General features: G+C 41.1%; 2 non-coding genes and 2 pseudogenes across 2 annotated transcripts; all 4 read left to right on the top strand.

The window, feature by feature from the left end:
* The first annotated feature begins 41774 nt into the window (after positions 1-41774).
* Positions 41775-41848, top strand: LOC124293767 (annotated as a pseudogene).
* Positions 41849-42271: 423 nt separating this feature from the next.
* LOC124293779 lies at positions 42272-42451 on the top strand (annotated as a pseudogene).
* Positions 42452-49047: 6596 nt separating this feature from the next.
* LOC124293766 lies at positions 49048-49232 on the top strand. The gene has a single exon (XR_006903636.1). It is a non-coding gene; the product is annotated as a U2 spliceosomal RNA (small nuclear RNA).
* Positions 49233-66456: 17224 nt separating this feature from the next.
* Positions 66457-66651, top strand: LOC124293763. Its single transcript, XR_006903633.1, has one exon. It is a non-coding gene; the product is annotated as a U2 spliceosomal RNA (small nuclear RNA).
* The last annotated feature ends 5438 nt before the right edge of the window (positions 66652-72089 follow it).

The following is a 72089-nucleotide window of genomic DNA, read 5'->3' as shown; positions in this document are numbered from 1 at the left end:
AAATCCATATTTCTCCTAATCCTCAATTATTGCACCGCAATTATGAACTCCTAGGTACTTAAATGTATTCCCGTTTTTTTCTCTCAATACACTGTACTCTAGCCTTTACAACCGACGCCGCCGCGCGTCTCGAGTTTTTACAACTCGACCGCCCGCACGCAGACCCAAGTTTTATGACTTGATCGTGCATGCGCAGTTTAGGCACGTTTTCCTAATTACTGGGTTTTCCCCATGTTTTCTGCATGTCATCTCCTTTGTACCTTTTCGTCCTATCACAGACAAGAAATCCCTTCCATCCACCTACTTCCTAACTGTTTCCTCGGTATAAATCCGATGCACGGACACAGCGCAAACACAGGACTCGGGGACTCTCTCTGACACTCAACAGTGACTGACGTGCACTCTCAACAGTCACCCGCGCTCATCAACTCTGCCAGCGCGCATTCAAACATTACATCACATCATTTATTTTCTTCGTAATTTAATCAAGTATTTTATAATAAATAATTCTTCTGTGTTAAAGTGAACCAATTGTGTCATCTACCTCAATCACCCGACCACTAACCCTAAATATATATATATATATATATATATATATATATATGTTTATTATAATTTTCAATTTACTTTGAAAAAGAGGGAAATTTGAAAAACAAATTTTTTTTACATTATTTCAATTTTTTAAAATTATGTATAATTATTAGAACAATTCTAAATATTTTTAATTATCCGCTCATTTTTTATTTTATTTCATTTTTCAATCATTTCTTTTATTCATGATCATTTTTTATTCTATTACATTATTTACCTTAATTACCATCATTTATATTCTATTATATGAATGTATACTATAAATATATGTTATAATTTGCAATTTACTTTTAAAAAGAGGGAAATTTGGAAAAAAAATTTTTTTCACATTATTTTGATTTTTTAAAATTATGTATAATTATTAGGAAAATCCTGAATATTTCTAATTATCCGCTTATTTTTTAATTTATTTCATTTTTTTATAATTTCTTTCATTTATAATCATTTTTTATTTTATCACAAGATTGACCTTAATTACCTTCATTTATATTCTATTATATGGATGTATAATATAAATATATGTAAATTAATATATATATATATATATATATATATTAGGGTGCTTTTTTTTTGGACTATTTTTTTTTTTCGGTCCCATCGTGAAATTTTGTTGGAAATACAACAAAAAAAATTCCCTGAAAGATTGAGCCCTTAATATTAATATTAAGTGCTCGCCCAAGGCATGTAAAAATTTCCCGCTTGAAATACACGTGAACTTCAATTTTTTTCTTTAAAACATCTACAGTTCAGAGGCATTCTATGGTGTAGTCTAAGACGTCAGTAGATTTTCTTCAGAATGAAATGCTCTACAAAAGTGCTCATTGCGGTGAAGTCGTAACTCACACCGGCGAAGTCGTACGGGCCACCCAAACCCAATTTTTTCATGAAATTCTTGTCTTTTTACCCGTATCTCGTGAATAACAAGAGCTACAAAAAAAAATATTTGACAAATTTGTAGGAAATTTAATTTTCTACAAAAAAACTTTCAGAAAACCAAATTGCTAACATCAGTATTTATTGAGATATTGGGCTTTTAAGGTGAGGAAGTATGGAATTTTCATGAATTATTGAGTTAAATTGTCGAATTATTGATTGTAGAATATTTTTTTGTTTTGTAGCTCTTATAATTGTAATGATGTACAAATAATGTAATGTACAAATTTATTGAACATTTCTTTTTTTGTAGCTCTTGTCATTTACGAGATAGGGGCAAAAAAACAAGAATTTCATGAAAAAATTGGGTTTGGGTGGCCCGTACGACTTCACCGCAATGAGCAGTTTTGTAGAGCATTTCATTCCGAAGAAAACCTACCGACGTCCTAGACTACACCATAGAATGCCTCTGAACTGTAGATGTTTTAAAGAAAAAAATTTAAGTTGACGTGTATTTTAAGCGGGAAATCTTTACATGCCTTGGGCGAGCACTTAATATTAATATTAAGGGCTTAATCTTTCAGGGAATTTTTTTTGTTGTATTTCCAATAAAATTTCACGATGGGACCGAAAAAAAAAAATAGTCCAAAAAAAAAGCACCCCAATATATATATATATATATATATATATATATATATGTATATTATAATTTTTAATTTACTTTCAAAAAAAGAAAAATTGAAAAAAAAAAAATTTTTCACATTATTTCAATTTTTTAAAATTATGTATAATTATTAGGAAAATCCTAAATATTTCTGATTATCCGCTTATTTTTTATTCTATCTCATTTTTTCATAATTTCTTTCATTCATAACAGTTTTTTATTTTATAACATGATTTACCTTGATTACCTTCTTTTATATTCTATTACATGAATGTATAATATAAATATCTGTGAATAAATATATATATATATATAATATATATATATGAATATATATATGTATATTATAATTATCAATTTACTTTCAAAAAGAGGGAAATTGAAAGAAAAAAAATATTTCTTCTTATTATTTCAAATTTTTAAAATTATGTAAAATTATTAGGAAAATCCTGAATATTTCTAATTATCCGCTTATTTTTTATTCTATTTCGTTTTTTCATAATTTCTTTCATTCATAATTATTTTTCATTTTATCACATGATTTACCTTAATTACCTTCATTTATATTCTATTATATGGATGTATAATATAAATTTATGTGAATAAATTTATGTGTATATATATATATAAATATATATACTTATATTACAATTTTCAATTTACTTTTAAAAAGAGGGAAATTGAAAGAAAAAAATTTTTTTCGCATTATTTCAATTTTTTAAAATTATGTGTAACTATTAGAAAAATCCTAAATATTTCTAATTAGCCGCTTATTTTTTATTCTATCTCTTTTTTTTATAATTTCTTTCGATAATAATCATTTTTTATTTCATCACATTATTTACCTCAATTACCTTCATTTATATTCCATTATATGGATGTATATTATGAATGTATGTCAAAAAATATATGTATACATGTATATGAATATATATATGTATATTATAATTTTTGATTTACTTTTAAAAAGAGGGAAATTGAAAAAAAAAAATTTTTCCCTCAATATTTCAATTTTTTAAAATTATGTACAATTATTAGAAAAATCCTTAATATTCTCAACTATTTGCTTATTTATCATTTTATTTCATTTTTTTATAATTTTTTCCATTCACAATTATTTTTCATTTTATTACATTATTTACCTCAATTACCTTCATTTATATTCTATTATATGGATGTATAATATAAATATATGTAAATAAATATATATATATATATACATGTATATATATATATATACACAAAAATAGATATATATGTATATTATGATTTTTAATTTACTTTTAAAAAAAGAAAAATTGAAAAAAAAAAAATTTTTTCACATTATTTCAATTTTTCAAAATTGTGTATAATTATTAGAAAAATCCTTAATATTTTTGATTATCGTCTTATTTTTTATTTTATTTCATTTTTTCATAATTCTTTACATTCACAGTCATTTTTTATTTTATTACATTATTTACCTCCATTACTTTCTTTTATATTCTATTATGATAATGTATAATATAAATATATACATATGTATACATATATATGTACATATATATATATATATATATATATATATGTACATATGCACATATGTATATATTATAATTTTCAATTTACTTTCGAAAAAAAGGAAATTTGAAAAAAAAATTTATCTTTATATTATTTTAATTTTTTAAAAATATGTATAATTATTGAAAAAATCCTAAATATTTTTTAATGTCGTCTTATTTTTTATTCTATTTCATTTTTTTATAATTTTTTCCATTTACAGTCATTTTTTATTTTATTACATTATTTACCTCCATTACCTTTATTTATATTCTATTATATTAATGTATAATATGAATATATATAAATATATATACACATATGTATGTATATATATATATACATACATATATATATATATATATATATATATATATATATATATATATATATAAACGTATATATATATATATATATATACACGTGAAAATATATATGTATATTCTAATTTTCAATTTACTTTTAAAAAGAGGGAAATTAAAAAAAAAATTTTTTTTCACGTTATTCCAATTTTTTAAAATTATGTATACCTATCAGGAAAATCCTAAATATTTCTAATTATCCGATCATTTTCTATTTTATTTCAGTTTTCAATGATTTTTTCTATTTATAATCATTTTTCATTTCATCGCATTTTTTACGCTAAATATATATATATATGTTATAATTTTCAATTTACTTTTGAAAAGAGGGAAATTAAGAAAAAAAATTTTTTCCACAATATTTCAATTTTTCAAAATTATGCATAATTATTAGAAAAATCCGAAATATTTTTAATTATTGGCTTATTTTTTATTTTATTACATTATTAACCTCAATTACCTTAATTTATATTCCATTATATTAATGTATAATATACATATATATAAATGTATATATACATGTATATGTATATATATATGTATATATATACATACACATATATATAAATAAATAGATATATATATATGAATATATGTATGTCTCTCTATCTAATAAAAAAGTTTCAAACAAATGAACGTAGAAAAAGATTATAATAACAATAGTAAAAAAAGATTATAATAACAATAGTATACGCATGAAGTTGGCGGTGGGGTGAGATACCGAAAACAAAACAAAAAGCATCTAGCAAACCCTTTGACAGCTGTCATCGGCTGTTTATGACAGTCTTTGACAAATATCTTTATAGGTATCTGTTTCTGACGCGCAAAAAATGAACATGCAAACGAAAATTATAACGATGATTCCCGACAGGAATTGTCTTTTTCGCGCGTTGGCGTATTGTGTATACGGCACTCAAGATCGACACGCAGAGGTGAGACTGAGTATCGTTTCAAATATAGTGGATAATTGGTCTACATTTGCGGGTTTTATTACAGGTAATGAGTCAAACGGTGCTGTGATTAGGTGACCTGGTGATTACAAATCACATATGAATAAAAATGCAATGTATGCAGCTGCGGAAATTTTTAAGATATGTTAAATCGAGTATCGCGAAGAACAAATTCATCCACACCGGATCGGATCACAAAATGGAACACAATTCTCGCTACTCTTCACCGGTGACGGAGAGAGTGGACACTTTGATGTCTTGCAGAACCAAAATAAAATTCAGATAATGAGTAATAAGTATGAAAAGTAACAAACAAATAATAGTAAATCTAAACATATCACCAAACAGTCAAAAGGACAGCCAGGATTTACGATGACAATGGAGAAAGGAGGAGTTTCAAGCAGCAGACAAGGCGATGAAGATGGTGGATGGTCGGAAGTATCAAAAAAGAATGAGGAAAATAAAATTGTAAGTGCGAAGAACCAAATAAGCCATAGAATAATATCCACCAAATATTCGTATAACCAGGAAAGAGGACGACCAGGATCGATGTTGACCACAAGAGAAAGAGGTGCTTTGCGGAATGAACATCAACGCAAATATAGAGAAAAAAATAATATAAAGAAGGTGATTTTGGAGAATAACCGGCAGAGCGGCAGTAAAAATAATTCAACGAAGGGTGTCGAAGAATTAGAAGAATCGATTGCGATGATTGATTCGGAAAATAAATCGAGAGGACGACCAACCAATGTGATGTACATAGAAGAGCGAAAAATTAGACGACGGGAACAGCAGCGAAAATATAGGGAAGCGAACAAAAAATATCATACTGGCTTTTCAAACAACGAACAGAAAGGAGGAGTTTCAACCAGCAGACAAGGCGATAAAGATGGTGGATGATCGGAAGTATCACAAAGGAAAAAGGAAAATAAAATTTTAAGTGCGAAGAACCAAATAAGCCAGAGAATAATAATAAACAAATATTCCTATAACCAGGCAAGAGGACGACCATGATAGATGTTGACCACAAGAAAAAGAGGTGTTTTACGGAGTGAACAGCATCATAAATACAGAGAAAAAAAAAAATATAGAGAAGGTGATTTTGGAGAATAACGGGCAGAGCGGTAGCAAAAATAATTCAGCAAGTCAAGGAGATAGACAGATATCAATAGAGAAGGAACACCAATTTTCAACCAACGAATGGAAGCAGATTGATGAAAAAAAGAAAAGTAAGCACAGAAGGAATTGAAGTGGACAGCAAGTGCAGGACCTGTCATTAAATCAACATGAAGGAATTCGCCTGTCTACTAGACAATGCGTGAGGAAATAGTGAGGCGCGAAGCGCCGAACAACAAGGCGCGCAGCGCCGAGTGCCCGAGACGCGTAGCGCCGAGATGGGGTCGGCGCGCGAAGCGCGCAGGGGCGAAGCCCCTAGTATATTATAATTTTCAATTTACTTTCAAAAGGGGGGAAATTGAAAAAAAAAAAATTTTTTCCACAATATTGCAATTTCTTTGAATTATGTATAATTATTGGAATAGTCCTAAATATTTTCAATTATTCGCTTATTTTCTATTTTATTTCATTTTTTTATGATTTTTTCCATTCACAATCATTTTTTATTTTATTACATTATTTACCTCAATTACCTTCATTTATATTCTATTATATGGATGTATAATAGAAATTTATGTAAATAAATGTATATATATATATATATATATATATATATATATATATATATATATATATATATATATATATATATATGTATATTATAATTTTTAATTCACTTTCAAAAAAAGAAAAATTGAAAAAAAAAAAATTTTTCACATTATTTCAATTTTTTAAAATTACGTATAATTATTAGGAAAATCCTGAATATTTCTGATTATCCGCTTATTTTTTATTCTATCTCATTTTTTCATAATTTCTTTCATTCATAACAATTTTTTATTTTATAACATGATTTACCTTGATTACCTTCATTTATATTCTATTACATGAATGTATAATATAAATATCTGTGAATAAATATATATATATATATATATAATATATATATATAAATATATATATGTATATTATAATTATCAATTTACTTTCAAAAAGAGGGAAATTGAAAGAAAAAAAATATTTCTTCTTATTATTTCAAATTTTTAAAATTATGTAAAATTATTAGGAAAATCCTGAATATTTCTAATTATCCGCTTATTTTTTATTCTATTTCGTTTTTTCATAATTTCTTTCATTCATAATTATTTTTTATTTTATCACATGATTTACCTTAATTACCATCATTTATATTCTATTATATGGATGTATAATATAAATTTATGTGAATAAATTTATGTATATATATATATATATAAATATATATACTTATATTATAATTTTCAATTTACTTTTAAAAAGAGGGAAATTGAAAGAAAAAAATTTTTTTCGCATTATTTCAATTTTTTAAAATTATGTGTAACTATTAGAAAAATCCTAAATATTTCTAATTAGCCGCTTATTTTTTATTCTATCTCTTTTTTTTATAATTTCTTTCGATAATAATCATTTTTTATTTCATCACATTATTTACCTCAATTACCTTCATTTATATTCCATTATATGGATGTATATTATGAATGTATATCAAAAAATATATGTATACATGTATATGAATATATATTTGTATATTATAATTTCCAATTTACTTTTAAAAAGAGGGAAATTGAAAAAAAAAAATTTTTCCCTCAATATTTCAATTTTTTAAAATTATGTACAATTATTAGAAAAATCCTTAATATTCTTAACTATTTGCTTATTGATCATTTTATTTCATTTTTTCATAATTTTTTCCATTTACAATTATTTTTCATTTTATTACATTATTTACCTCAATTACCTTCATTCATATTCTATTATATGGATGTATAATATAAATATATGTAAATAAATATATATATATATATACTGTGACGTGGATTTTTCTGCACCTCGGTTACTCGGAGCAACTAACCGGGAACTTACCGCGTGCACAATAATTTGGCGTCCACGATGTACCCTGGATCTAAAACAATGTCGCGAAGTTTGTTGGGCGCCTGGCGTGATCAACACGCCTCGAAATCGTTAATACGACACACACCGCGACTATATGCTCGGTAGCTCAGTACCGCGGAGAGGGGAGGGGTAAAGTTTGGGTCGAGAGAATTGCAACACAGGTACGCCAACACGTGATGTGGCTTAATTACTATAAAATCCTAATGATATATTTTTCATCAGCGATACAACAAAAACAAAAGAAATAAAAGTAAATAGTACAAAAAAAAAATAAAATAAAAAGAATGATAATGCGACCACGCAAGTCGTCTTTCGCGATCCCAAACACAATGTAGCTAGTATCTAAACTAAATAAGAAAGGTAGAAATACTCCAAATAAAAATAAAAATAGAAAAATAATAACAACAAAAAAAAGGTGAATAAATCTAAGAGACCTCTACGGCCTACGTGCGCTAGTCGCCGTCTTAACAATATCCTACTTCCTAAAAACCAAAAACAAAATCGGGCTCGACGCGCTGCCCGCGAACGTCCTCTATACAATGGCGCTGATCGCCAACTTAATACTAACTGATAATACAAACAACAAAAAAAGAAGAAAGAAACAAAAAGAATATCAAATAACTAAAAAGAATATTAAATAACTAAAGTGATGCGAGGCTCGTCGCGACACCCGCGATCCTCCTCTAAAAACGCATACGCTTATCAGCACGCCCCCGAGCTTCACTTCTTCGGCGACGGCGGGTCGCAGTCGCGAATTCGAATGCTCCCCGTGATTGCTCGCGACCTGTACGATAATCGAAGCTGTGCCGGATGACGTGAATTGACCCCGTGTAACGGACTTCGGTCACACTCAAGCTCGAGACAATAACGTCTCGAGTCAACCCGTGGCTCGACTTGATTTTCTGGATCCCCCGAAATTAACGTTACTCTCTTACGCGCAACTCAGGCTACGGTCACCAAGCAAAAGAATCGGCAAACGAATTTCGAGTACTTTTCGACACGCAAACTAACAAAAGAAAACGGCTACCCTTTCTCGGATCAGCCTTGATTCAATTACCCTCGAAATTCGATCGCGAGAATGTTAACAACGCTTACCGCTCCACATCCACGCGACGAACGGTCCGACTCCCTCGTGACGGCTCATTCTTATTTCTCGCAACGAACCACCAAAACAACTTCTCAATGGGCACCAAGTACTAACGCAAAAGCAAAACGACTGTCTCGTCTCCTCGCCAGAACTAGAGTGATCTAGGATGGTCGCAACGCCGATCTCGTCGCGCGAATTTTTCGTGACGTCATCACCCTAAGAATGCGCAACAATCGATCGGTCATCGATTTTGGGGATTGCGCAACTTGCCGCGCACCTGTCGTCTCTACGCGGCGCAGAACTTAAGGCTAGATCGCGATGTCGTCTCCCGCGCAGCTCTACGTAGTCCTGGGGTTGGGCGGGGTGGTGCTCCCTCGTCGCTAGCTGGTACCTCGCGGTTGCCTTGGTTGGGCGTAAGCGGGGTGAGCGGGGAGGCTGCGGCGCGCCGGCCGCCAGCGGGAATCGCGTCCGCCTTGGATTCCCTCGCTGCAGGGATCTGCGTTGCCTCCCCCTCCGCAGCCTCGGTGTCCTTCCCGCAAGATCGTCGTGATTTCGCCTTGCCTCGAAAGATGTTCGGTATTGGAGTTGGTCACTGGAGGGTAGCCGGTGCACTCGAAAAAAAATAAAAAAAACAAAAGCCTGAAATATCTGGGTCGCAATGCTCTATTTCGTCCCTGTCGAAGCTCGGGTGCGTGACTCCAGTTCTGGCGCTCTCTGATATTATTCCGCGACTCGATTTTCTAGACCCTTATTCCGGGATCTCGCCCAGGGTTCAGGGAGTCTTTTGTAACGGGCAGGCCTAACCGAACTGCCACGTTACAACTCATGTATATATATATATATATATATACACATAAATAGATATATATGTATATTATAATTTTTAATTTACTTTTAAAAAAAGAAAAATTGAAAAAAAAAAAATTTTTTCACATTATTTCAATTTTTCAAAATTGTGTATAATTATTAGAAAAATCCTTAATATTTTTGATTATCGTCTTATTTTTCATTTTATTTCATTTTTCCATAATTTTTTCCATTCACAGTCATTTTTTATTTTATTACATTATATACCTCCATTACCTTCATTTATATTCTATTATATGGATGTTTAATATAAATATATGTGAATAAATATATAGATCTATATACATATATATATATAAATATATATATATGTATATTATAATTTTCAATTTACTTGTAGAAAGAGGGAAATTGAAAAAAAAAAATTTTTTCCACAATATTTCAATTTTTTAAAATTATTCATAATCATTGAAAAAATCCTAAATATTTTCAATTATTCGCTCATTTTTCATTTTATTTCGTTTTTTCATAATTTTTTCCATTCACAATTATTTTTGATTTTATTACATTATTTACCTCAATAACCTTCATTGATATCTATTGCACTATTGTATAATATAAATATATATTAATATATATATACGTATATATGTATATATATATATATATATATATATATATATATATATATATATATATATGTATATATATGTATATATATATATATATGTATATTATAATTTTCAATTAACTCTGGAAAAAAGGGAAATTTAAAAAAAAAATTGATCTTCGCATTATTTTAATTCTTTAAAAATATGTATAATCATTGAAAAAATCGTAAATATTCTCAATTGTCGTCTTATTGTTTATTTCATTTCATTTTTTCATAATTTTTTCCATTGACAGTCATTTTTTATTTTATTACATTATTGACCTCCATTACCTTTATTTACATCCTATTATATTAATGTATAATATCAATATATATAAATATATACACACATATATGTTTATATATATACATACATATATATATATATACATATGTATATTATAATTTTCAATCTACTTTTAAGAAGAGGAAAATTGAAAAAAAAATTTTTCTTACATTATTTTAATCTTCTAAAAATATGTGAAACCATTAAAAAAATCCTAAATACTGTTAATTATCCGCTTATTTCTTATTTTATTTCATTGTGAATCATTTTTTCCATTCATAATCATTTTTATTTCATCGCATTTTTTACCTCATGACCTTCTCTCATATTCTCTTATATAAATGTAAAATATTAATATATATAAATTATTATATATATATATATATATATATATATATATATATATATATATATATATATATATTGTAACGATTTGGGCGTTACGTTAATAAAATATGGATCCGCGAGTTTACTTATTATCAAATCAAAGGCGTGAACAAAAATATCGTGATAAATGCTTTTAATGCAATATACGTGTTACTTGTTTAAAGTCTGAAACAAGACTGTTTTTACAATAATGTTGGTTGACGCAGCAACCTTATTCTTTTCAAAGACATAAGAGGTTTATAAACGTCTTTTATCTATGCCGACTACTAGATCATTAAAGAGGGGCAAAGGGGTGATTTCACCCTTTGTAACACTACTCCCCCCCGAGGAAAAGAGTCGTCCCGACTCGGGAAAGATAAAACAATTATAAAAGAATTCTAGTAGTCAGTGCTCAAAGGTGAGTTTGAGCTGTGGCTCTAAAAATTTAAGAACTCCCTTTTTACTATCTGGCATTTGCCCACAGTCTCAAGGTAAACCACAGAAAACCTTGAGCAGATAGTTGAGCGTTAAATAATCTCAAAAATTTATGTGCCATGTTTTATAAAGGTTAGTGTTATTAAGTGTTATGTGGCTTCATGAATACAAAGTTTTCCGCAACGGCCCAGATTGACGTCGGGAAGAAATTCGATTTTCTTCATGAAGGATCCCTCCGAAACAGGTTCGGATGAAAACACCGAAACGGGAACCGACAATTCCAGGTCCAAATAAGACGAAAACAGACTTCTCTTCATATAAAATAAGGAAATCGTGGGGTGACTTCTTTAGAAATAGTTCACCCTAGAGTTTTGGAAGGACAAATGTGAGTGATGGTATAACAATTCAAATTCACTAAGTGAATTTGGGAGAATACTTGAATAAAATAAATTGAATATGTATTCAAAAGAAAAGAAACGATCTTATCTGAATTATTTCTGCGTCCTTCTTCAAAATAAAACCACCAGTCATCCTCAGGAATCGGGGAAGATTGGAAGGAAAGGGCTGTGTCAAATAACCTGAAAAAGTGCTCACAAAAACTGACACTTAAGGTTAATAAAATGTGAAAATCAAGCAATCGCTCATCGACCTCGAAAAATAATCGTGGCTCATTTCACATTATTCCTTAAACCAAAGCCTATCCGACACAAAACTCGATTCCAGAGAAGAAGTTTCTAGAAAGAAACAACCGAAGAAAACAAATTTCAAATTGATTAGCAACGCAGAAATAACAAATCATTACAAGAAAAATCTTCGTCGAAGACAGACTCAACTAGTTCCTCCTTTTCAAAAAAAAAAAATGTCAATCATAAAAACTCCGCCCGTTTCCGCCCTCATCAATGCGGGCGTAATTACTTCCAGTTTTCCGTGGGAGGACATAAAAAAAATGTCACAAGAGGAATTTAAGATCTATTTTGAAAATCAGTGGAAGACCCTGAAATGTGGTCGGGGTGAGACCGTAAGGGAAAAACATAAGATGGGACTAATATGCCTAAACTGCTGGATTACACGGTAAGTTCTCATGCAAATTTTAATCAAAAAAAAAAAAAAATATAAGTTCCCCGTGTCTGATTTATTTCAGCGCGGACATAAAGAACTTCTACGAGCTCAAGGAAACCCATCTTACCTTCGCGGGAGAGGGCAAAACTTGTCGTGAATGTCGGAAGAATTTACTCGCAACAAACTCCACCGAAGACTGCAACGACTGTGCAGAGGTCAAGTCCGCCTTAAAGATTATGGCGGAACAAATTTTTGAAACTTAATTTTTTTTTTTTTTTTTTTTTTACATATGTAACCTCTTATTGCACCATTCGTTCTTTTTTTTTTATCTTGTTTTAATAAAGAATATTAAACTTTATTTTTTCGTTTTTCTCTTAATTAAGAATACTTCTTCATTATTCATATCTGAATTAACCCCCGCACATCATAGACGTACAAAAATCTTTAAAAACTTGATCGGCCGTAGCTTCTGCATTGATAACTAAAACAGGAGCCGATAAAGAAGAAAAGGTTTGTTTCACTAGCCAATCTTCATGAATCTCATGGATAGTTCTGAGTAGCTCTAAAGAAATACTCGATTCTTCCTCACGAGAACGGGAACTAACTCAAGCAAAATAAGTTTCTGGGGAAACTCGCAAATAAACAATCAAATCTACTCTGAGCTCAGGCGAGCGAATGAGAAGATCAAAATTTTTTGTCAATAAATGAGATTCGAAGTCGCGGAAATTACCTAATCTTCGACGAGCTTCTACAAAACAATTGCTACTGAATATCGATCTTTCCATCACCTTTACAGGCAATGAAGTCGTCTGCAGATGTCTATCTAACATAACCATTTGAGCGAAATGTTGAAAATAATAGCAATAACGATCTGGGTTCTGATACATCAAATCTAAAAGATTAATTCCGGCTACATTTCGATATTCTTCAAGAGGTTCTAAAAGTGTACAGACCTGGCGATCTGCTAAAAACCTCTTAGTGAAAGTTGTTTTTCCGCATCCGATATTTCCTTCAATAATAATCGTAAGCGGTCGAGTTTTACTCAAACGAATTCCGAAAGGTAAATTCTTCTCCCAATCGATGACCGACTGTAAAGAAGGTCAAGTCGATCACAGTCGTCAAGGGTGTTCGTTTGAAGATCTAACCTCGAAGGATGTCCCTGGTCTTGGAGAGACTGTTCCAGGTTGATCCTCTTCAAAAGGAGCAAGACGATCCAAGTGAACCACTTTCTGACGCGAATGAGGAGATCTTCGGATTCTATAAACAACATCATTTATCCGGTTAACCACTAAGTAAGGGCCTTCCCAATTTCTTTGTAGCTTTGGACATCGTCCTTTCTGTCTTCGAGGTTGAAAGAGCCAAACAGAATCTCCAGGATTAAATTTTAAATCTCTGGCTCGAATATCATAACGAGTTTTCAATTTATCTGAAGCCATAGAAATTCTATTCCTAGCAAAGTGATGAATTTCTTCTAAACGTTGTTGTAATGAAAAGGCATAATCTGTTTGATGCTGTCTTTGCACAGGAACAGGACCTTTCTCTAAATCTGACGGAAGTCGAAGATTTCTTCCAGTAAGCATGAGGGCTGGCGTCTGTTTCGTCGTCTCGTGAATCGCAGATCTGTAAGATAAGAGGAAGAAAGGGATCCAGGAGTCCCAGTCCCTCTGATTCTGTTCTACGAAGGACGACAAATATTGTAGCAAAGTCCGATTCAGACGCTCTATCATGCCGTCAGATTGCGGATGCAAAGGAGTTGTACGAGTTTTCCTAACCCCTAAAATCTGAGTAACCTCTTTCATTAAGGTTGACTCAAAATTTCGGCCTTGATCAGTATGAAGTTCTAGAGGAACTCCGTGTCTACAAATAAATTCTTTAACGAATGCCTGTGCTACAGTAGAGGCTTCTTGATCAGCGAGAGGAACCACTTCAGGCCATTTAGTAAAATAATCAGCAATAACCAAAGCATATTTATTTCCAGAATGGGTTATCGGGAGAGGTCCAAGAATATCCATCGCTATTCTTTCAAGTGGAGCTCCCACGTTGTAAATTTGAAGAGAGCTTTGTCCCTTCGCTCGAGGTCCTTTCTTTGCCGTGCAGATTCGACATCTTCGACACCAATCTTCGACGTCCATCCGGCAACGGGGCCAAAAGTAGAAGTTGCGAATTCTGCCCAGAGTTTTATTTGACGCGAAGTGTCCGCCTGCAGGAGAACCATGATAAAGAGCAAGAATCTCTAGAACTCGTGACCTGGGAACCAAAAGTTGCCACCTGATTTCTTTCAAGTCTGCAGATTCCCATTTTCGGTATAAAATTCCATCAATTAAAAGGATAGAGTCCCATTGAGCCCAATGAATTTTCAAATCTGGCTCGGCTAAAGATATATCCTGCCAGTCTGGGCGAGTTTCTGCTTCTTTCCAAGACTTCACTTGATTCAAAGTGTCGTCCCCTTGTTGCAATTTTCTCCATTCTTCCTGGTTATTTTCGAAAGAAAACTTCCGTATTATGAGAGAGGGGTTACGATTTTTCTCTAATCGTGCACACTGTTTACACTCTGGCATTTCCTCGCAGGGTCTTCGAGAGAGAGCATCGGCGTTTCCATGATGAATTCCTGCTCGATGACGAATATCAAAATCGTACTGACCGAGCCTTTCTAACCATCTAGCTACCTGACCTTCGGGAGATTTAAACGAAAGTAGCCACCTGAGAGAAGCATGATCTGTACGTATCAAAAATCTCCTGCGGTACAAATAATGGTGAAAATGTACTACGGTCTTAACAACAGCTAAAAGCTCTCTACGAGTGACACAATAATTCCTCTCGGTTTTACTCAAAACTCTGCTGAAATAGCTTATCACTCTCTCTTGACCTCCCTGAATTTGTGACAGAACCCCGCCTATTCCTGAAAGAGATGCATCCGTATCTAAAATAAAAGGAATTTCGACCTCTGGATAAGCTAAAATCGGCGAAGAAATAAGATTTTCTTTTAATTTCTTGAAAGCCTCTTCGCATTCCGGGGTCCAGTCAAAAGGAATCTTGATTCCGGTCAAATGATGGAGAGGTTCAGCTATACTAGCGAAACCTTTTACAAATCTTCTGTAATACGTACAAAGGCCTAAAAAGCTTTGAATTTGTTCTTTATTCTTAGGTGTCGGCCAAGAAGAAACCTTCTCTATTTTAGATGGGTCGGTCTTCACACCTTGTGCTGAAACGATATGTCCGAGGAAGCCTACTTCTTTCTGGAACAGATGACATTTTTTCGGGCTCATTTTCAGACCTGCTTGCTTCAGCCTAGCGAAAACTTGTCTGAGATTTTGAACTTCTTCTTCAAAGTTCTTGCCAAAAACGATTATATCGTCCAAATAAACGAGGCATATTTTGCCCGTGAGCCCATGGAGAACAGCCTCCATCATTCGTTCAAAGGTAGCCGGGGCATTACTCAAACCAAACGGCATAACCTTGAACTGCCATATCCTCCTAAACCCGTAACAAAAGCTGTTTTTTCTTTATCTAGAGGATCCATTTCGACCTGCCAGTATCCGCTCTGAAGATCTATGGTGCTGAACCAAGTTGCACCAGCTATCAGGTCAAGTGTCTCGTCGATTCTGGGTAGAGGGTAAGAATCCTTCTTCGTTATATCGTTCAGCTTCCTGTAATCGATACAAAATCGTTTGGTTCCGTCCTTTTTGTTAACAAGGACGATTGGTGAGGCCCAGGGACTAGACGATGGTTCAATAACATCGTTCTTTAGCATGTCTTCCACAAGCTTCTTCACCTCTTCTCGGGCGTTGAGAGCGAGTCTTCGAGGAGCTTGTTTAATTGGTGAACTCTCTCCGACGTCGATCTTGTGCTTGACAGAAGTACATCGGCCCTTATCACCACTATCTTTGGCGAAAGAATCTATAAATTCTAGTAAAAGAGATTTAAACGATTCTACCTGAGCTGAATTTAACGAAATCGAAGATTTCTGAACAAGGCTCTGTAAGTGTAAAGGAAAATGTTGTTGCAAATCATCCTCCGAAAGTTCTATTTCTCGAATTCTAGGAGGGGTCCAATAAATTCCATTTCTATTTGTACAAAGAGTTATTTCACGATTGTTTGAAGCTAGCGAATTTCTCTTAGTCGAGATAACACAGTTATGAGCTGTAAGAAAGTCTATTCCCAAAATACCTTCATCCTCTATATCTGCTATAAAAACCTTATGTGGAGAGTCGATACACCCAAAAAGGTTAATTTGGACAGTAGCCTGTCTCAAAACCGGGGTCGTCTCTCCAGTGGCTGTTCGCAGAGAAAAAGAGGGAACAATCTGGTCATCGGATTTAAAGAGATCCGATCGAACTACGGTTACTTCCGCGCCCGTGTCTATTACCCACAGACAATCGACGCCATTAACAGTACCACGCGCGTAAAGACCAGACTGTCGCAGACTTCTAATTAAAAACTGTTCTTTAAGAGGGCTTTTACTACCAACAATCTGCGATGATTTCCGCCCTGACAAATCATCTGAAATTAGTTTTTTGGGTGAGTTCCTGTTGAAGAACTCAATTGAGGATTTGCTTCCCCTATTTCTATGTTTTTCTTACGCCAATTATACGAATTTGGATTCGAACCTTGCATCGGTTTTCCACTAATTTTCTTAATTAGAAAACAATGATTGGCGTCGTGACCTGTTTTTTTACAAAATATACAAGTCAAGCTAGTTTGACTTGTCACGACCACGTGTTTATTTATACGCTGGTTTTGTTGGTTTTGAAAAGAACCTCGATTTCTTGATTTAAAATTGTTACTGTTATTTCTATTTATATAATTTTGAGGTTTTGACTCCTCCGAGTGTTCAAAACTTCGCCTTCTTGAGGCGCTTTCAGACACCTCAATCCGATGAAGCTTGTTCAGCCCAAAATATTGCTTTCTCATTGCCTCCACCTCGAGGGCTTTGGCTGTTGCCTCCCGCAGAGAAGTGAGGCCTGACGTTCCAACGGCCATTTTAATCTCTGGATCATTAATCGCATTCGAAAAAGCTTGTGTTGCTAATAAATTACGAGACGGCTCGTGATCCGGCAAAGCTATACGAGAAAGCCGTTCAATGTCCTGACTAAGAGACGCGAGGTCTTCGTCTCGTCCTTGTCTTCTTGTCTCTAATTGTGCTGTGTACAGTTTTGTTAAGTGGTCATTTCCGTACCTCAACTTTAATGCAGAACTAAGTTTTTCATAATCAGAGATTTCTTCCTCAGACAACGCCGTTAAAACATTCAAAGCCGGCGTTCGAAGACAGGAGGCAAGACTGTGGGCCCTCATGGCGGAGTCCCACTGATTATGTTTAGCAATTGTATTAAACTGGCGTTCATAATCCGCCCATGGAATTTTTCCGTCAAAAATTGGCGGTTTTAAAGGATGAAGAGGTTTCTCATTAATCTGAGAAACAACCTCAGGAAATCTCGAATTATTCAATTGATTAAAATGAGAACATTGAGGCCGAATTTGAGTCAAAGACTCGGAAAAACCAGCCTCATTATTTACCCTCATTCTACTAATTGGAGATTCATCTACTCTCCTAATAAAAGGCACAGACCTTGATTCAGGAACATCCTGGGTTCGACCTGGATGTTGGACCTCCTGAACAGTAGGAACTGGAACAGGAGAGGGAACAGGAGAGGGAAGCGGAGTAACAACTCTGGAACCCTGCGGTGTTACAGCTGGTCCTCCAGTGCCACTCATTTGATGAACGGACTGAAGAGCTGCCACAGTCGTCCGAAGAAGGTCTTGAAGATTATTTTCTGAACGCTCTCGAGCTTCTCCAGTCGTCCGAAGAAGGTCCTGAAGATTAGCTTCTGAACGCTCTCGAGCCTCCGCTTCTCGCCTCCGATATTCTTGTTGTTCTTGAAGCAGCTGGATTAGTTGTTGTTGATGTTGTGTAGCAGCTTCTTGTTGATGTCTCATAATCTCCAGCAGGTCGATTTGCGAGACTGAGACCATCGTAGGGACAGGTAAAGAGTCCACTGAAGGTGCAGGAATCGAAGGGACCCGCGGATTCTCCACAACAAAAGGTTCTTCTCCGCTAGTTTCCCGACGACGAGAGCGTGTCAAACGACTGCTACTCATAATTAAAGTTCGCGCACTGAATTGATTCAATTAATAAGAACTCAAGATCCCGCTTCTGACACCAATTGTAACGATTTGGGCGTTACGTTAATAAAATATGGATTCGCGAGTTTACTTATTATCAAATCAAAGGCGTGAACAAAAATATCGTGATAAATGCTTTTAATGCAATATACGTGTTACTTGTTTGAAGTCTAAAACAAGACTGTTTTTACAATAATGTTGGTTGACGCAGCAACCTTATTCTTTTTAAAGACATAAGAGGTTTATAAACGTCTTTTATCTATGCCGACTACTAGATCATTGAAGAGGGGCAAAGGGGTGATTTCACCCTTTGTAACAATATATATATATATATATATATGTATATTATAATTTGCGATTCACTTTTAAAGAAAGGAAAATCAAAAAAAATTTTTTTTCACATTATTTGAATTTTTTAAAAATATGTATAATTATTGGAAGAATCCTGAATATTTTTAATTATCGGCTTTTTTTTTATTTTATCTCATTTTTCAATCATTTTTTTTATTTATAATCATTTTTCATTTTATCACATTTTTCACGCTAAATATATATATGTATATTCTAATTTTCAATTTACTTTTAAAAAAAGAGAAATTTAAAAAAAAAATTTATCTTTACGTCATTTTAATTTTTTAAAAATATGCATAATTATTGATAAAATCCTGAATATTTTTGATTGTCGTCTTATTTTTTATTTTATTTCATTTTTTAATAATTTTTTCCATTCACAGTCATTTTTTATTTTATTACATTATTTACCTCCATTACCTTTATTTATATTCCATTATATTAATGTATAATATAAATATATATAAATATATATACACATATATATGTATTTATATGTATACATACATATATATATATATACATATATATATATATATATATACACATGAACATATATATGCATATTCTAATTTTCAATTTACTTTCAAAAAGAGGGAAATTGAAAAAAAAAAATTTTTTTCACATTATTTCAATTTTTCAAAATCATGTACAATTATTAGGAAAATCGTAAATATTTCTGATTATCCGCCTATTTTTTATTCTATTTCATTTTTTTATAATTTCTCTTATTTATAATCATTTTTTATTTCATTACATTATTTACCTTAATTACCTGCATTTATATTCCATTATATGGATGTATATTATGAATGTATGTAAAAAAATATATATATATATGTATATATATATGTATATATATATATATATATATATATATATATATATATATGTATATATGAATATATATTTGTATATTATAATTTTCAATTTACTTTTGAAAAGAGGGAAATCAAGAAAAAAAAATTTTTTCCACAATATTTCAATTTTTTAAAATTATGCATAATCATTAGAAAAATCCTAAATATTTTTAATTAGCCGCTTATTTTTTATTCTATCTCTTTTTTTTATAATTTCTTTCAGTAATAATCATTTTTCATTTCATTACATTATTGACATCAATTACCTTAATTTATATTCCATTATATGGATGTATATTATGAATGTATGTCAAAAAATATATGTATACATGTATATGAATATATATGTGTATATTATAATTTTCAATTTACTTTTAAAAAGAGGGAAATTGAAAAAAAAAAATTTTTCCCTCAATATTTCAATTTTTTCAAATTATGTATAGTTATCGGAAAAATCCTAAATATTTTTAATTATTCGCTTATATTTTATTTCATTTCATTTTTTTATGATTTTTTCCGTTCACAATCATTTTTCGTATTCTATTATATTAATGTATAATATAAATATACATAAATATATATACACATATGTGTATATATATATATATATATACATATATATATATATATATATATGTATATACATATATATATATATATATATATATATATACATATATATATATAAATATACATATGTATATTATAATTTTCAATTTACTTTTAAAAAGAGGAAAATTGAGAAAAAAAAAAATTTTTCCCACATGATTTCAATTTTTTGAAATTATGTATAATTATTAGGAAAATCCTAAATATTCCTAATCATCCGCTCATTTTTTATTCTATTTCATTTTTTCATAATTTCTTCCATTCATAATCATTTTTTATTTTATTACATGGTTTACTTAATTACCTTAATTTACCTTAATTACCTTCATTTATATTCTATTATATGGATGTATAATGTAAATATATGTGAATAAATATATATATATATATACATATATATTTATGTAAATATATATATGTATATTATATTTTTCAATTTTCTTTTAAAAAGAGGGAAATTGAGAAAAAAAAATTTTTTTTCACATTATTTCAATTTTTTAAAATTATGTATGATTATTAGGAAAATCCTAAATATTCCTAATTATCCGCTTATTCTTCATTCTATTTCATTTTTTCATGATTTCTTTCATTCATAATCATTTTTCATTTTATTACATGATTTACCTTAATTACCTTCATTTATATTCTATTATATGGATGTATAATATAAATATATGTGAATAAATATACGTATATATATATATATATATAAATATATATACTTATATTATAATTTTCAATTTAGTTCTAAAAAGAGGAAATTCGGAAAAAAAAATTATTTTTACATTATTTCAATTTTTCAAAATTATGTATAATTATTAGGAAAATCCTGAATATTTCCAATTATCCGCTTATTTTCTATTCTATTCCATTTGTCCATAATTTTTTTCATTTATAATCATTCTTCATTTTATTACATTATTTACCTTAATTACCTTCATTTATATTTCATTATATGGATGTATATTATGAATGTATGTCAAAAAATATATGTATATATGTATATGAATATATATATGTATATTATAATTTTCAATTTACTTTTAAAAAGAGGGAAATTGAAAAAAAAAAAAATTTTTCCACAATATTTCAATTTTTCAAAATTATGTATCATTATTAGAAAAATCCTGAATATTTTTGATTATCGTCTTATTTTTTATTTTATTTCATTTTTTCATAATTTTTTCCATTCACAGTCATTTTTCATTTCATTACATTATATACCTCCATTACCTTCATTTATATTCTATTATATGGATGTTTAATATAAATATATGTGAATAAATATATAGATCTATATACATATATATATATAAATATATATATGTATATTATAATTTTCAATTTACTTCTAAAAAGAGAAAAATTGAAAAAAAAAATTTTTTTCACATTATTTCAATTTTTCAAAATTATGTTTAATTATTAGAAAAATCCTAAATATTTTTGATTATCGTCTTATTTTTTATTTTGTTTCATTTTTTCATAATTTTTTTCATTTACAGTCTTTTTTCATTTTATTACATTATATACCTCCATTACCTTCATTTATATTCTATTATATGGATGTTTAATATAAATATATGTGAATAAATATATAGATCTATATACATATATATATATAAATATATATATGTATATTATGATTTTCAATTTACTTTTAAAAAGAGGGAAATTGAAAAAGAAAAAATTTTTTCCACAATATTTCAATTTTTTCAAATTATATATAGTTATTAGAAAAATCCTAAATATTTCTAATTATCCGCTTATTTTTTATTTTATTTCATTTTTTTATAATTTTTTCCATCCACAGTCATTTTTTATTTTATTACATTATTTACCTCCATTACCTTCATTTATATACTATTATATCAATGTATAATATAAATATATGTAAGCCAATAATTATATTGTTAGGAAGGAATGAAGATTAGGGTGATAATCTACACATGTAAGATGCAGTTAACAACTGAAATATTAAAAATATGTACAAATTAGTGAAATACAGAGATATTACCATTTACTAATAATCTTATAGCTAACCTGAATCTATACAATTGCCGATAGCAAACCCTTGTATACATCAATATAATAACATTGATGCTAACAGCTCGGAGTCTTGTTACATACTGACTCTCACACGCGTGTCAATAAGCGACGCAGCCAAGCTTGATTACGCACAAGCTTACATCCCCCCTTTTTAAGACCGAGGGTATGTTTCGTCGGTGTAAGGAACCAACTTACTAGCATGAAAAATATTTGATTCCCTTTTTCTCAATCTACTGTCTAACAAGAACATTACATCAGAAATTTTCCCTTTAATTTTAAACGGACCCACTTTAATTGGATCTATTTTATTTTTATTTAATTTATTTACATTTTGTACATAAACTAAGTCTCCTACATTGTAATTCATTTGCTTTACATTCTTATCATAGTATTCTTTATTTTTGTTGTGAATTTCTTTTGATTTCATAAAAGCTATTTCTCTATTGTTGACTAAGTTTGTTAAATTATTGTCGTTCACTTCTTTGGGTAAAAATGAATCGTTCAATCCTGTCAGCAAATAATTAGGAGTGAATCCGGTCGAACTGTGAATTGTGTTGTTGTAATCCTTTACACATTCTTCCGCCACCTGAGGCCATGATTTATTTTTATCATCATAAATTTTACATCTTATTCTGTTTACCAAGGTCTGATTTGTCCTTTCATTTAATCCATTAGAGAATGCGCAATCCACTGCTGTAAAAACTAATGTTATTTTCTGTTTATTTAAATACTGCTTAAACTGTGCTGAATTTATACCAGGATACTGATCTGATAAAACTAATTTAATGCTTCCATTTTTTTCTACTTTCTTGATTAGATTTATAAAATCTCTTGCAACTTGAGTCTTTGAGGTTATTATGTATGCAAATCTTGTGAAATGGTCCACCGCCAAATGTAAATATATTTTTTTTTTTTTATTGCCTTTGAAACCTCCTACTGTGTCTATAGACACTATTTCGAAAGGTTCTTTTGCTGGTCCAAGTTGAGATAAGGGGGCTTTAAAGATGCCTATTCTCGATTTGTTTTTAATACATGTTTCACAGGCTCTACAAGTTAATTTTATGTGTTTATACATATTTTTGAAATAAAACTTTTGGCCAAAAGTTAAAATTAACTGTTTTGTGCCTATATGACCTTGATCAACATGTATTTTGATGATAAGAGACTTTCCAAATTCTTCAGTGATCCATATTTTTTCTCTATTATTTAGAATTTTATAAATTATTCCCCTTTTAATAACACATTTATCATCAGTTTTTAACTTTTTTTGATTTTCTTTGATATCCTCCAATTTTAGTAAGTTTGTAGTTTTTATCACAGAATCACTTATTGTATCCTCGTGTGATTCCAAAACCGAATTTCTAGACAAGCGATCGGCTTCAATGTTTTCTTTACCTGGATTATACACAATTTCAAAATCAAAATGTGAAATGTAATTCAAAATCTGAACTAGTTCCATATCATTACTTTTTTTTATATTGAATTTTTCCAATGGTCTATGATCAGTGAATACAACGAACTTCTTGCCTATCAAATGAAATTGCCAGTATAAAACGGCTTCTTTAATAGCTAAACATTCTATAAAGATAGCTTTCTTCTTTTTCTGAGCTTCTGTCAACTTTCTAGAAAAGAAAAACACCGACTTTAACGAGTTATCTTCCTGAGGCTGCTTCAATATTGCCCCAACTCCTTCGATACTTGCATCAGTGAAAATAAAAATTGGAGCCTCTGGATCAAAAATTGCCAAAGCGGGAACTGTGCACAAATATTCTTTTGTTGAATTAAAACTGTTCCTACACTCTTCAGACCATTCTAAGGATACATTTTTCCTTAACAAGTTTCTTAAAGGATCTAGTAAGCCAACATGATTTGGTATAAACTCCAGATAAAAATTTATCTTGCCTAGAAACTGTCTAATTTGTTTTTTTGTCGTAGGAATTGGAAACTTCTTAATAGCCACTAAATTATCGTTTATTGGTTTAATCATATTCTTTCCAATTTCGTGTCCCAAATAAGTTATTTTTTCCTGGGCGAACTGACATTTATTTTTATTCAATTTGAAACCTTGTTCATACAATGCTTGCAGTACTCGCTCCACATGATATAAATGTTCTTCGGAGGTTTTGGAGAACACCAATATATCATCTATGTAGTTCACTGTGAAAGCATCTAATTTATTTTTCCTTATTACGCTTGGTAAGACTCTTTGAAATATAGCAGGAGCCGATTTCAGACCAAAAGGTAAACATCTCCATTGCCAGTGTCCATGATGGGTTACAAAAGCCAATTTATATCTATCTTTTGCACGCACCGGAATCGACCAAAACGCCGAGTTTACATCAAATTTTGAGAAAAATTTACAATTTCTGGCTCGTATTGTGAGATCATCTATCCTTGGAAAAGGTTGTCTTTCTGGCACTACAATTTTGTTTAGCTCTTTAAAATCGATACACAAGCGTGATCTTTTTCCTTCTTCTCTCTTAAAAACCATGGTTACAGGAGCTGCATAAGGACTGCTTGACTCCTCTATTAAACCTGCATTCAACAAATCCTCTATTTGTCTCTCAATCTCTAATTTATCTTGGAAAGAGCATCTGTAAGGTTTCTTTGAAATATATCTATTTTCTGTCAATTTCACTGTGGCTTCATAATCTTTTACTATTCCTATATCAAACTTTGATTTGGCAAATATTATTTCATGTTTCTTTATCATATCCTCTATTTCATTAGTACTTATTTCATTATTGTTACTTTTCTTATCTAAGTTTTTATTTTTCTGTTGTTTCTGTGATATACACAAATTTTCGCTCTGACAGAGTTTGAATTTTTTTATTGAATCCAATCCCAGAAGAAAATCACAATCAATACCTTCCTTAACTATGAAAAACGGAAAATCTTCTTCTAAGTTACCAATTTTAGTACGTATTATTGCAATCCCTTCTGTTTTCGCCGTTCCAGCTACACCTTTAATAGTATCTCTCCCACCTATTATTTGTTCGAAATTTCTTTTATCATTCAAAAAAAAACCGTTAACCATAGAAATGTTGGATCCAGAATCATATAAACCAATTGCTGGGCAACCATTTGCAAAAAGCTTAATTTTAATAAGTGGGAGAACTATTCGTTTTTTGCTTCCTCATAACTTGCTACTACTTCCTGTAATTCATTATTATTTGTAACTGTTTTAGCGAGTAACAGTAGAGGAATACGGGATCTGGTCTGATACAGTTTGTCACAATAAAAAGAGAAAATAAGAAACTGCGCGCACTGAATTTGGCAAAAAAACAAAAAAATTATAACGAGATTTATTGTACACACTATATACAGTTAGCGAATTACCCGAATATATACAATGCCAAGAGTAACACGTGGCAGCGAATGCACCCAAAGTCACAATTAGTTAAATAATTGATTTAAAGCGAATTCACACACAGTATTTATGGTTATCAGAAGCCAAGCAATTAGAAAAATTAGCTGCGAGAAGAACACGAGGTGATCTTGAGGTAGCCGAAAGTAGAATAATGGCGGAAACCGTTAGAAAACGAGTCTTCTTCCCCATGAGGAAGACTAAGCATGTCCCATAGCTAAGAGCCAATCAGAAAATTCATAGCGAATGACGTCAGAGAATAGCGAAATGCGCAAGTGTCAGTGAATTTGAACTAGAAATTCATTGATTGGCTATCGATTGTCGGGTGATCTGTGCTCTGCTTAGTGCTGCCTTCTTGCTGCGGGTAAGCCGAACTTCGCTTCGCCCGGGCAGTTTGGGTGTTGACTGAACAGTAACTTTTATATTTTCATTTTTAAAATTTTTAATTTGCCTATCTTTATTACGGCATATATTTTCTGGATGTAATCTATTTTTGAAACCTAACTTCTCACAAATAGTGCATGGTTTTTTTTCACTTTGCATTCTCTTGTTTATGTTATTATTTTTCGGATCGTTGATTTTACCTAGTTGTTTTAATTTTGACATTAAATTTTCTATATTTGCGATAGATTTCCTATTTAACTTATTTTGAATGAATTTTGGTAAACTGATTACAATCATATTAATTTGTGTGTTTGTAGATAAGCTATCATCCGCTTCCAACAACAATCTCCTTTTTTTTAACGCATATTCTAATAACGAGCCGTTATAGAATTTAAAATTATAGGCATACGCTATATCCGTCCAGGATTGTACAGAGAAGGTATCAATGAAGGCGTTATTCCATGCCTCCCAATTTAACAAAGAGTTCTGCCTAAGAAATACATTATACCAATCTAAAGCGGATTTCTCTAAAAACAATCGTAATACTTTAGCGTATTTATTTTTTACAATCCCTACTCTGTCACATTCCTGCACAAATAAATTAATCCACACACTAGCATTTATATTTTCCGTGTCGAACTTTTCAATCACTATATCTTTTATCAAATCGCTAGTTTTCCTTTCAAATGTGATCGTTGACCGTTCGTTTACCTCTGACTCTTGCTCTGTTGTGGTTTCTTCTAAGTATTCATCAAACAACACGACGTTTCCTTCTGTATCCAAGTAAATATTCTCAAGGTCTTCAGATAAGGTCAATACCACATTGCGAAATTTATTGCGGATCTTCAAACTTTTAACAACATTCTTCACTATTGGATTTTCAAAAAGCTCTTTATGTTGAGCACTAGTCTGCTTATCTGCCGGAGACGAAAAAATTTCCTCTTGGCCGAGCAGCTGTATTCTTTTCACTTTAACTACGGTGCTTTTTGAATCTACACCAGCCTCCGAGACAAAATAAAACTTTGCTTTACTCTCCATTGTATAGATTTGTAAGCCAATAATTATATTGTTAGGAAGGAATGAAGATTAGGGTGATAATCTACACATGTTAGATGCAGTTAACAACTGAAATATAAAAAATATGTACAAATTAGTGAAATACAGAGATATTACCATTTACTAATAATCTTATAGCTAACCTGAATCTATACAATTGCCGATAGCAAACCCTTGTATACATCAATATAATAACATTGATGCTAACAGCTCGGAGTCTTGTTACATACTGACTCTCACACGCGTGTCAATAAGCGACGCAGCCAAGCTTGATTACGCACAAGCTTACATATATATAAATATATATACACATATATATATATACTTATATTATAATTTTCAATTTACTTTTGAAAAGAGGAAAATTGGAAAAAAAAAATTATTTTAACATTATTTCAATTTTTTAAAATTATGTATAATTATTAGGAAAATCCTGAATATTTCTAATCATCCGCTCATTTTTTATTCTATATTATTTTTTCACGATTTCTTTCATTCATAATCATTTTTTATTTTATTACATGATTTACCTTAATTACCTTCATTTATGCTCTATTATATGGATGTATAATATAAATATATGTGAATAAATATATGTGTATACATATATATATAAATATATATACTAATATTATAATTTGCAATTTACTTTTAAAAAGACGGAAATTGAAAAAAAAAAAATTTTTTCACATTATTTCAATTTTTTAAAATTATGTATAATTATCAGGAAAATCCTAAATATTTTTAATTATCCGCTAATTTTTTGTTCTATTTCATTTTTTCATAATTTGTTCCATTTATAATCATTTTTCATTTTATTACATTATTTACCTCAATTACCTTCATTTATATCTCATTATATGGATGTATATTATGAATGTACGTCAAAAAATATATGTATATATGTATATGAATATATATATGTATATTATAATTTTCAATTTACTTTTGAACAGAGGGAAATTGGAGAGAAAAAAATTTTTCCCACAATATTTCAATTTTTTAAAATTATGTATAATCATTAGAAATATTCTAAATATTTTCAATTATTCGCTTATTTTTTATTTCATTTCATTTTTTTATAATTTTTTCCATTCACAATTATTTTTCATTCCATTACATTATTTACCTCAATTACCTTCATTTATATTCTATTATATGGATGTTTAATATAAATATATGTAAATAAATATATGTATATATATATATAAATATATATAAATATATATACTTATATTATAATTTCCAATTTACTTTTAAAAAGAGGGAAATTGAAAAAAAAAAATTTTTCTTACATTATTTCAATTTTTTAAAATTATGTGTAACTATTAGGAAAATCCTAAATATTTCTAATGATCCGATTATTTTTTAGTTTATTTCATTTTTCTATAATTTTTTCTATTCACAATCATTTTTTATATTCTATTATATTAATGTCCAATATAAATATATATAAATATATATACACATATATATGTATATATATATATATACATACATATATATATACATACATATATATATATATATATACATATATATATATATTGTAACGATTTAGGCGTTACGTTAATAAAATATGGATCCGCGAGTTTACTTATTATCAAATCAAAGGCGTGAACAAAAATATCGTGATAAATGCTTTTAATGCAATATACGTGTTTCTTGTTCAAAGTCTGAAACAAGACTGTTTTTACAATAATATCGGTTGGCGCAGCAACCTTATTCTTTTTAAAGACGTAAGAGGTTTATAAACGTCTTTTATCTATGCTGACTACTAGATCATTAAAGAGGGGCAAAGGGGTGATTTCACCCTTTGTAACACTACTCCCCCCGAGGAAAAGAGTCGTCCCGACTCGGGAAAGATAAAACAATTATAAAAGTATTCTAGTAGTCATTGCTCAAAGGTGAGTTGGAGCTGTGGCTCTAAAAATTTAAGAACTCCCTTTTTTACTATCTGGCATTTGCCCACAGTCTCAAGGTAAACCACAGAAAACCTTGAGCAGATAGTTGAGCGTTAAATAATCTCAAAAATTTATGTGCCATGTTTTATAAAGGTTAGTGTTATTAAGTGTTATGTGGCTTCATGAATACAAAGTTTTCCGCAACGGCCCAGATTGACGTCGGGAAGAAATTCGATTTTCTTCATGAAGGATCCCTCCGAAACAGGTTCGGATGAAAACACCGAAACGGGAACCGACAATTCCAGGTCCAAATAAGACGAAAACAGACTTCTCTTCATATAAAATAAGGAAATCGTGGGGTGACTTCTTCAGGAATAGTTCACCCTAGAGTTTTGGAAGGACAAATGTGAGTGATGGTATAACAATTCAAATTCACTAAGTGAATTTGGGAGAATACTTGAATAAAGTAAATTGACTACGTATTCGAAAGAAAAGAAACGATCTTATCTGAATCATTTCTGTGTATCTCTTCAAAATAAGTCCACCAGTCATCCTCAGGAATCGGGGAAGATTGGAAGGAGAAGGCTGTGTCAAATCACCTGAAAAAGTGCTGACAAAAACTGACACTTAGGGTTAATAAAATGTGAAAATCAAGCAATCGCTCATCGACCTCGAAAAATAATCGTGGCTCATTTCACATTATTCCTTAAACCAAAGCCTGTCCGACACAAAACTCGATTCCAGAGAAGAAGTTTCTACAAAGAAACAACCGAAGAAAACAAATTTCAAATTGATTAGCAACGCAGAAATAACAAATCATTATAAGAAAAGTAGTCGTTAAAGACAGACAAGACATGGATACAAAAGAGCATACTTCCATGAATGCAGCTATGTTGATAAAAGTATTCCCTCTCGAAAATTCGGACGAACTTAGCGAAATAGAAAGCTCTAACTATTTTAACTCTCTTTGGAGAGAGATGTCTTGCGGCCAGCTGAACGCCGTTTCCGAAAAAGGAAGAAGCGGCTTGCTATGCCAAAGCTGCTTTGAGTCACAGTGAGTACATCATATCGAATAACACAAATAAATTATAAGAAAATAATTTTTTGTTTCAATCATTTCTTTTTAGTTCTAAACCCGAATTTCTTCTTCAAGAAGTCTCTCTTCATCTGACCTTTTTCAAAGAAAAAGTGCTTTGTCGCTCATGCAAACAGAGTCTTTTTGATATAGTAAAGAAAACGGAAGGGTGCGAGGGATGCGATAATGTCAAGGAAGAAATTAAGAAGATTTTAAATATTACTCGCCTTTTCCCGTTAATGTAGTTTAATGTAGTTTTTTTTTTTTTTTTTTTTTTTTTTTTAACCAAATTTTTTAAGAATAAAATTCTTTCAATATCAAATTCAAAGGTTTAACTTTGTCCGTGTATCATTGCAAGACAAAAATTAGAATTAACTTGGTCGGCTGTGGATTCTGCATTGATAACCAAAACAGGAGCCGATAAAGAAGAAAAGGTTTGTTTTACTAACCAATCTTCATGAACCTCATGGATAGTTCTGAGTAGCTCCAAAGAAATACTCGATTCTTCCTCACGAGAACGGGAACTAACACGAGCAAAAGAAGTTTCTGGGGAAACTCGCAAATAAACAATCAAATCTACTCTGAGCTCAGACGAGCGAATGAGAAGATCAAAATTTTTTATCAATAAATGAGATTCGAAGTCGCGAAAATTACCTAACCTTCGACGAGCTTCTACAAAACAATTGCTACTGAATATCGATCTTTCCATCACCTTTACAGGCAATGAAGTCGTCTGCAGATGTCTATCTAACATAACCATTTGAGCGAAATGTTGAAAATAATAGCAATAACGATCTGTATTCTGATACATCAAATCTAAAAGATTAATTCCAGCTACATTTCGATATTCTTCAAGAGGTTCTAAAAGTGTACAGACCTGGCGATCTGCTAAAAACCTCTTGGTGAAAGTTGTTTTTCCGCATCCGATATTTCCTTCAATAATCGTAAGCGGTCGAGTTTTACTCAAATGAATTCCGAAAGGTTAATTCTTCTCCCAATTGATGACCGACTGTAAAGAAGGCCAAATCGATCACAGTCGTCAAGGGTGTTCATTTGAAGATCTGACCTCGAAGGATGTCCCTGGTCTTGGAGAGATTGTTCCAGGTTGATCCTCTTCAAAAGGAGCAAGACGATCCAAGTGAACCACTTTCTGACGCGAATGAGGAGATCTTCGGATTCTATAAACGACATCATTTATCCGGTTCACCACTAAGTAAGGGCCTTCCCAATTTCTTTGTAGCTTTGGACATCGTCCTTTCTGTCTTCGTGGTTGAAAAAGCCAAACAGAATCTCCAGGATTAAATTTTAAATCTCTGGCTCGAATATCATAGCGAGTTTTCAATTTATCTGAAGCCATAGAAATTCTATTCCTAGCAAAGTGATGAATTTCTTCTAAACGTTGTTGTAATAAAAAGGCATAATCTGTTTGATGCTGTCTTTGCACAGGAACAGGGCCTTTCTCTAAATCTGACGGAAGTCGAAGATTTCTTCCAGTAAGCATGAGGGCTGGCGTCTGTTTCGTCGTCTCATGAATCGCAGATCTGTAAGATGAATGGAAGAAAGGGATCCAGGAGTCCCAGTCTCTCTGATTCTGTTCTACGAAGGACGACAAATATTGTAGCAAAGTCCGATTCAGACGCTCTATCATGCCGTCAGACTGCGGATGCAAAGGAGTTGTACGAGTTTTTCTAACCCCTAAAATCTGAGTAACCTCTTTCATTAAGGTTGACTCAAAATTTCGGCCTTGATCAGTATGAAGTTCTAGAGGAACTCCGTGTCTACAAATAAATTCTTTAACGAATGCCTGTGCTACAGTAGAGGCTTCTTGATCAGCGAGAGGAACCACTTCAGGCCATTTAGTAAAATAATCAGCAATAACCAAAGCATATTTATTTCCAGAATGGGTTATCGGAAGAGGTCCGAGAATGTCCATCGCTATTCTTTCAAATGGAGCTCCCACGTTGTAAATTTGAAGAGAGCTTTGTCCCTTCGCTCGAGGTCCTTTCTTTGCCGTGCAGATTCGACATCTTCGACACCAATCTTCAACGTCCATCCGGCAACGGGGCCAAAAGTAGAAGTTGCGAATTCTGCCTAGAGTTTTATTTGAAGCGAAATGTCCACCTGCAGGAGAATCATGATAAAGAGCAAGAATCTCTGGAACTCGTGACCTGGGAACCAAAAGTTGCCACCTGATTTCTTTCAAGTCTGCAGATTCCCATTTTCGGTATAAAATTCCATCAATTAAAAGAATAGAGTCCCATTGAGCCTAATAAATTTTCAAATCTGGCTCGGCTAAGGATATATCCTGCCAGTCTGGGCGAATTTCTGCTTCTTTCCAAGACTTCACTTGATTCAAAGTGTCGTCCTCTTGTTGCGATTTTCTCCATTCCTCCTGGTTATTTTCAAAAGAAATCTTCCGTATTATAAGAGAGGGGTCACGATTTTTTTCTAATCGTGCACACTGTTTACACTCTGGCATTTCCTCGCAGGGTCTTCGAGAGAGAGCATCGGCGTTTCCATGATGAATTCCTGCTCAATGACGAATATCAAAATCGTACTGACCGAGCCTTTCTAACCATCTAGCTACCTGACCTTCGGGAGATTTGAACGAAAGTAGCCACCTGAGAGAAGCATGATCTGTACGTATCAAAAATCTCCTGCCGTACAAATAATGGTGAAAATGTACTACGGTCTCAACAACAGCTAAAAGCTCTCTACGAGTGACACAATAATTCCTCTCGGTTTTACTCAAAACTCTGCTGAAATAGCTTATCACTCTCTCTTGACCTCCCTGAATTTGTGACAGAACCCCGCCTATTCCTGAAAGAGATGCATCCGTATCTAAAATAAAAGGAATTTCGACCTCTGGATAAGCTAAAATCGGCGAAGAAATAAGATTTTCCTTTAATTTCTTGAAAGCCTCTTCGCATTCCGGGGTCCAGTCAAAAAGAATCTTGATTCCGGTCAAATGATGGAAAGGTTTAGCTATACTAGCGAAACCTTTTACAAATCTTCTGTAATACGTACAAAGGCCTAAAAAGCTTTGAACTTGTTCTTTATTCTTAGGTGTCGGCCAAGAAGAAACCTTCTCTATTTTGGATGGGTCGGTCTTCACACCTTGTGCTGAAACGATATGTCCGAGGAAGCCTACTTCTTTCTGGAACAGATGACATTTTTTCGGGCTCATTTTCAGACCTGCTTGCTTCAGCCTAGCGAAAACTTGTCTGAGATTTTGAACTTCTTCTTCAAAGTTCTTGCCAAAAACGATTATATCGTCTAAATAAACGAGGCATATTTTGCCCGTGAGCCCATGGAGAACAGCCTCCATCATTCGTTCAAAGGTAGCCGGGGCATTACTCAAACCAAACGGCATAACCTTGAACTGCCATATCCTCCTAAACCCGTAACAAAAGCTGTTTTTCCTTTATCTAGAGAATCCATTTCGACCTGCCAGTATCCGCTCTGAAGATCTATGGTGCTGAACCAAGTTGCACCAGCTATCAGGTCGAGTGTCTCGTCGATTCTGGGTAGAGGGTAAGAATCTTTCTTCGTTATATCATTCAGCTTCCTGTAATCCATACAAAATCGTTTGGATCCGTCCTTTTTGTTAACAAGGACGATTGGTGAGGCCCAGGGACTAGACGATGGTTCAATAACATCGTTCTTTAGCATGTCTTCCACAAGTTTCTTCACCTCTTCTCGGGCGTTGAGAGCGAGTCTTCGAGGAGCTTGTTTTATTGGTGAACTCTCTCCGACGTCGATCTTGTGCTTGACAGAAGTACATCGGCCCTTATCACCACTATCTTTGGCGAAAGAATCTATAAATTCCAGCAAAAGAGATTTAAACGATTCTGCCTGAGCTGAATTTAACGAAATCGAAGATTTCTCAACAAGGCTCTGTAAATGCGAAGGAAAACGTTGTTGCAAATCATCCTCCGAAAGTTCTATTTCTCGAATTCTAGGAGGGGTCCAATAAATTCCATTTCTATTCGTACAGAGAGTTATTTCGCGATTGTTTGAAACTAGTGAATTTCTCTTAGTCGAGATGACACAGTTATGAGCTGTAAGAAAGTCTATTTCCAAAATACCTTCATCCTCTATATCTGCTATAAAAACCTTATGCGGAGAGTCGATACACCCAAAAAGGTTAATTTGGACAGTAGCCTGTCTCAAAACCGGGGTCGTCTCTCCAGTGGCTGTTCGCAGAGAAAAAGAGGGAACAATCTGGTCATCGGATTTAAAGAGATCCGATCGAACTACGGTTACTTCCGCGCCCGTGTCTATTACCCACAGACAATCGACGCCATTAACAGTACCACGCGCGTAAAGACCAGACTGTCGCAGACTTCTAATTAAAAACTGTTCTCCAAGAGGGCTTTCACTACCAACAATCTGCGATGATTTCCGCCCTGACAAATCATCTGAAATTAGTTTTTTGGGTGAGTTCCTGTTGAAGAACTCAATTGAGGATTTGCTTCCCCTATTTCTATGTTTTTCTTACGCCAATTATAAGAATTTGGATTCGAACCTTGCATCGGTTTTCCACTAATTTTCTTAATTAGAAAACAATGATTGGCGTCGTGACCTGTTTTTTTACAAAATATACAAGTCAAGCTAGTTTGACTTGTCACGACCACGTTTTTATTTATACGCTGGTTTTGTTGGTTTTGAAAAGAACCTCGATTTCTTGGTTTAAAATTGTTACTGTTATTTCTATTTTTATAATTTTGAGGTTTTGACTCCTCCGAGTGTTCAAAACTTCGCCTTTTTGAGGCGTTCTCAGACACCTCAATCCGACGAAGCTTGTTCAGCCCAAAATATTGCTTTCTCATTGCCTCCACCTCGAGGGCTTTGGCCGTTACCTCCCGCAGAGAAGTGAGGCCCGATGTTCCAACGGCCATTTTAATTTGCGGATCATTGATTGCATTTAAGAAAGCTTGCGTTGCTAATAAATTTCGAGACGGTTCGTGGTCCGGCAAAGCTATACGAGAAAGCCGTTCAATGTCCTGACTAAGAGACGCGAGGTCTTCGTCTCGTCCTTGTCTTCTTGTCTGTAAGTGTGCCGTGTACAGTTTCGTTAAGTGGTCATTTCCATACCTCAACTTTAATGCAGAACTAAGTTTTTCATAATCAGAGATTTCTTCCTCAGACAACGCCGTTAAAACATTCAAAGCCGGCGTTCGAAGACAGGAGGCAAGACTGTGGGCCCTCATGGCGGAGTCCCACTGATTATATTTAGCAATTGTATTAAACTGGCGTTCATAATCCGCCCATGGAATTTTTCCGTCAAAAATTGGCGGTTTTAAAGGATAAAGAGGTTTCTCATTAATCTGAGAAACAACCTCAGGAAATCTCGAATTATTTAATTGATTAAAATGAGAACATTGAGGCCGAACTTGAGTCAAAGACTCGGACAAACCAGCCTCATTATTTATTCTCATTCTACTAATTGGAGATTCATCTACTCTCCTAATAAAAGGCACAGACCTTGATTCAGGAACATCCTGGGTTCGACCTGGATGTTGAACCTCCTGAACAGTAGGAACTGGAACAGGAGAGGGAACAGGAGAGGGAAGCGGAGTAACAACTCTGGAACCCTGCGGTGTAACAGCTGGTCCCTCAGTGCCGCTCATCTGATGAACGGACTGAAGAGCCGCCACAGTTGTCCGGAGCAATTCGTGTAGACTAGTCTCGAAACGCTCTTGAGCTTCTCTGTCTAGCTGCTCCAACTGAGAGGTAAGCTCCCTTTCTCGCTGCTCCAACTGAGAGGCAAGCTCCCTTTCTCGCTGTTCTCGTTGCTCTTGAAGCAACTGGACAAGTTGTTGTTGTTGTTGTCTTGCCGAATCCAGAAGCTGCCGTTGATAACGTTCGGCGGCTTCTTGTTGTTGGCTCACAATTTTTAGTAGGTCGATTTGTGAAACTGAGACCATCGTAGGGACAGGTAAAGAGTCCACTGAAGGTGCACAAATAGACTCGGGAAGCCGCGGATTTTCGGTGATAGAATGTTCTTCACCGCCACTTTCCCGACGACGAGAGCGTGTTAAACGACCGCTACTCATGGTTTATTTCACTATTTCACGCACTGAATCAACTCAATTAATAAGAACTCAAGATCCCGCTTCTGACACCAATTGTAACGATTTAGGCGTTACGTTAATAAAATATGGATCCGCGAGTTTACTTATTATCAAATCAAAGGCGTGAACAAAAATATCGTGATAAATGCTGATAATAAGTAAACTCGCGGATCCATATTTTATTAACGTAACGCCTAAATCGTTACAATATATATATATATATGTAGGCGACAGACAAGGAACTTTGATGGAGTGGATTTGAGGTTATTAATCAACACTTGTATGATGTAGTAAACAACTGAAATATCAAATATTTACAAGAGTTAACAAAACGATAAGTTATTTACATTAATCGCACATACTTACAAACTAACCTGAATCAATACAATTGCCGATAGCAAACCCTTGTTATGACTTTTGTATTGTCATTAGTGCTCGTAGCTCGGAGTCATCTTTCATACTGACTCTTTGCGCATGAGCCAACGCGCGGCGCTACGTAGCTTGGTAACGTACCCAAGCTTACATCCCCCCTCTCAAGACCGATGTAGCGCATCGTCAAAATAAGGAACCAGCTTGCTGGCATGAAAAATGTTTGATTCGTTTTTTCTGGCTCTACTATTTAACAAAAACATTACATCTGAAATTTTTTTTTTAATTCTAAAGGGACCTGTTCTGATTGGGTCCAATTTATCCTTATTTAGTTTATTAACGCTCTGAACATAAACTAAATCTCCTACCTTATAGTCTATTCGCTTTACATTCTTATCATAATATTCCTTATTTTGGTCGTGTATTTGTTTAGATCTTCTGAACGCTATTTCTCTGTTGCTGATTAAATTTGACAAATTGTTATCATTCAACTCATCTGGTAAAAATGACTTGTTAGAGCCTGTGAGCAAGTAATTCGGTGTGAATCCGGTTGAGCTATGAATTGTGTTGTTGTAGTCCTGTGTGCATTCTTCTGCTATCTGAGGCCATGATTTTTCTCTATGCTCATAGATTCTACATCTTATTCTGTTTACGAGAGTTTGGTTTGTTCTTTCGTTTAATCCATTAGAAAATGCACAGTCCACTGCCGTGAAAACCAGTGCTATGTTTTGTTTACTTAGATGTTGTTTGAACTGAGTTGAATTTATACCAGGGTATTGATCTGATAGAATTAATTTTATGTTTCCATTTTTCTCTATTTTCTTAATTAGATTTATGAAATCTTTTGCCATTTGAGTTTTTGAGGTTACTATGTAGGTGAATCTAGTGAAGTGGTCCACTGCCAGGTGTAAATATTTTTTTGTACTCTTATTGCCTTTGAAACCTCCTATTGTGTCTATGGAAATAATTTCGAAGGGTTCCTTTGCTGCTTTGCTTTGCCTTTGCACCAAGTTGAGATAAGGGTGCTTTGAAGCAGCCTATTCTGGATTTATTTTTAATGCAAGTTTCGCAAGATCTGCAGGTCATTTTTATGTGTTTGTACATGTTGTTAAAAATAAAATTTTTGACCGAAAGTTAATATTAGTTGTTTTGTGCCTATGTGACCTTGATCTACATGCATGTCCTTGATAAGAGATTTTCCGAAATCTTCGGTGATCCAAATTTTTTCTCTTTTGTTTAATACTTTATAAATTATGTTTTCTTTTATGATGCACTTATCATCTACTCTTAATGCTTTTTGATTTTCTTTAATGTCTATTAATTTTAATAAATTTGAGGTTCTAATTGCGTAGTCCAACTCTGTATCTTCTCGAGGTTCCAAAACTGGATTTCTCGATAAACAATCAGCTTCAGAATTTTCCTTACCAGGATTGTATATGATGTCAAAGTCGAGCATTGAAATATAATTTAAAATATTCACTAGTTCCATGTCACTACATTTTTTTATGTTGAAGTTTTCTAGTGGCTTATGATCCGTAAAAATAATGAACTTTTTTCCTATTAGATGGAATTGCCAATACAAAATGGCTTCTTTAATAGCCAGGGCTTCTATATAAATTGCTTTTTTTCTTTTTTGAGCATCAGTCAATTTTCTAGAAAAGAAAAATACTGATTTTAAGGAATTGTCTTTTTGTGGTTGCTTCAATATGGCTCCAACTCCTTTATTACTTGCATCTGTGAAAATAAATATTGGAGCTTCTGGATCAAATATTGCCAAAGCTGGAACTGTACATAAAAATTGTTTTGTTAAATTGAAACTATTCCTACATTCTTCAGACCAGTGGAAAGTTACATTCTTCCTTAACAAATTTCGCAAAGGATCTAGTAAGACAACATGATTTGGGATGAACTCCAAGTAAAAGTTTACTTTTCCTAAAAATTGTCTAATATGTGTTATTGATGTAGGTATAGGAAAGTTTTTGATAGCGACTAAATTATCATTTATTGGTTTAACCATATTGTTTTCAATTTCGTGCCCCAGATAGGTTATCCTTTCTTGAGCAAATTGACATTTGTTCTTGTTCAATTTAAAGCCTTGATCATGTAATATTTGCAATACTATATCTACATGTTGTAAATGTTCCTCGTATGTCTTGGAAAACACTAAAATGTCATCTATGTAATTTACGGTAAATGCATCCAATTTATTTTTTTTTATTATACCTGCTAAAACTCTTTGGAAAATGGCAGAAGCAGATTTTAAGCCGAAAGGTAAGCATTTCCATTGTAGGTGCCTATTATGTGTTACAAAGGCTAGCTTGTATCTATCCTTCGCACGTATCGGGATCGACCAAAACGCCGAATTAACGTCTAATTTTGTAAAAAACTTACAATTTCTGGCACGTACGGTAAGATCTTCTATCCTAGGGAATGGTTGACTCTCTGGAACTATAATCTTGTTTAGTTCCTTAAAGTCCATACATAAACGATTTTTTTGTTTTTTTCCTTCCTCTTTCTTGTAAGCCAAGGTTACAGGAGCTGCAAGAGGACTGCTTGACTCCTCTATTAAATCTGCATTTAATAATTCCTCTACTTGGTTTTCAATTTCTGCTTTATCTTGAAAAGAGCATTTATATGGTTTCTTTGAAATGTACCTATTTTCTGTCAACTTTACTGTGGCTTCATAACCCTTTACTGTTCCTATGTCAAATTTTGATTTTGCAAATATTTTCTCATTTTTTTGTATTATTTCATCGATTTTTTTGGCGCTCATTTTACTGAAATTACTTTTCTTGACCAATTTTGTATTTTCCTGTTTTTGAGATATCCTCAAATTTTCATCTTGGCATAACCTGAATTTTTTTATCGCATCTAATCCAATCAAAAATTCACCATCCATAGCATTTCCTTTAACAATGAAAAATTGAAAATTCTCCTCGATGTTACAAATTTTTATTCTTAAATCTACAATGCCCTCCGTTTTTGCAATCCCAGCTAAACCTTTGATGGTATCTCTCCCACTTATTATTTGTTTAATATTTTTTTTTATTAGTTATGAATGTACTACTGATCAAAAAAACATTTGATCCAGAGTCGTATAAAGCTGTTGCTGGATTGCCATTTGCAAATATTTTTATTTTTATAAGTGGGAGGACTAATCGTTTTTTGATTCCTCTTGCCTAGCTAATATCTCCTGAACTTCATTATTATTTGTGACCCTGATATTTTCATTTTTAGGATTTTTACTTTGCCTATCTTTGTTATGGCATACTGTTTCCAAATGGAATCTATTTCTATATCCTAGTTTTTCGCAAATACTACATGGCCTTTTCTCATTTGAGCTTTTCTTGTTTACATTTTCGTTTTTCTTATCACTTATTTTCCCAATTTGTTTTAGTTTTCACATGAGACTGTCTACACACCCGATGGACTTTCTATCTAGTTTATTTTGAATAAACTTTGGTAAACTAATCACGATCATGTTTATTTGAGTGCTTACGGATAGGCTATCATCCGCTTCTAATAATAAGCTCCTTTTCTTTAGCGCATACTCTAGTAACGATCCGCTGTAAAATTTGAAATTGTAAGCATACTCAATGTCTACCCAGGACTGCGCGGCAAAGGTGTCGATAAAAGAGTTATTCCACGCTTCCCAGTTCAATAAAGAAATCTGTTTTACCGATACGCTATACCAATCTAACGCTCCCTTCTCTAGGAACAATCTCAAAACTTCCGCGTATTTGTTTTGCGCGATACCCACTCTGTCACACTCCTGCACATATAAACGCATCCAATTACTCGCATTCATATTCTCACCATTAAACTTTTCCACTACCATGTCTTTCACGAGCGAGCTCGTTTTCCTCTCACTCGTGGCTGATGCCTCTCTGTTTCCGCTTGCCTCTTGCATTGGGGTATCCTCTTCAAGATATTCGTCATGAAAAACAACATTACCTTCCTCATCCAAGTAGATGTTTTCCAGTTCTTCAGACAACGTCAATACTACATTACGAAATTTGTTGCGTTGCTTCAGACTCTTGACTACGTTCTTCACAATAGCATTCTCGAAAAGCTTATCATGCTGAGCTCTCGTCTGCTTGTCCGCTGGAAACAAAAAACTTTCCTCTTGCCCAAGCAGCTGAATTTTTTTCACTTTCACTGCTGTACTTTTTGCTGAGTCTATGCCAGCCTCCGAAACGAAGTAAAATTTTGCTTTTTTCTCCATTGTATTGATTTGTAGGCGACAGACAAGGAACTTTGATGGAGTGGATTTGAGGTTATTAATCAACACTTGTATGATGTAGTAAACAACTGAAATATCAAATATTTACAAGAGTTAACAAAACGATAAGTTATTGACATTAATCGCACACACTTACAAACTAACCTGAATCAATACAATTGCCGATAGCAAACCTTTGTTATGACTTTTGTATTGTCATTAGTGCTCGTAGCTCGGAGTCATCTTTCATACTGACTCTTTGCGCATGAGCCAACGCGCGGCGCTACGTAGCTTGGTAACGTACCCAAGCTTACATATATATACACATAAACATATATATGTATATTCTGATTTTCAATTTACTTTTAAAAAGAGGAAAATTGAGAAAAAAAAAAATTTTTCTCACATTATTTCAATTTTTTGAAATCATGTATAATTATTGGAAAAATCCTAAATATTCCTAATCATCCGCTTATTCTTTATTTTATTTCATTTTTCCATAATTTCTTCCATTTATAATCATTTTTTATTCTATTACAGGATTTACCTTAATTACCTTCATTAATCTTGTATTATATGAATGTATAATATAAATATATGTAAATAAATATATATATCGCTTCTCGGCCTTTTGGCTAAGATCAAAGTGTAGTAGTTTTTTTTTTTTTTTTTTTAATCTTAAACTATACACTGTTTTCTTTTTTATTCTTTTCACTGGAATCTAAGGGCGGTGGCCGGTAGGGGTCATGCCTTACATTTTAAACTTTTATACATATCTAAGCCACATATTTTAATGCATGCTATTTTACCTACCTACTTATTCTTTTATCTCTACTCTTTTATATTTATTTTCCTTCTTTCCTTTATTTATTTTTCATATTTCTTTTATTCATTTTTAACTAGTTGCATGCACTCCAGGATTAGTCCCTGGAGCGCATGTAACTCGATTTTATAGTTGAAACCAAAGATGTCCGTTCCTTTTATTTTATTACCTTTTTATTGTTTATTTTCTGTTGTATTACAACTTTATATTTATTTTTTTCAAGCCACCGCCAGGGGCGAGATCTGTATTTATATCACCCCCGGGCAAACACTTGTAAGCCCGGGGGAACATTGTTTGTTTTAATAAACGCCCTATCTGTTCTTATCAGCTTAATATCTGATACGCTCCCCATTGGGGGGCCAGTATATTAATCTGATTTTTGGAAGGTGGTGGAGTGTCAGGGGCTTGCTCCGGCTCCGCCGCGGGTCAACCCTGCATTGCAGTACCGTAGGGAGCAGGCCCACTAGGACATTAATATCAGAGCACTCCGCCACCTTCCAAAGATCAGTAGGATAGGATAGGCTGATTTTTAATTTATTGATTTTTAGACTTTTATTTTTGACTTTTTGTGTTTATCGTTTTATATATACACTTTTATTTATACACTTGTATATATTTATTCATTTGACACTTTGGATTTTATTTATTTATTTATTTATTCTATTTATTAGCTAGGCTATTTAGTTTTAATCCCGCCGAGAAGCGATCGGGACGCAGTTTAAGTGCGCGAGTGTTGTGCCGCGAGTGTGTGCGTCTCCCCCGCTTCGTCCCCCCGTAGAGTGTGCGGCGGAACTCCCCGGGACATCGCGCCGGTGGGTGGACCCGTCAGAGGTAAGTGGTGCCTATCTTTCTTTCTTCTCGCTCTTTTCCCCGGCCATACGGTGCCGATTGCGAGGCGACCTTGCTTAGTCGTTCTCGCGCGGCACTAGGCCGGTTAATCCTTTACCCCACCCCTAGTTTCCGTCACTGTAGCGAGCCGTCGCACCAACACTTGTTGGTGCCCTTGTGACGGTGAGTTGCAGTGTCTGGTTGCGCTCCCATCCCGAACGCGTTAAAACTCAACGGGTTGTAGTTGCTGGAAGACCGACTGCGAGTGCATCGGCACGAGGGTTGGTCTCTCCGGCTCCAACAGCCCAGAGTTAACGTAAGTCTCGAAGTTTCTCTGAGGAAATAGCGCGAGTTATTCCCTCGGCGACAGCTTCGAGATCCTTCTACCACCACGTCTGTCGTTGCCCGAGGTCGGGAACGACTGAAACACGTCTGACCTGCCAAAGGTGCGACAGGCTGGTGCTGCCCCCCCGGCGGTCAGTAGCCGAACCGATTGGCGCGAGTCATAGGTCGGTACTGCGGGCCGTCGGTAATTTATCCTCCCCCTCTGTTACCGACTCTCTCTTAAGGTAACAGAGGTAATACCGACTGTCGCTATCTCTTTTCAACTCCTTGGATAACCCCTCTTTCATTCCCATCCTTTTCTATCTCCCCTTTTCTTTCTTCTTTTCTTAAGGCACCGCTGAATCGGCGGCTTCGCTTAGCGGCGTGATGGAAGTTTTTGTGGACTTCCCGTTCCCGGATGAGTTCCGCTGCCAAGATTGTTATCATGGTAGCAGGGGTAGGGGGACATGGACGGTGGGGGCGTTTAGGGCGCACTCCGACTATAAGAAACACCTTAAAAAATACCATCCAGAGCGCGGGATGAAGTTCCGCTGCGGTGTGTGTGGCTTCATCGGCGAGGGGGGGTATCCCCTCAAGGCGGTGAAGCTGCACCACGAGCGGGCCCATCCCGCGCCATCAACGAGTAGTCGGGGTGCGCCTGAAGCACCCGCGGCGCAGCAGCCGCGTACTGCAGACGAGGGCCGTGAGCGGCCAATTGTGAACTTTTTCAGCGCTGCGGCGCCTGTGGGTCGGACACGGGCGGCGAGGACAGCAACGACGACGACGGCGACGGCGGGCTCCAGCAGGGCAATTACCACCACGTGCCGTGCCACCACCAGCGGGACGTCGAGGACGACGCGGCAGACCAGCAGCCACCCACGGAGGAGCAACGAGACCGCCCACACAACACCTGTGGCGCCCGCCACGACGATCGGGTCTGGAGCGCGGTGCAGTACCAGTCGGCTGCCGGCAATGAGGAGGACCCCAGAGGCACCCCGTCTCTCCAACGACGGGGTGCGGAGGACCAGCGGGGGTCAACGCGGCTCTCCGGGGGCCCGCCCTTCCATCCACGAGGGCCCCCTGACGAGGAGGAGGAGAGCCGCCAGCGTGCCGGTCGAGCCGACTCCACCACCAACATCCACCACCACCAGGAGAGGCACCGCGACCAGACCACTGCGGACATCCCCGGGACTAAGGGGGGCACAACATCTGCGCCCCGCCGCAACTCCATCTCCAAACGCGGCGGGGCCCACCACTATCGGAAGAGCCCCCCCACGACCATCTACACTCCCGGGGAGGATGAGGACGGCGGCTACCACATACGCCGCCGTCACCGCGGGCGCCACCACCGCATCGACGCAGCCATCGTCCGGCGTGCCGGCTGCACGCAGAGGGCTGCGATCGGCCGCCAGGGCCACATCACTTCCCCCTGGCGGTCCCACCGGAGGCAGCCCTCCACCGTGGGAGATGCCGGCCCCGCCGGCCCACAACACCAGGAGCCGGAGAGCGGGGTCGGTAAGCGGACAGCCGATCACGTCGGCGGTGGCTGCCACACTGACGACGGCGACGACGACGACGACGATGTGCGGGGGGCCGATCACCACCTCAAGGCCCCTCGCAGGGGGGAGGGTCACCACGACCATCTCTGGACCACCTGCCGCACTGCCACGTGCGGCAAGGACCCTCCCCTCCATCGCGGAGGCGGAATCGAGGGCGGTCTCACCGGCGAGGGAACCGTGGAGCGTCGTCCCCCAGCGGACCCGCCGACGACATCCCCGCGGGTCCGCCCTGGCGTCCAACGAGGAGAGCCCGCCGTCTTCACCTGCCCCGTCCATAACATCATCATCGGGGTCGTCGTCCGTGTTCGAGCCCCCAGGCGACGCAGCAAGTAGTAGTTGCTCCGACAACAACAACAATAATAATAATAATAGAAATAGCTCGCGACCGCCAACAGGAACAAGGCGAGGCTCCCGTGTTTGCGCCCCGAGGGTCAATGCGAGGCCAGGCACGCATACACGCGGTAGCGGAAATAATAACAATAATAATAATCACAATAACAACAGTAACAACAACGATTATAATGGTTCCGTTTTTAGGTCAGGGACGCCGGACACGTGCTCCACGGATGTGGAGCCCCGGAGCCGAACAGGAAACAGAGGAGGTGCTATCCGGAGGACCGGAGCACAACGGGCAGGAGGAGCCACAGGTGACGGGAGGCCCGCGACCTCTGGGCGCGGGTGTCCGCCTGCGAGGACCCAACGACGGCCCAACCAACCCCGTCAGTCACCGGCTCCGGTGGGGCAGCCGCCGAGGCCGGCCGATCGGTCCGCAATGATCCACCACGCTGGTAATCGTGTCGACGAGGAAGGCGTGGTGCGTGAGCGGGAACAACTGATCGGTCTGGCGGAGGCGGCTGCAAGCTGGGAAGATCTGGAGGAGCTGGCGACGCGAGTCGCCACGTTCCTCCAAACCACCGGAACGAGTACGGGGGCTGTGGGGGAGGAGAGGGCGGCCGGTCGTGCGGGGGGCCGGCGCGGGGGGAGGGCTGGGGAAGCCACGCGCGGGGGGCCCGGGCGGGCGGGGAATCGCGGGAGCCCCGGTGGGGAGCGCCGTGGGGCACTTCCAGCGGGGGGGGATCGAGTGAGAGAGGCTACGAGGATCCAACGGCTCTTTCGGGCGAACCGTCGGCGCGCTGTCCAAGAGGTGTTGACGGGCCCGCTCCAGCACTGTGAAGTGTCAAGGGAGCGGATCCGTCAGCACTTCGAGGACATGTACGCTCCGGCGGAGAGCCTGGGGGGCCGCCCTCTGGCCGAACCTCTCACACCTCCGGACGAAAACAGCAACGACGATCTGGTTAGGCCTTTCACGGAGCGAGAGGTGGACCGTCGGCTCCGGCGTATGAATAATTCTGCGCCGGGTCCCGACGGGCTCACCTACCGTGACCTCCGAAGGGCCGACCCCGATTGTCGTTTGCTGGCGGCGACGTTTAACGCCTGCCGTCGTCTGGAGGCGGTCCCCCCCAGCTGGAAGTCGTCGAACACGGTTCTCATCCACAAAAAGGGTGACCGCGATGACCTGTCCAACTGGAGGCCGCTCGCGCTGGGTGACACCACGCCCAAACTCTTCGCCGCGCTACTGGCTGACCGGCTTACTGCCTGGGCCGTCTACAACAACCGGCTCAGTCCGGAACAGAAGGGCTTCCTGCCGTGCGAGGGGTGCTACGAGCACAACTTCGTACTGCAGGAGGTCCTTTCCGACGCTCGCAGGTCGGGGCGTCAAGTGATCGTCTCGTGGCTGGACTTGTCGAACGCGTTCGGCTCGGTCCCCCACGAGGCGATCTGGCGCGCCTTTGAGGAAGCGGGAGTCCCGTCGCCGCTTAGGAATATTGTAGAGGAAATGTATAACGGCTGCTCCACCCGTGTGCGAACGTCCGAAGGATACACGGACCCCGTCACCATCCGCTCCGGAGTGCGTCAAGGGTGCCCGATGAGCCCTGTGGCGTTTAACCTGGCGCTGGAACCGGTGCTGCGTGCAGCATCGGCCCACCCGGCGGGTTACACGCTACACGGCCATCGGCACAATTTGCTAGCGTACGCCGATGACCTCGCGTTAATATCTGACACTCCGGAGGGGATGGAGGCGCTGCTGGAGGCAGTGGAGGCTGCGGCGGGTGGGATCGGACTCCGGTTCAAGCCCGCAAAGTGCGCCACGCTCCATATGGGGCGTGGGCGCGGTGGCCGGGTTCTTCCCACCCGCTTCACCCTCCAGGGTCAGGAAATGACGGCTCTGGCGGAGGGGGAGCCTTACCTGCACCTGGGGATCCCGACTGGCTACCAGGTGAAGCAGACCCCGCTGGTGACGGTTCAGGAGCTGGAACGCGACCTCCGAGCCGTTGACGAGTCCCTCCTCACCCCGTGGCAGAAGGTTGAGACGGTGGCAACTTTCATATTGCCCCGTCTTGACTTCTCGCTGCGGGGAGCACACGTGGAGAAGGGTCCTCTGACGGCAGCCGACAGGCTAGCTAAGCGCCTGGCCAAGTCCTGGCTAAACCTTCCCCGGAGAGCTAGCGCGGAAGTGGTCTTCCTCCCTCCCAGTAGGGGGGGATGCGGACTGCTTCCTCTGGCTGACCTTGCCGACGCCCTGACCATCGCTCACGCCTTCCGGATGCTATCCGCGGCTGATGCGGTGGTCAGGGAGTTGGCATGGAGCTCGCTGGGGCGGGCGGTGTCCAGGAAACTTGGACGGGACCCGTCGCGCTACGACCTGGCGGCCTATCTTTCCGGTTCGCTGGAAGATGGGCTTGCCAGAGACGGGGGGGACACTTCCTCGCTGTGGTCGAGGGCTCGGAATGCGGCGAGGAGGAGCGCGAAGGCCCTGGGCCTGAAGTGGCGATGGTCTGCGGAGCTTGGGGAGCTGGCCGTGGAGATCCGGGGCTCGGCTGGACGGACGACGGTGGTGCCACCGCGAGCACGAGGCCAAATTGTACGCCGACTGCGGGCGGCATGGGCGGAGCACTACAGTCTGAGGCTTCTCAGGAAGCCGGACCAGGGGAAGGTATTCGAGGTGTCGTCGTGGTCGAGGTATTCCAACCACTTCCTCCGCGGCGGCAGCTTCACCCGCTTCGCTGATTGGCGCTTTGTCCACCGCGCGCGCCTGGACGTCCTGCCCCTTAACGGGGCACGACGCTGGGGCGACGGTGACAAGCGTTGCCGGCGTTGCGGGGGAGCACTCGAGTCCCTTCCCCACGTGGTCTGCCACTGCCGCCCGCACTCGGCCGCGTGGCAGCTGCGGCATGATGCCATCGTCGCCCGCCTAGCGAAGGCGAACCGCCTGCCGGGGCAGCTCCGGGTAAACCAACACGTCGAGGGGGTCGACGGGGAACTGGGGGCTCTCAGACCTGACATTGTGGTCAGGCACGAGCCCTCAAAGAGCATCGTCATCGTCGATGTGACCGTGCCTTTCGAGAACCGTAGAGTAGCGTTCGATGAGGCCAGGGGCCGGAAGATTTTGAAATATAAGCCCCTGGCCGATGAGCTCGGAAGGCGCGGTTACCGGGTGACGGTCTCTGCGTTCGTCGTCGGCGCCCTCGGCTCATGGGACCCGAGGAATGAGTCGGTGCTGAAGCAGCTGCATATCGGCAATCGGTATGCAGCGCTGATGCGCCGGCTCATTGTCTCGGAGACCATCCGATGGTCACGCGACATCTACGTGGAGCACGTCTCGGGCGTCCGACAATACCGCGTGCCTGAGTTAAGCGGACCCCTGGGGGGTAGCACGGGAGCAAATGCAATAGAAAATTCAAACGGCGAAAGGCCGCCGCTCACGGGCCAAGTCTAGGCTGCGTCCCAATTTCTTAATATTTCCTAAATGTATGTCCTAGATACTAATTTACATCTGCATACTCTCTCTCTTGATCTTTTTCTTTTCCTATTTTATCACATTCAAATTTAAGGGCGGTGGCCAATAGGAGCTGGGCCCTACTTTTTAATTTTTTAATTTTTTTTTTTTTTTTTTTTTTTATACATTTTAGCCACATTTTCTACTGATTGTCTCTTTCTACTTTACTTCTGACTTGCACTATCTTCTTTTATGTACTTACTTCTTTTTTACTGTTCTTTTCTTTACTAAGGTGTTTTCTCTTTTTGTTTTCAATGAGATGCATGCACTCTGGGATTTACTGCACTTCTCATTTCTATTTCTTAAACTTCTTTTTCTGCACGCTTGGTCCCTAGAGTGCATGCAACGCAATACTTATTACTTAAGCCAAAGATGCATGTTCCTTTTATCTTTTTTATCTTTTTTATTCTTTTATTGTTTTACATAAATTACAATTTTATATTTTATTTTTAAGCCACCGCCAGGGGCGGAACCTGTGTACATATCACCCCCGGGCAAACAATGTGAGCCCGGGGGAACATTGTTTGTTTAAATAAAAGCCCTTAATCTGTTCTTATCAGCTTAATATCTGATACGCTCCCCATTGGGGGGCCAGTATATTAATCTGATTTTTGGAAGGTGGTGGAGTGTCAGGGGCTTGCTCCGGCTCCGCCGCGGGTCAACCCTGCATTGCAGTACCGTAGGGAGCAGGCCCACTAGGACATTAATATCAGAGCACTCCGCCACCTTCCAAAGATCAGTAGGATAGGATAGGCTGATTTTTAATTTATTGATTTTTAGACTTTTATTTTTGACTTTTTGTTTTTATCGTTTTATATATACACTTTTATTTATACACTTGTATATATTTATTCATTTGACACTTTGGATTTTATTTATTTATTTATTTATTCTATTTATTAGCTAGGCTATTTTGTTTTAATCCCGCCGAGAAGCGATCGGGACGCAGTTTAAGTGCGCGAGTGTTGTGCCGCGAGTGTGTGCGTCTCCCCCGCTTCGTCCCCCCGTAGAGTGTGCGGCGGAACTCCCCGGGACATCGCGCCGGTGGGTGGACCCGTCAGAGGTAAGTGGTGCCTATCTTTCTTTCTTCTCGCTCTTTCCCCCGGCCATACGGTGCCGATTGCGAGGCGACCTTGCTTAGTCGTTCTCGCGCGGCACTAGGCCGGTTAATCCTTTACCCCACCCCTAGTTTCCGTCACTGTAGCGAGCCGTCGCACCAACACTTGTTGGTGCCCTTGTGACGGTGAGTTGCAGTGTCTGGTTGCGCTCCCATCCCGAACGCGTTAAAACTCAACGGGTTGTAGTTGCTGGAAGACCGACTGCGAGTGCATCGGCACGAGGGTTGGTCTCTCCGGCTCCAACAGCCCAGAGTTAACGTAAGTCTCGAAGTTTCTCTGAGGAAATAGCGCGAGTTATTCCCTCGGCGACAGCTTCGAGATCCTTCTACCACCACGTCTGTCGTTGCCCGAGGTCGGGAACGACTGAAACACGTCTGACCTGCCAAAGGTGCGACAGGCTGGTGCTGCCCCCCCGGCGGTCAGTAGCCGAACCGATTGGCGCGAGTCATAGGTCGGTACTGCGGGCCGTCGGTAATTTATCCTCCCCCTCTGTTACCGACTCTCTCTTAAGGTAACAGAGGTAATACCGACTGTCGCTATCTCTTTTCAACTCCTTGGATAACCCCTCTTTCATTCCCATCCTTTTCTATCTCCCCTTTTCTTTCTTCTTTTCTTAAGGCACCGCTGAATCGGCGGCTTCGCTTAGCGGCGTGATGGAAGTTTTTGTGGACTTCCCGTTCCCGGATGAGTTCCGCTGCCAAGATTGTTATCATGGTAGCAGGGGTAGGGGGACATGGACGGTGGGGGCGTTTAGGGCGCACTCCGACTATAAGAAACACCTTAAAAAATACCATCCAGAGCGCGGGATGAAGTTCCGCTGCGGTGTGTGTGGCTTCATCGGCGAGGGGGGGTATCCCCTCAAGGCGGTGAAGCTGTGTGACGTCCCCGGAAGAACGTCTACCATATACATATTTTTCCTATTATCATACTAAAACTGTTGCTCTCTTACCTCGAGTATACTACTATTAGCATAACACATACCTGTATCATACCTAAGATGTAGGAATACATTATAATATCTCATAAGCGAAGAGCAAGGCAACATGGCGTACCCGGCAGAAAGCACCAGGCAGCAAGCCATATTCACAGTCGTGCTAAGAGGCCGCCATCTTGGCTCGCCCGCTCATCATATACTACACTATGAGAAATACACGCACATCGCGCTATTTAGGAATGTACACATATATATGCATACTCATAATTATCATGCCGTCTTATTACGAATGATAAAATAAACGATATAATAAACAATCGTATAAACTTACCCATAAATATAATATACTCATATATGTATTACATAAAAGGAGTACACGTCATCGACGCGCAAAAGGGAAACCTTATCCCTTCATCCGAAATACGCCTTCAGCAGGCCTACGTGACATTCCGCACGTCCAGCGCTCGACCACGTGCACTTCTTAGGAATAACCACATTTGTTAGAATAAATAAATAACTGTAACCAGAGCGGCCAGCGGGACTCGAAGCACTTAAACAAAGGTTCGTAGGCGAACCCTAACATAAACACCCGCTGAGCGTTCATCCTAGTAAAGATAAGATTTTGCACAGTTAAGATACGCTCTAGACTAAACAGCCCCGGACCTCGGTACAATAAACAGACGGAAGCAATAAATCGTCCAAGTACCGAGAAGCACTTAAGAGGAAACATCGACACGGCGATCCGATACCCGAGGAGAAACTGAGCCAAACAATTCCAGCCCAGGCCGACGGACCGACGCCAACTCAGAACAAAGGCCAAGGGTCGAGCGGGAAAAACCTGTTCTACTCGACCGCCATAAACAGGGATGAAAGCCAGACCCGCACTTAGCCAGGGACCGGTTTACAACAGGGCCATAAACCAGACAACCCTCACAGCATGACGTCAGGCCCCGAACACGTGCAAGCAGGCAGGCAGCGACAAGCCGGCGCCGGACCCCAAACACGTGCACGCAGGCAGGCAGCAACAGGTCGGACCTAACGGGACTCCGCCAACAAAGAGCCGCATTCCAAGGCTCTGACGTCACGCGCGCCTACGTGACACCGAGCGCGTCGAGGCAGGCCAGCGGCGCGCGCACCATCGCCCCGCGCATGCGCACCAGGACACTCGAGAGCTGAGACGGTCGACGCTTCGCACTCTGGACATCACTTCTCATCCGCGCTTCAAGCAGACCAGTCGAGTTCTTGTAAATCTCTACGAGTTACACAGTTAGCTTGCACGTTTAGAACTTGTACACATTCGCTAGTTCTTGTAAATCTCTACGAGTCGCACAGTTGACTTGCACGTTTAGAACTAGTATACATTCGCTATAGCTTAAGCGCTCTGTTTAACGTAAACTCTTAATATACGCGACTAGAATATTAAACATTGTACCTTTTTCGAATTGTCTGTAACAATATACTAAACACAAAGATTTATTTCATCGAGTTCTCATTTCTTGAACCTAAAACTAGAGTCAGTGAATAATCCAAGGTAATTCCCTTTTACCCACATTAACATTGGTTGTTAGCGGAGACGCTGACTTAATTAAGCTTGTAAAACTAGCTTTTCCAAGTTAATTAACTCCTACCCCTTTCTATAATCGGTAGATGTCAAAGTCCAGTAAACGTCACGGTCGTAAGAATAGACATCGCGCAGGCCGACGACTACGGGCTAAGAAGCAAGCTATACTACAAGCCAGAATTAAACGTATCAACGGTCCAGTAGAGATCCTTCCGATCTATACACAACCTAGCTCTAACGAAGAATCGGGCTCTTTCTCGTCGCACGCATCCAGCCAACCCAAGGTTGACCACCCGTTCTCAACTCACGGCGTGGAACGTGAAGTCATACAGACGGTTACTAGAGTCAGCGAGGGGCTGTTATACGAGCAAATCGACATTAGAAGGAAGCTGTTCCCGGTACCAACCGTACACGACTGGGTAGAAGAGCCGGAAGTTATCGACCTGGACTCCGAACCAGAGACCATCTACCTCGACTAAAGGTAAGACGCTCATTTACGTTACCCCATATCATCCTAAACGACGAATATAATCCATAGCGGGGGCCCGGGTCCCTCAAATAAAACAGGGCTCCGTTATTCCAGTGTCGCTCCGCGTGCGTCAACGTTAAGAATTGTTTTTTTTTTTGTTGACTAGTGCGTCTGGGACGTCACAGGCAATAAAATTTCTGGTGGCAGCGGTGGGATTCGTTTAAAAATTGATCTTGTTAAAATCCGAATTCAACTAAAAATAATCGGTGCGAGTTATTAAAGACGAGATCCGCGAAAGTAGCAAAGACAGTGAACCGAACTTCGCAACACACGCGTAACGGGAGTAGCAAGAAAACTCACCTCAGCCGCAAAGAACGCGATCGGGACGAACGCACAAACTACGGACGGAATCGTGAAATAACGCTCGACAAATACAATAAAAGCGAATCACACGGGGACTCCACACGCTTGAGATTATTTCTATAAATAGGATAAAGATTCACACGCGAAACCAATATGCCTATCGAAACTAGAACAGGTAGCAAAAAGGAAAGCGGCGCATCAGTAGATGATAGCTTACAACTCAAATACACGGAGACCGATATAGAATTCATAAAGCAGGAGGTTTCCAATAAGGAAAAGAGGCTCCAAAAAGAAAGGGAAGCGTTAGAGGAACGTCAAGCAGAAATAGATAAGAAGTCAAAACATCTTAGCGAACAATTCAGACAACAAGAAACTGAATTAGAGAAAAAACAGCGCGCGATTGAATCGAGTAAAGACGCGGGGTTATCCGAAGAAGTTCATAAGAAACTTGCCAGGCTCGCCGAGCTCGAGGCGAAAGAAATCGCGAACGCAAATACAAAAACGCAGCGGCACAACCCGACCGAGGGCCCCGCGCAAGACGTACCACATCCTACACAGCCAACAAAAGGCATAGTAGAAGAAATCAAATATCCTACGCAGTTCAAAACGAGCAAGGTAGACGATTCTAAAAATCCTGCACAGCTCTCCGCGAGCGTGACAGACGTTAAAATTAGGGACACTAACGAAGCGACGGGCCGTTCGAAAATGGATGAACCGCGGTTAGGTCCTGTAGAGGACACACAGCTGTCCGAACTCCTCCGTAAGAAGGCAGAAATAGATCGGGAAGTACAACTTCTCGTAGCGCAAAATTCACGCGGCACAGATAGGGCAGTTACCCAAAGCATAGAATTAGCCACAGACGCTACATTTAGGGAACCCGGTCCAGTGTGTACGCGGAGTAAGGATGAATTAAGGTTAGAAGCAGAAATTCTGCACTTCAAAAAGAAGGCAGAAAGAAAGAAAGGCGACTTAAGAAAATCTGTGGCGCCTCAAAAACCTAACCCTGTGGACAGTTACCGCCCTGATCCACTCAGCAGAGGAGCGATTGGTAGAAACGCCCTCAATTCAGAAAATGATCACATTTCAATAAAGTCAGTGGTTTCCGTCCCAACTGACGATGAAGATTTGAATTTAGAAGCAGAAGCGTTAGCTAGAGAAGCGTTGATCAGACGCATTCAAAAAGAAAACCGCGAGAAACTCAAAAATCTACGCGGAGGAATAGCAGGTCCGGACCTGGGACCTCAAGAATTAGGTGAGCCAGGCGTGCCGGAAGAACTAGTCCTCGATAAGGATTTAGAAATACAATTACGCGAGCAAGAGATTTGGGAGCGCGAAATAGAATTGCAGGAGCAAGAACTCGCGTACCAGGCCGCGTTAGCAGATCCGTACCGGGAGAGAAGGAGGAAATTAGCTGAGCGCGAGGAACAGTTAAAGAAAAGGGAGCAGGCCCTGAAGGATAAGATCTCGGGAATCACCCGCCCCCAAGTTACTCAAGTCGTTAACACCGTGCAGGCACCCGTTCCTCCTACTCTGCCGTTAGCGGAGCAATCCATATCGGTTAAAGACGCGTTAGCGGTAGTCCCAAAATTTGACGGGAAAAACATCACCGTAATGCAATTTAATCGGGCGTGCAAGAGGGCACTCGAGATGGTAACACCCAGCTTGGAGGGGTACCTCACGCGCCTCATCAGAAGCAAGCTCGCCGATCGAGCATACGCAGTAATCGAAGACGAGAGTTTTGCAACCCTGCAAGGACTCTTGGACAAACTCACGGAAGTGTTCGCGCCCATTAGATCCGCGAATCATTACCGTGGAGAGCTTGGTCAGCTGTATAAATACGCTGATGAACACGTGCTAGATTACATAGGGAGAACCCGCGACATAAAAACGGGATTAATAGAAGCGGAACGAAGAAAGAACCGCGAGCTAACCAACGCAGAGATAATCAGGTTAGATGAGGAAGTCTGCGAGGCATTTGTCGGCGGACTACCGAGCGACTGCCGGAATGCAGTATTGATCAAAGGTTACTCCAACCTGAAGACAGCCTACGAAAGGGCTATAGATGCCAGCAAGGCATTAGAATTAGATAGAGATCGGGCTAGGAGCCGCGGCGCGAGCAGGGCCGAGAGTAATAACGCAGAGCCGTGTAAACATTGCGGCCGTAGTAATCACCTAACCGATCAGTGCCGAGCGATTAGGAGACCCGCGGTAAGCAGACCCGTGGAAAATAGAGAATCGTGTACGCTGTGCGGGCGGTCGACCCACAGCACAGCAAATTGTTACAAAAACAAACCGCCGTCGAGCCAACAGTCGACAGCGCGAAATACAAACGTAGTCGAATGTAGCTACTGCAAGAGCATAGGACATTCATACAACGAATGCCGTAAACGTAGATACCATGAAACAATCAGCCGAAACAACTCGGGAAACGGAGCAGGGCCCTCGGGGAACACGGGCAGCCCCCGAGTAACAAGGGCCAATGCCATAGAGACAGAGGAGGTGGAAACAGGTCCATCTGCCTCTACTTAAAAGGAAAAATACCTACAGTAAACTTAGATTCCAAAGATACGAAAACCGCAATAGACTTCATGATAGATACGGGAGCGGAGGCCAATATCGTAAAGGCCTCTAATGTAAAGGACTTTCGTAAAGTGAACCCCAAGAGGCGTATCACTATTATAGGAATAGGAGACGTACCACACTATAGTTTAGGAGCAACGGAATTGGAAATGTTTGGTTTCAAAACGGATTTTCACGTAGTTGAGAATACCTTTCCCATCAAAAGTGACGGTATCCTAGGGTCAGCCTTCCTTACCCAGTTCGAAGCCAATGTTAACTACGCGGACCAATGCCTCGAAGTACTGAACAAATCCGTTTATTTTAATGATAGAGAAACCGTCCTCGTGCCCAAGCGTACGAACATAGCCTTCCCTATTAAAATTAGTGAAGATAGTATCAAAGAAGGATATGTACCCCTTCTTGACAGTTGCAAGGGAGTCTATATAGGGAACGCTATTGTTAAGGATGACGGAGGTAGGGCAACGATCCGCGCGGTAAACACCACGGAGGAGGACAAACTTATACCAGTCCCCACCGTAGAACTGTTGGATACGAGCGAAGCAATACCGTTAGGGGAGACCGAACACATTACCATAAACAAATGTTCGATAACAGACGTTACTGACTCCTACGAGAAACTCTCTAGACGCTCCGAAACTATTACGAAATTATTGAGATTAGATCATCTTAACGATGAGGAAAAAGACAGTGTAGCCAGGATAGTTCGAGAAAACGCAGATGTCTTTCATCTGCCGGACGACAAGCTCCGATGCACAGGTGTCATGAAACATAAAATAGCTACCACCGATGACCTACCGGTGCACACTAAGCAATACAGATTTCCGCCCGTCCACAAGGACGAAATAGCTAGGCAGGTGACCGAAATGGAACAGAATGGCGTAATCAAGCCATCGGTATCGCCTTACAGTTCGCCACTTTGGATCGTACCGAAAAAGGCCGATTCGAAGGGAAATAAGAGATGGAGGATCGTGATAGATTATCGTAAATTGAACGAAAAAACGATAGGTGACGCATATCCGTTGCCCAACATCACTGAAATCCTTGACCAGTTAGGGAATGCCCGGTATTTTTCGGTATTCGATTTAGCATCGGGCTTTCATCAAATACAAATGGACGAGAAGGACGCTCCCAAAACCGCCTTCTCGACACCGCACGGGCATTATGAATTCACGCGTATGCCATTCGGGCTGAAGAATGCGCCAGCTACTTTCCAGAGACTAATGGACCAAGTGTTGTTAGGATCGCAGGGCATAGAGCTGTTCGTATACCTGGATGACATAGTAATATACGCGTCTACTTTAGAAGAACACGAGCGAAAAGTCACGCGGTTAATGAGTAGATTGCGGAAGGCAAACCTAGCCTTACAACCAGACAAGTGTGAATTTCTCAGACACGAAGTTACTTACTTAGGACACGTGATCAGCGACGTAGGTGTGGAACCGGACCCAAAGAAAATCGAGTCCGTGAAAAAATTTCCAGTTCCCAAAAATGCTAAGAACATCAAGCAATTTTTAGGGCTAGCAGGTTATTACAGACGGTTCATACCGGGTTTTTCTAAGATCGCGAAACCGCTCACGAACCTTCTCGAAAAAGGGGAAAGCTTTGAATGGAAAGAACAACACCAATCAGCTTTTGAGTTTTTACGCGACAGGTTATGCGAGAAACCGATCCTGCAGTACCCAGATTTCGAGCGACCTTTCCTGGTCACAACGGACGCGTCCGGCCATGCAATCGGGGGTGTCCTGAGTCAGGGAGAAATTGGGAAAGATTTACCTATATCGTACGTATCACGGGTGTTAACATCAGCCGAAAAAAATTACTCTACGTTCGAGAAGGAACTTTTAGCAGTAGTTTGGTGCGTGAATTACTTTAGACCGTACCTCTACGGCAGAGAATTTACCGTAATATCTGACCAAAAAGCCTTGTCATGGTTTCATAAAAATAAAAGCCCATGTGCACGACTCATTAGGTGGAAGACCCTCCTAGCTGAGTTTCAGTGCACAATAAAATATAAGGAAGGGCGTGCGAATACGAACGCCGACGCCCTCTCCAGAAACCCGGTCGACGATACGGATCCAGCCCCGTTGGACCCCGAACTCGCGACCATACAGACACTAGAGTTAGATACGACAGACGAGACCGACACCACAAACGAAGACATTTTCGAGCTACCTCCGGTCACGACCGAAATGACAGGAGACCTATTTACAGTAGATGAAAATTTCTCGCTGGTGCATTGCGTAGCTGAGGACCTGCATATGGGAGCCGGCATCGCAGTGCAATTCCGGGAGAAATTTGGTAGACTTGACGAACTGAAACAACAGAACGCCAAGGTAGGTGAAGTGGCTCAGCTTCAGGTGGGCAGGCGCTTCGTTTATTATCTAATAACAAAAAAACGTAGCAACGATAAGCCTACGTTGAAAAATCTAGGAAAAGCCCTGATTCAACTCAGGCGCACGTGTAAAAGAAATGCAGACTATCGTCTCGCGATGCCCAGGATAGGCTGTGGTCTTGACAAACTGTCCTGGAAGACCGTAATAAAACTAATCAACAAGGTGTTCAAACAACCTTTCAAGATACATATATACGCTTTGCCTCCACCCAACGTTGAGACCACTGAGCCAACCTCGACAGACAATCGGGAAAGTTCACCTCTGGGACAGTTCGGAAACGAGCCGCCCCAATATCAAAGCACGGGTTTAGACCCTATAGTCGAAACGATGGAGCAGGAGAAAGGGGGGGACACCAGTAGAATTTCCCTTCCGGAAGCGTCGACGAGTTTAGATCACAGGGACAAAGCCTTTGACGTAATAGGCCAGGACACCCCTGTAGAAAATCAAGCAACCGATGCTGATGAAGACTCAGATTCAGGTTCCGAGCACGGTAACGAGCATGAATGCGTCGACAGCGACGTAAGCGACTCCGACGAAATCATAGAACCAGGTTCGCAGCCCTACGAGCTCGCTGCAGACCCCGAATTAAAGATCACTAGGAGTAAAGAGAACTTGTCAATTCACAAAGGGAACGTGGTCTGCTTCGTCTCGCAGCAAGGTGAACCTATAGACCGCGGAGCGCACGATCTATTCAGTAAATTCAAGATACCAAAATTAGAGGACTTAGCACTAGGAAGAGCTAGGCTAATGCAAAAGGACAATAGAAACATTATATGTTTGCCAATCAAAGAATCAACAAAAAGGCACCTCGACAGAGAAATATTTAAAGAAGCTCTGGCATCTCTGTTAGACGTAATTATGGAAATAGAGTTAGCAGAAATAGCACTAGCCAGAACAGCATTCATAGATAATATTTCGTGGAAGGAAATTTTAAATAGGATAAAAATCGCACTCAGCGATTGTCCTTGCACGCTGACTATTTACGAAGACTTAATTCAAACTCCGGCGGAGGAGCTTAGGGCCGGAATTATTCAAGAAAATCATGAATCTGCGCTAGGGGGTCACAAGGGGGTGACCAAAACTTACCGTAGAATTAGACAAAAGTACGCATGGCCGAATATGAAACGCCAGGTACAAGATTATATAGGCAGGTGTTGGCAGTGCGCCACTAGGAAGCTCACGCGAGTAAAGCATAAGCAACCAATGGTAATAACAGATACTCCTGACGCTGCCTTTGAGAAAATCTCCATGGACGTTGTGGGCCCTCTGCCCATTACAGAACGAGGAAATAGTCATATTTTAACAATCCAAGACCTCCTCACCAAATACTCGCTAGCAATCCCGTTGAAAGAAACCGACTCGGTGGCAATCGCTGATGGCTTGGTAAAAAACTTCATTTGTATTTACGGCGCACCCCGTCATATCCTCACGGATCAGGGCGCCAATTTAACTAGCTCACTGATGAAGGCGATCACAAAGCGATTTAGAATAACACAAAACAGGACCACAGCTTTCCACCCGCAGTCAAATGGTTCGATTGAAAGGTCACACCACGTTCTAATAGAATATTTGAAACAGTTCGTTACGGACAAGAACGACTGGGACGAGTGGCTAGAGTTAGCAATGTTTTCATATAATACCAGTACTCATGAAAGCACAAGGTTTTCACCGTACGAATTAGTGTTCGGCCGAGAGGCAAGAGTGCCCTCGAGCTACGCAGCAATAGAAACCATATCAGATAGGACGTACGAAGGCTACTTGTTAGATTTATGTAAAAATCTCCATGAAATACAGACTCTCGCAGCAGAGAATTTAACTCAAGCAAAACACAAGTATAAACGTTACTATGATAATAAAATCAAATTGCTACAATTAAAACCAGGAGATCTGGTGTTCCTCCTAAAGGAGCCCAGAAAGAACAAATTCGCTGACCATTATACTGGTCCGCACGAAGTAATAGAAGTTCTTCCCAATAATAATGTAAAAATTCTTGTTGAAAATAGAACTAGGGTGGTCCACCTGGACAAACTGAAAAAGGCAAAGGCATAATCGCACCTATCCTTTATTATTCTGTCCACAGGAATCACTAGAAAGTAAGAACACAATAATATAATGAAGCTCCCGGCTAATGAGGAAGACGATCATCTCGAAGTAGTTTTCATTGAAAAGCCGCAGACACTACCATACCCAGTCACAAACATTAAAATCATAATGTACAAGGTTACAATAACACTATATTTTAAGGCCAATGAAGCTTTCAAGTCATTACTTAGGGAAATGATAAAAATAACAGATTTGGGTGAAGGCGACTACAGAACGTATTATAAAAGAATTCGCAGCCAAAGAGGCATAGTAGATCAGGTATTAGATGTGTTTTTCGCCCGCCCGGACGAAACCCACATATCAGTGCTATTTCACCCAGACCTGAACGAAGCGTACACATACGTAGGTAAAGGCATGGACGGCGAAGTGTCCAAGTACACCGTCTCCGGCCCAATTGTTAACTATGTAGGCAGTCAGATGTTCAAAGACGCCGTATAATTTTGTACACTAAGCAGATTTAAGAGTAGACGTCAGAATTTATAGGTACTATGACATACGTTACAGGGTCAATGCAAACCCCAGCCATGAGGTCCGTCCTCGTACTCCTCACTACCATTTGTTGGTTGAAGGGGGCCCATGCATTAATCGGGTATGACTGTGGCGGAGCTGCCCTTAACGTAACAACTATAAATCTACTAGACATCGACCAATGTGATTTGGAACACGACAAGACACAAAACGAACGAACGTTTATACAATTGCTCCAACTCACGGAATACAAACAGGCGCAAGTCTTACAATGCAAAGTGGAGATCGACAGAACAGTTTACCGATGCGGACAATTTTCACACAACTCGGTGACCGACGGTGGAAGAAAGGCTTACCTTCCAAGAATCTCAAGGGAAGCATGTGAGACGCTACATCGCACAGGTACGCTAACCCTCGGGTCACAGACGCATTTGGTCGAGATCCCAACAAACGTAACGACGCTACGCGACGCCACCTTGGCCGGCAGCCTTACCTCTGACGGAACCTGCCAAGGGCAATATTACAATGACGGTTATGGACAGTGGGAAAGCGCTGTCGTGCAGGCAGTAATCAAGATTTCGGTCTACTCGTACACGGCGAACGTCAAGATCTCCAACAATCAAATTTTGCTGAAGAGTGGAACAACCTGCCCTTTTGGAGACGGGCAGTGCATCGACGATGAGGGTGGCCATACCTACTGGACAACAACGCCCCTCGACGAATGTAAATTTGACAAATACGACGTACTATACACGGGATACGCAGACCGAACGAACGCGACGGACTCTCCAACCGTTTACTCGCTACAGACGGGTGACACAACCTTTGCGCTAATGGAAAGGTCCAGAGCCACCATTTGCGGCTATAAGATCATAAACACAGAGCACCCCCGTCTATTTATCTTTGAGACCAATCCAACGGAAGTCTTCAAACAACGATCAAGATTAGCAGTATCAAACATCGACATCTTTTCATACATCAATTCAAAATTCATTTATGTAGAAAAACACATCAGAACGCAGACCACCAACCTATACAGGGACGTGATCGAGCAGAAATGTAAATTAGAACAACAGGTGCTGAAAAATGCATTAAATCTCGCTGAATTATCACCTGACAGTTTTGCCTTTAACCTAATGAAGGGCCCCGGCTATTTTGCAACAATAGCCGGCGAAGTAATCTATATCATGAAATGCATCCCAGTAGAAGTGGAATTCCGCAAGACGGCAGAATGTTACAATGATCTTCCTGTGAATCACCAAAATGAGAGCATGTTCCTGCGACCCAAATCGAGGATTCTCGTGAAGACCGGAACCAGGAGGAGCTGCAACGAGGTCGTGCCGCCAATGTTTAAGGTAGAAGAGACGTGGTACAAGTTCACACCTAGGGCATCCGAAGCCAAGGTACCGCAGAAACTCAAGCCCTTGACAAACATGAATTGGAAATATAGTAATCCTGGACCCCTGGGATCAAGCGGAATTTACACTGAGGAGGAATTGCAAGAATTACGGGAACACATCATGTTTCCGGCAGAAAAACCTGCACTACTCGACACCATATCCAGAGGCGCCCGAGGCGAGACCATCGGGACGGGAACAATCAATATGTATAACTTGTTAGACGAAAAGACTCTAACGCGAATAGCAGAATCAACGGCAAAAAGACTATTTACTGGATTCACCACCTTCGGGAGTGTTGTCGGAGGAATATGGGGGATCTGGGCCGTATGGGCACTGCTGAAATTCTTAATCGACACATGCATACATGGTTACACGCTCCACACAGCATATGGATGCAGTTACCACTTGATAGCCTCACTGTGGGACTCGGTGACGCATCTGTTAATGCACCTACGAGGACAAAAGACCGATCAACCAATGACGACTGACGCCCAGGAGCAGACGGAACCACTGAATAAAATAATTTACCACGTTCCGTCACAGTCAATTCACTTTCCAGAAAATTTAGACTTGAATTCTGACATAGAGTTGAAGAAGCTCGAGGAAAGAGCACAACAGAGAGCAAAAGATCTTAACTTGGTTTAGTGAACGCCGCTAAGATCTTTTACGGAAATAAAACTTATTTCCTTCAAATAAGGAGGGGGGTGTGACGTCCCCGGAAGAACGTCTACCATATACATATTTTTCCTATTATCATACTAAAACTGTTGCTCTCTTACCTCGAGTATACTACTATTAGCATAACACATACCTGTATCATACCTAAGATGTAGGAATACATTATAATATCTCATAAGCGAAGAGCAAGGCAACATGGCGTACCCGGCAGAAAGCACCAGGCAGCAAGCCATATTCACAGTCGTGCTAAGAGGCCGCCATCTTGGCTCGCCCGCTCATCATATACTACACTATGAGAAATACACGCACATCGCGCTATTTAGGAATGTACACATATATATGCATACTCATAATTATCATGCCGTCTTATTACGAATGATAAAATAAACGATATAATAAACAATCGTATAAACTTACCCATAAATATAATATACTCATATATGTATTACATAAAAGGAGTACACGTCATCGACGCGCAAAAGGGAAACCTTATCCCTTCATCCGAAATACGCCTTCAGCAGGCCTACGTGACATTCCGCACGTCCAGCGCTCGACCACGTGCACTTCTTAGGAATAACCACATTTGTTAGAATAAATAAATAACTGTAACCAGAGCGGCCAGCGGGACTCGAAGCACTTAAACAAAGGTTCGTAGGCGAACCCTAACATAAACACCCGCTGAGCGTTCATCCTAGTAAAGATAAGATTTTGCACAGTTAAGATACGCTCTAGACTAAACAGCCCCGGACCTCGGTACAATAAACAGACGGAAGCAATAAATCGTCCAAGTACCGAGAAGCACTTAAGAGGAAACATCGACACGGCGATCCGATACCCGAGGAGAAACTGAGCCAAACAATTCCAGCCCAGGCCGACGGACCGACGCCAACTCAGAACAAAGGCCAAGGGTCGAGCGGGAAAAACCTGTTCTACTCGACCGCCATAAACAGGGATGAAAGCCAGACCCGCACTTAGCCAGGGACCGGTTTACAACAGGGCCATAAACCAGACAACCCTCACAGCATGACGTCAGGCCCCGAACACGTGCAAGCAGGCAGGCAGCGACAAGCCGGCGCCGGACCCCAAACACGTGCACGCAGGCAGGCAGCAACAGGTCGGACCTAACGGGACTCCGCCAACAAAGAGCCGCATTCCAAGGCTCTGACGTCACGCGCGCCTACGTGACACCGAGCGCGTCGAGGCAGGCCAGCGGCGCGCGCACCATCGCCCCGCGCATGCGCACCAGGACACTCGAGAGCTGAGACGGTCGACGCTTCGCACTCTGGACATCACTTCTCATCCGCGCTTCAAGCAGACCAGTCGAGTTCTTGTAAATCTCTACGAGTTACACAGTTAGCTTGCACGTTTAGAACTTGTACACATTCGCTAGTTCTTGTAAATCTCTACGAGTCGCACAGTTGACTTGCACGTTTAGAACTAGTATACATTCGCTATAGCTTAAGCGCTCTGTTTAACGTAAACTCTTAATATACGCGACTAGAATATTAAACATTGTACCTTTTTCGAATTGTCTGTAACAATATACTAAACACAAAGATTTATTTCATCGAGTTCTCATTTCTTGAACCTAAAACTAGAGTCAGTGAATAATCCAAGGTAATTCCCTTTTACCCACATTAACATTGGTTGTTAGCGGAGACGCTGACTTAATTAAGCTTGTAAAACTAGCTTTTCCAAGTTAATTAACTCCTACCCCTTTCTATAATCGGTAGATGTCAAAGTCCAGTAAACGTCACGGTCGTAAGAATAGACATCGCGCAGGCCGACGACTACGGGCTAAGAAGCAAGCTATACTACAAGCCAGAATTAAACGTATCAACGGTCCAGTAGAGATCCTTCCGATCTATACACAACCTAGCTCTAACGAAGAATCGGGCTCTTTCTCGTCGCACGCATCCAGCCAACCCAAGGTTGACCACCCGTTCTCAACTCACGGCGTGGAACGTGAAGTCATACAGACGGTTACTAGAGTCAGCGAGGGGCTGTTATACGAGCAAATCGACATTAGAAGGAAGCTGTTCCCGGTACCAACCGTACACGACTGGGTAGAAGAGCCGGAAGTTATCGACCTGGACTCCGAACCAGAGACCATCTACCTCGACTAAAGGTAAGACGCTCATTTACGTTACCCCATATCATCCTAAACGACGAATATAATCCATAGCGGGGGCCCGGGTCCCTCAAATAAAACAGGGCTCCGTTATTGCAGTGTCGCTCCGCGTGCGTCAACGTTAAGAATTGTTTTTTTTTGTTGACTAGTGCGTCTGGGACGTCACAGGGGACACTTCCTCGCTGTGGTCGAGGGCTCGGAATGCGGCGAGGAGGAGCGCGAAGGCCCTGGGCCTGAAGTGGCGATGGTCTGCGGAGCTTGGGGAGCTGGCCGTGGAGATCCGGGGCTCGGCTGGACGGACGACGGTGGTGCCACCGCGAGCACGAGGCCAAATTGTACGCCGACTGCGGGCGGCATGGGCGGAGCACTACAGTCTGAGGCTTCTCAGGAAGCCGGACCAGGGGAAGGTATTCGAGGTGTCGTCGTGGTCGAGGTATTCCAACCACTTCCTCCGCGGCGGCAGCTTCACCCGCTTCGCTGATTGGCGCTTTGTCCACCGCGCGCGCCTGGACGTCCTGCCCCTTAACGGGGCACGACGCTGGGGCGACGGTGACAAGCGTTGCCGGCGTTGCGGGGGAGCACTCGAGTCCCTTCCCCACGTGGTCTGCCACTGCCGCCCGCACTCGGCCGCGTGGCAGCTGCGGCATGATGCCATCGTCGCCCGCCTAGCGAAGGCGAACCGCCTGCCGGGGCAGCTCCGGGTAAACCAACACGTCGAGGGGGTCGACGGGGAACTGGGGGCTCTCAGACCTGACATTGTGGTCAGGCACGAGCCCTCAAAGAGCATCGTCATCGTCGATGTGACCGTGCCTTTCGAGAACCGTAGAGTAGCGTTCGATGAGGCCAGGGGCCGGAAGATTTTGAAATATAAGCCCCTGGCCGATGAGCTCGGAAGGCGCGGTTACCGGGTGACGGTCTCTGCGTTCGTCGTCGGCGCCCTCGGCTCATGGGACCCGAGGAATGAGTCGGTGCTGAAGCAGCTGCATATCGGCAATCGGTATGCAGCGCTGATGCGCCGGCTCATTGTCTCGGAGACCATCCGATGGTCACGCGACATCTACGTGGAGCACGTCTCGGGCGTCCGACAATACCGCGTGCCTGAGTTAAGCGGACCCCTGGGGGGTAGCACGGGAGCAAATGCAATAGAAAATTCAAACGGCGAAAGGCCGCCGCTCACGGGCCAAGTCTAGGCTGCGTCCCAATTTCTTAATATTTCCTAAATGTATGTCCTAGATACTAATTTACATCTGCATACTCTCTCTCTTGATCTTTTTCCTTTCCTATTTTATCACATTCAAATTTAAGGGCGGTGGCCAATAGGAGCTGGGCCCTACTTTTTAATTTTTTAATTTTTTTTTTTTTTTTTATACATTTTAGCCACATTTTCTACTGATTGTCTCTTTCTACTTTACTTCTGACTTGCACTATCTTCTTTTATGTACTTACTTCTTTTTTACTGTTCTTTTCTTTACTAAGGTGTTTTCTCTTTTTGTTTTCAATGAGATGCATGCACTCTGGGATTTACTGCACTTCTCATTTCTATTTCTTAAACTTCTTTTTCTGCACGCTTGGTCCCTAGAGTGCATGCAACGCAATACTTATTACTTAAGCCAAAGATGCATGTTCCTTTTATCTTTTTTATCTTTTTTATTCTTTTATTGTTTTACATAAATTACAATTTTATATTTTATTTTTAAGCCACCGCCAGGGGCGGAACCTGTGTACATATCACCCCCGGGCAAACAATGTGAGCCCGGGGGAACATTATCTGTTCTTATCAGCCTAATATCTGATACGCTCCCCATTGGGGGGCCAGTATATTAATCTGATTTTTGGAAGGTGGTGGAGTGTCAGGGGCTTGCTCCGGCTCCGCCGCGGGTCAACCCTGCATTGCAGTACCGTAGGGAGCAGGCCCACTAGGACATTTAATATCAGAGCACTCCGCCACCTTCCAAAACTCAGTAGGGTAGGATAGGCTGATTTTTAATTTATTGATTTTTAGACTTTTATTTTTGACTTTTTGTTTTTATCGTTTTATATATACACTTTTATTTATACACTTGTATATATTTATTCATTTGACACTTTGGATTTTATTTATTTATTTATTTATTCTATTTATTAGCTAGGCTATTTAGTTTTAATCCCGCCGAGAAGCGATCGGGACGCAGTTTAAGTGCGCGAGTGTTGTGCCGCGAGTGTGTGCGTCTCCCCCGCTTCGTCCCCCCGTAGAGTGTGCGGCGGAACTCCCCGGGACATCGCGCCGGTGGGTGGACCCGTCAGAGGTAAGTGGTGCCTATCTTTCTTTCTTCTCGCTCTTTCCCCCGGCCATACGGTGCCGATTGCGAGGCGACCTTGCTTAGTCGTTCTCGCGCGGCACTAGGCCGGTTAATCCTTTACCCCACCCCTAGTTTCCGTCACTGTAGCGAGCCGTCGCACCAACACTTGTTGGTGCCCTTGTGACGGTGAGTTGCAGTGTCTGGTTGCGCTCCCATCCCGAACGCGTTAAAACTCAACGGGTTGTAGTTGCTGGAAGACCGACTGCGAGTGCATCGGCACGAGGGTTGGTCTCTCCGGCTCCAACAGCCCAGAGTTAACGTAAGTCTCGAAGTTTCTCTGAGGAAATAGCGCGAGTTATTCCCTCGGCGACAGCTTCGAGATCCTTCTACCACCACGTCTGTCGTTGCCCGAGGTCGGGAACGACTGAAACACGTCTGACCTGCCAAAGGTGCGACAGGCTGGTGCTGCCCCCCCGGCGGTCAGTAGCCGAACCGATTGGCGCGAGTCATAGGTCGGTACTGCGGGCCGTCGGTAATTTATCCTCCCCCTCTGTTACCGACTCTCTCTTAAGGTAACAGAGGTAATACCGACTGTCGCTATCTCTTTTCAACTCCTTGGATAACCCCTCTTTCATTCCCATCCTTTTCTATCTCCCCTTTTCTTTCTTCTTTTCTTAAGGCACCGCTGAATCGGCGGCTTCGCTTAGCGGCGTGATGGAAGTTTTTGTGGACTTCCCGTTCCCGGATGAGTTCCGCTGCCAAGATTGTTATCATGGTAGCAGGGGTAGGGGGACATGGACGGTGGGGGCGTTTAGGGCGCACTCCGACTATAAGAAACACCTTAAAAAATACCATCCAGAGCGCGGGATGAAGTTCCGCTGCGGTGTGTGTGGCTTCATCGGCGAGGGGGGGTATCCCCTCAAGGCGGTGAAGCTGCACCACGAGCGGGCCCATCCCGCGCCATCAACGAGTAGTCGGGGTGCGCCTGAAGCACCCGCGGCGCAGCAGCCGCGTACTGCAGACGAGGGCCGTGAGCGGCCAATTATGAACTTTTTCAGCGCTGCGGCGCCTGTGGGTCGGACACGGGCGGCGAGGACAGCAACGACGACGACGGCGACGGCGGGCTCCAGCAGGGCAATTACCACCACGTGCCCTGCCACCACCAGCGGGACGTCGAGGACGACGCGGCAGACCAGCAGCCACCCACGGAGGAGCAACGAGACCGCCCACACAACACCTGTGGCGCCCGCCACGACGATCGGGTCTGGAGCGCGGTGCAGTACCAGTCGGCTGCCGGCAATGAGGAGGACCCCAGAGGCACCCCGTCTCTCCAACGACGGGGTGCGGAGGACCAGCGGGGGTCAACGCGGCTCTCCGGGGGCCCGCCCTTCCATCCACGAGGGCCCCCTGACGAGGAGGAGGAGAGCCGCCAGCGTGCCGGTCGAGCCGACTCCACCACCAACATCCACCACCACCAGGAGAGGCACCGCGACCAGACCACTGCGGACATCCCCGGGACTAAGGGGGGCACAACATCTGCGCCCCGCCGCAACTCCATCTCCAAACGCGGCGGGGCCCACCACTATCGGAAGAGCCCCCCCACGACCATCTACACTCCCGGGGAGGATGAGGACGGCGGCTACCACATACGCCGCCGTCACCGCGGGCGCCACCACCGCATCGACGCAGCCATCGTCCGGCGTGCCGGCTGCACGCAGAGGGCTGCGATCGGCCGCCAGGGCCACATCACTTCCCCCTGGCGGTCCCACCGGAGGCAGCCCTCCACCGTGGGAGATGCCGGCCCCGCCGGCCCACAACACCAGGAGCCGGAGAGCGGGGTCGGTAAGCGGACAGCCGATCACGTCGGCGGTGGCTGCCACACTGACGACGGCGACGACGACGACGACGATGTGCGGGGGGCCGATCACCACCTCAAGGCCCCTCGCAGGGGGGAGGGTCACCACGACCATCTCTGGACCACCTGCCGCACTGCCACGTGCGGCAAGGACCCTCCCCTCCATCGCGGAGGCGGAATCGAGGGCGGTCTCACCGGCGAGGGAACCGTGGAGCGTCGTCCCCCAGCGGACCCGCCGACGACATCCCCGCGGGTCCGCCCCGGCGTCCAACGAGGAGAGCCCGCCGTCTTCACCTGCCCCGTCCATAACATCATCATCGGGGTCGTCGTCCGTGTTCGAGCCCCCAGGCGACGCAGCAAGTAGTAGTTGCTCCGACAACAACAACAATAATAATAATAATAGAAATAGCTCGCGACCGCCAACAGGAACAAGGCGAGGCTCCCGTGTTTGCGCCCCGAGGGTCAATGCGAGGCCAGGCTCGCATACACGCGGTAGCGGAAATAATAACAATAATAATAATCACAATAACAACAGTAACAACAACGATTATAATGGTTCCGTTTTTAGGTCAGGGACGCCGGACACGTGCTCCACGGATGTGGAGCCCCGGAGCCGAACAGGAAACAGAGGAGGTGCTATCCGGAGGACCGGAGCACAACGGGCAGGAGGAGCCACAGGTGACGGGAGGCCCGCGACCTCTGGGCGCGGGTGTCCGCCTGCGGGGACCCAACGACGGCCCAACCAACCCCGTCAGTCACCGGCTCCGGTGGGGCAGCCGCCGAGGCCGGCCGATCGGTCCGCAATGATCCACCACGCTGGTAATCGTGTCGACGAGGAAGGCGTGGTGCGTGAGCGGGAACAACTGATCGGTCTGGCGGAGGCGGCTGCAAGCTGGGAAGATCTGGAGGAGCTGGCGACGCGAGTCGCCACGTTCCTCCAAACCACCGGAACGAGTACGGGGGCTGTGGGGGAGGAGAGGGCGGACGGTCGTGCGGGGGGCCGGCGCGGGGGGAGGGCTGGGGAAGCCACGCGCGGGGGGCCCGGGCGGGCGGGGAATCGCGGGAGCCCCGGTGGGGAGCGCCGTGGGGCACTTCCAGCGGGGGGGGATCGAGTGAGAGAGGCTACGAGGATCCAACGGCTCTTTCGGGCGAACCGTCGGCGCGCTGTCCAAGAGGTGTTGACGGGCCCGCTCCAGCACTGTGAAGTGTCAAGGGAGCGGATCCGTCAGCACTTCGAGGACATGTACGCTCCGGCGGAGAGCCTGGGGGGCCGCCCTCTGGCCGAACCTCTCACACCTCCGGACGAAAACAGCAACGACGATCTGGTTAGGCCTTTCACGGAGCGAGAGGTGGACCGTCGGCTCCGGCGTATGAATAATTCTGCGCCGGGTCCCGACGGGCTCACCTACCGTGACCTCCGAAGGGCCGACCCCGATTGTCGTTTGCTGGCGGCGACGTTTAACGCCTGCCGTCGTCTGGAGGCGGTCCCCCCCAGCTGGAAGTCGTCGAACACGGTTCTCATCCACAAAAAGGGTGACCGCGATGACCTGTCCAACTGGAGGCCGCTCGCGCTGGGTGACACCACGCCCAAACTCTTCGCCGCGCTACTGGCTGACCGGCTTACTGCCTGGGCCGTCTACAACAACCGGCTCAGTCCGGAACAGAAGGGCTTCCTGCCGTGCGAGGGGTGCTACGAGCACAACTTCGTACTGCAGGAGGTCCTTTCCGACGCTCGCAGGTCGGGGCGTCAAGTGATCGTCTCGTGGCTGGACTTGTCGAACGCGTTCGGCTCGGTCCCCCACGAGGCGATCTGGCGCGCCTTTGAGGAAGCGGGAGTCCCGTCGCCGCTTAGGAATATTGTAGAGGAAATGTATAACGGCTGCTCCACCCGTGTGCGAACGTCCGAAGGATACACGGACCCCGTCACCATCCGCTCCGGAGTGCGTCAAGGGTGCCCGATGAGCCCTGTGGCGTTTAACCTGGCGCTGGAACCGGTGCTGCGTGCAGCATCGGCCCACCCGGCGGGTTACACGCTACACGGCCATCGGCACAATTTGCTAGCGTACGCCGATGACCTCGCGTTAATATCTGACACTCCGGAGGGGATGGAGGCGCTGCTGGAGGCAGTGGAGGCTGCGGCGGGTGGGATCGGACTCCGGTTCAAGCCCGCAAAGTGCGCCACGCTCCATATGGGGCGTGGGCGCGGTGGCCGGGTTCTTCCCACCCGCTTCACCCTCCAGGGTCAGGAAATGACGGCTCTGGCGGAGGGGGAGCCTTACCTGCACCTGGGGATCCCGACTGGCTACCAGGTGAAGCAGACCCCGCTGGTGACGGTTCAGGAGCTGGAACGCGACCTCCGAGCCGTTGACGAGTCCCTCCTCACCCCGTGGCAGAAGGTTGAGACGGTGGCAACTTTCATATTGCCCCGTCTTGACTTCTCGCTGCGGGGAGCACACGTGGAGAAGGGTCCTCTGACGGCAGCCGACAGGCTAGCTAAGCGCCTGGCCAAGTCCTGGCTAAACCTTCCCCGGAGAGCTAGCGCGGAAGTGGTCTTCCTCCCTCCCAGTAGGGGGGGATGCGGACTGCTTCCTCTGGCTGACCTTGCCGACGCCCTGACCATCGCTCACGCCTTCCGGATGCTATCCGCGGCTGATGCGGTGGTCAGGGAGTTGGCATGGAGCTCGCTGGGGCGGGCGGTGTCCAGGAAACTTGGACGGGACCCGTCGCGCTACGACCTGGCGGCCTATCTTTCCGGTTCGCTGGAAGATGGGCTTGCCAGAGACGGGGGGGACACTTCCTCGCTGTGGTCGAGGGCTCGGAATGCGGCGAGGAGGAGCGCGAAGGCCCTGGGCCTGAAGTGGCGATGGTCTGCGGAGCTTGGGGAGCTGGCCGTGGAGATCCGGGGCTCGGCTGGACGGACGACGGTGGTGCCACCGCGAGCACGAGGCCAAATTGTACGCCGACTGCGGGCGGCATGGGCGGAGCACTACAGTCTGAGGCTTCTCAGGAAGCCGGACCAGGGGAAGGTATTCGAGGTGTCGTCGTGGTCGAGGTATTCCAACCACTTCCTCCGCGGCGGCAGCTTCACCCGCTTCGCTGATTGGCGCTTTGTCCACCGCGCGCGCCTGGACGTCCTGCCCCTTAACGGGGCACGACGCTGGGGCGACGGTGACAAGCGTTGCCGGCGTTGCGGGGGAGCACTCGAGTCCCTTCCCCACGTGGTCTG

This window comes from Neodiprion lecontei, chromosome 3, assembly GCF_021901455.1.
Source record: "Neodiprion lecontei isolate iyNeoLeco1 chromosome 3, iyNeoLeco1.1, whole genome shotgun sequence".
Classification (NCBI taxonomy): domain Eukaryota; kingdom Metazoa; phylum Arthropoda; class Insecta; order Hymenoptera; family Diprionidae; genus Neodiprion; species Neodiprion lecontei.
This window is presented reverse-complemented; position numbering and strand designations above follow the sequence as displayed.